Below are 68,187 nucleotides of genomic sequence, written 5' to 3'. Positions count from 1 at the left end.
TAACGCTGCTTGAAATCGGTTGTTTTCTTGTCGAATTGAAAATGATCCAGTCTCTCGCAATCTATTAAATGTCAACATAAACACTCTTCGGTTTGGCACTCTTCTGTTTGGAAATCGTCGTGCATATTCTCGCACCGCCTTTAAAGCATTACCGTTGCAGAAACCGTATACAAAAACCATATCAGCATATTCACTATTAGAATACGTACGCGGCATATTGCAAAAGACAAAATTCATCTACTGTTAAAGGCTTTCAAAGAGCGACTGACAAATTCATAACAGAAAGTGGAAAATGTAATCAAATATGTCGGTGCTAGATATGGCAAGAAATGTAAACATTTTTTTTCGATTTCTCTGAAACGGAGCAAAAACGAGCATATGTCTATAGGACTTTTTTTCTTAGTTTTTTACTCCTCTACACGCTCCCGAAGTTTTGCGATTTAATTTGGAAACACCCATATATATATATTTAGCTATATTTTTAAATTTTTCAGTAAAATCATTTTTTCTGTGCGGTATGTATTAGGTTTTACATATAATGTAACTTATAATGTGAAGAAAAGATATCATAGGCACAAGACTCAATAGTCTCTGAACTGATGTATTAAAGATGTAAACATGTATTCATAGGCCCATTTTCACAATATGATAATTATCTAAAGATTAAGATTATGATAATTATTATTGTAGTGATGATTATCTCTTAAGATTATCTCTGAAGTTCTATAATATGCGTGACGTAAAGTATAGTAAGTTAGCGCGCTAACATCGTTGAAAGCGCGTTCTGAATACGGGCCTAAAGGTTACCAACAGATTCATCGATGAAATTCATGAATGAATTTCTTAGTTACCTTTAATCTTTAGGTAACCATATATTATTGTGAAAATGGGCCATATATATAGAGATTCACTGTTGATACATCATAGCTCAATAATGAATTATTATTGAGTAATGAATGATAGTTCAGTTATGGTGTATCTCTATCAAAGGTGAATCTCCATAAATACAAGTTTTACACTTTTAATAGCTCATAAATTATCCATTATTGAGTCTTGTACTTATCTATAACATCTTTGTTCAGCAATTATAAGCTATATTGTCATCAGTATTCATAATTAGTTTTTATATTTAAGACGGATTCATAGTATTTATATTATAGAATTTTTTTATATTTAAGTTTTGTATAATCATAAGATGTCATAAGTCAATCACAGAGTTATGTTAGTATCTTAAGACATCACTTAAGACGATCTTAAAATAAGAATCGACTATGAATACCGACTTATATGTGAAACTATACCTGTGAAACTATATGTGAAACTATATGTAACTAATTTATTTCATCGTGACCCAGTTTTTCATATAATTAATCCTTTAATTGATACTTTAGTATGATTGGATATCTTTACGCACAGCTGGACGCATTTAGCGTTTTAAATAACGTATCATAAGGTTAAATGATTGCTCGCATCAACGGCGCAAATCGCGATTAAAGAATCGCAGCATCTCGGTCATCGCGACAGCGCGGGCAATAATACATTTCTCAGAAACGGTGAATGCGATGCGACAAGTGACAGATGCTACACAGTAGTATCCGTCGCATTTACATATATCTGGTAACGGAGGGAATGCGTCTGATAGCTCTGAATTCTCATGACTCATCTCGGTTAATTAACGCAACCAAGTAGAGAATGAAGCGCGAACGACGCATCAGACAATACAAATTAGCGACAGATTACTCGAAGGCATTATCACAGAAAGTTCGCGCTATTTGACCGTATTTTCCAACAACAAATATGACGTTTTATATTGCGTTAGAACGGAGATTAGACCGGTTATAACTCGAAACTTTGCTTACGTATCGCACACTCTTTTTTTCCTCTAGAAATCGTCTTGTTCTTTTCCTTGCAGCATTATCGCTCCAGTTAAATTTCTATTTCTTGTGATTGTGTCATCGTGCTTATCTCGTTGGTTTTTATTACGATCGACATAACGTTCTCAACTCTCGTTTACTTTCGTGATTAATTAATCGAACAAAAAAAAATTCGCAATGTCTAATTGCTGATAGCGAGTAACGATTGCCTGTTAAACTTTGACTTTAGGTATAATTCTGGTTGTCTCGATCCAACCTGGTGTCGGTAGTTCCGCTTCAGAGAGCAAAAGGCCAGCGCAAAATGTTTCTACCGTCGATACGTTAATGGACCTAGTCAGAAACATGTTTCCGCCAAATCTTGTGGAGGCCTGTATCGCCCAAAGTCGAACTGAGCCTAAGCCACCTGAGAATAGCAGTGGTAATAATTTTTTTTAAATAGAAAAGGGTTTTTTTACCTCTTAATTATTCGCATGGGAGCACCCCGTCTTATAACCATATTAAATGACTTTCTAAAATTTTTAGAGTAAATCTCATTCTGAAGAGTGAAATCTCACTTTTATAAAGATTAAAAATTGAGCTACTTTTTTTTCAGAAGTTTCACTCCAAAGAATATAGAAAGTATGAATGCTGTTTATACACAGAAAGAACGATTTATTGCTAAACTGTCTGAAAATTTAGATAGATACAGATTTGAAAATAAATTTTGTCGTCTTGTCAAAACAATTATATAAGAAATCCAAACATGATGAATGATCCAGCAAAAAATGTTGACATTATAATAGTTATCCAAGCAGAAGTAAATCATGATAACGTCAAAATGACATTAAGATGAATCGAAAATGATTGAAAAATGAACCTTTAGTAATCATTTTGGAGTCATTTTGACATCATTTTGATATCATAATAACTTGTTTTGCTTGGGTAGTTTGAAAGTCTAACATAATTATTTTGATAATCCAACAAAATTTATTTTTAGATCTATATCTATCTAAACTTTTTAGTAAAATCGTTTTTTCTATGTACACATGTTATATTTAGCACAAATTATTTCAATTTTTAAAAAAGTTTTTCATATATTTTTATCTAAAGGATGTATAGAACGTTATCAACCTCTATTTAATTGTAATCATCAAAGAGATCAAAGAAAATTGAGACATAATTTTGGAGTGTTAGGAACTTCTCAACATACTTTCATCAAGTTAATAATCATGTAAAAAAAACCATGCAAGTAATGTAGAGGTTAAATAACACAGCATTAGTTAATTTTTTATTTTAATCAGTTTAAATTAATATTTTGCCTGTTTTTAGTTCCTTTGGACGAATGGGAACTGGAGCAGAAGATGGTCTCGGGTTCAAATATTCTTGGTCTCGTTGTGTTTGCCACGGTGATGGGCATCACCCTCGGCAAAATGGGACCGCAGGCGAAGCCATTGTTGAGCTTCTTTGACTCGCTATCCGGCGCTATGATGCTGATTACTAACTGGGTCATATGGTAAGACTGTAATAGCTAAGTAATAGCTAAGTATCCGCTTCTCGAGACACATATAATTTTCTCAAGGAAAACTCGCAGAACGTCTATCGTTGCGTAACCGTCGATGATCGCGCAATTTTGTCGTGATAATTCTATCGTCTACCATCTCGACTCTCGCATCGCTTATTCTTCGTGGAATTATGAGCCTTCGAATTAAAAATCTCAAGAATATATCTGTTTGTTGTGTATGCAGGTTGTCGCCGATCGGCGTGCTCTCTTTGGTCGCTTCAAAGATCACGGAGATGAAATCGCTCGAGGAGGTAGTCGGCCAACTCGGAATGTACTTCCTGACCGTGTTGATCGCTCTGCTCATACATGGTTTCCTGGTGTTACCTGGGATATACTTTGTTCTCACAAAGAGAAACCCTTATTCGTACATAGGGAATATGGCCGAAGCGCTCGTCACTGCCTTCGGCACATCTTCGAGCTCGGCGACGCTGCCACTCGCCATCAGCTGTCTTGAAGAAAAAAACGGTATCGATTCTCGTGTCACCAGATTCGTCATGCCAATAGGCGCTACCGTAAATATGGACGGTACCGCTTTGTACGAAGCTATAGCTGCCATATTTATTTCTCAAGTGCGTAAGGTTCCTCTTTCCTTTGGACAGCTGATTGCGGTAAGGTGAGCTTTCCCATCTATTTAAATCTTCTATTCATTTCGCAAAGAAAGATGTATAGTATTTCTACACGAAAAAAATTTTGCTGAAGTATAATTTAAAAATTTGCTGGATACAGATTTGAAAATAATTTTGTTGGACCATCAAAATAATTATGTAGGAAATTCAAGCATTATGAGCAATGCTACAAAAAATTCTATCAATCGCTCTACATAATTATTGATATTCTCTAAAATTTTTAGAGTGAATTTTCACTCTTTAGAATAAGATTTTATTCCAAAGAATTTAGTAATAGTAATTATTGATTGAATCCAACGAAATTGTTTTGACGTCTACATCCAGCAAAATTAAATTTTAGGTACTTCAGCAGAACTGTTCATTTCATGTATCCAATTTATTACATTTAATATTTGTTCTAGTATCACGGCGACCGCTGCCAGTATCGGCGCGGCTGGAATTCCGCAGGCCGGCCTAGTGACTATGGTTATGGTGCTTGACACAGTACGACTTCCAGCCAATGATGTCTTCTTAATTATCGCAGTTGACTGGTTACTGTAAGTGTGTGCTTTCTTCCATTACATTAAATTTAAAAGAAACATTTGTAATGTTAAACGCGATGCGATTGCATAATTTGCAGAGATCGATGTAGAACAACCATAAATGTTATTGGTGACTCGCTCGGCGCGGGAATCTAGCAGGAACGAGCTCGCGACATTATCACACAACACGCAGCAAACGCAAAACGGAGCCGATTGTCACGCGACTACGTCGATATGAGCTGGAGTGTTTATTAATCGTTAAACCGCATCTCCTTAAGAGCTTCGTGATCGAAAGATCGATCACCTACAGCAAAACATATCGGCAAACTTATTGCGCGGCTTATCGTTGAAATATTGCCATAACTTCTTGGACTTCCGAGAGTCAGAATTGAAGAATATACAGGATGTTCCAAAAGTAACGATAAATCTTCCGCACAGGGGCAGAATGGATTAAACTTGGAAGAAAAATCCTCTACCATTTTGCAATTTTCGCAATAGTTAACAAGATATTAATTGCTAAAAATTACCGAAAATTGGTCTATAATAATTTTTTACTCAAATACTAACTTTACAGAAAAATTGCAAGAGACAAAAATTGTTTAATTTTTTCTCATAGAACTCTAAGAATTTTTTTAGAATTTTTTCAGAATTTTTTAATACCGTATTTCCTCATGTTGGTAAAACTAAGAAAATGCAGTACTAAAAAGTTGATAAAAAATTCTGAAAAAATTCTTAGAGCCTATGAAAAGAAAATAAACAATTTTTATCTTTTACAGTTTTTCTATAAAGTTGATAGTATTGGAGTAAAAAATTATTGAAGACCAATTTTCGACAATATTTAGTAATTAATATCTTGTTAACTATTGCTAAAATTGCGAAAATTGTAAAATGGTAGAGGATTTTCTTCTCAGTTTAGTTCATTTTGCCCCTGTGCGAAAGATTTATCGTTACTTTTGGAACATTCTATATATACAAGAAAATAAATTAAATTTAGGGATTAGGATTAAGAGTATGAATAAATTTGGACGACAACATGATATTACTTGTTAGTTATTATAGCCGTGTCATGTCTGAGATTTCTAATTTTTGAGTTTTTATATATAAGTTATCATAGAGAATTTTGAGGAATATTATACGCCGTTGACGGGTATCTACATTTTCAATCGTACAATATGGCAACGAGCGCGAGACGCGATCCTGACAAAGTGTTCTTGCGTACTCAGAGTAAGTGTTCTGTTTTTATCTTAGCCAAATAATCAGTTTAGTTATTAATTATCCTACACTGAACCAGACTACAAAGAAAGGGAGCAATCGACACTGTATCATCATATCCTAAATGCCATATCTGCGATAAACGCACGCGGAATGCGACGAGCGCGCGAATATTTTCTTTCGATTATCTGTATGCAAGTACTGTAAAAGAAAAGAAAATTATTTTGGTAGTCACTTACTTGACATCCATTCCGCGATACAAAATATAAATGTACGTAACTATAGGACAATGAAATATCGGTTATTAATGTGTAGCTTGCGGTGCGAGCGACGAGCATTCTTTAAATGATTTTCGAATATAAGATATGCTTGAAACTAAATACTTCTTAACTTTAGTCAAGGTAGGCCCCACTAAGCGAATTTGCTTGTAAAATATATAAGTATATAGAACATATATATATATTACATATTCTTGTCTTCCATTCTTGCGTTTTATAAGAATTACGCTTATATGATATTGCCACGTTACATTTCGTTTCAGCCGCATACCATAATTTGCAATCCGGTTTTCCTTTGCGAGTTACATCTCTACGTTTCTTCAGAAGATTGCATTTATGATTACGAAACTCGTAAAAGATTCACGAAAAGCAAAATGTATTTTGAGAAATTGACTTTACTATGATTTTATGATAAAGAGTCTTGAAGTGTTTATTGTTATTTTTTTGTATGACAATAGAAGCGAGGATTACGTATGTAATTTTTGCTCACGCATATTATTATTCCGCGGCGATACATGTTAGAAAATAATTAATATATATATATATATATATGTCATCGTGACATAGATTATTGCCAACATGTTTCGAGGGTAGCTTTTACACCTACTTGATATCCAGTGAATAAAAGCAGACTTAATAAGTTCGATGCCATTAACAACAATCAACCGCGGGACTTAACCCTTAAGTATGAAGCAACGTTGATCATTTCACAACCCCATGATTCCTCGATTGAGAAAACGGATATGCAATTTTCCACATTTTACATGTTTCTTCACGCGATGGAAAAAAATTCGATAAATCGTAACACACGCCTGACAAAAATAAAAATCGGAGCGTAATTTATCGTTGTAGAAACTTAATATCGATCCTGGCTAATTAATCACATATTTTGAGTATTAAAAATATTCACTGTGAATAGTACTTTTAATATTTGAAATAAGTGATCAATTTGCTAATACTAGTATTAAATTTCTACAAGGATGAAAGTAAGGGAAGAATGATAGAAGTGTAAACAAAGCTTTTAAGAGACGAAAACTGAGACAACGAAATATAAAAGAAGATAGGATCTCTTTCACGTTTTCGTTGTCTCAATTTTCGTCTCCTTGAAATTCTGTTTACGGTTCTGTCACTCTTTCTATATATTCAACTTACGTTTCAATTCTTGTTTTTGCCAAGGAAGAACGTAAACTTTTGGAAAATATGCATTCAATCGTTGAGCATTATATCTATCAAATAAAAAAGCAAAATCCGTACTTAAGGGTTGAAATACTTTTCCTTTTTTTACAACCTTTTGTCTTTCGACACAACAAAAATGACCATTGCTAAATCGTGATGTCTTCGCGTGATATGTAAGAGAATTATATGGAGAAAATAACAAAAAGAAATAATTAATAAACGTATCGCCTTTTATTCGTAAATCCTTTGCTGCAAGATCCTTTTGTTATTTTTTTATACAAAATTTATTCTAAATTTCTAATTCCTGCCACATTTGCAAAATTTATAACATAATTACTCTGACTTGAGTTTATTTATCTGTAAGATTAATTTTATTTATATTAATTAAAAGGCACTGATTAATTTCAAGGAACAAAAGTAACGTAACTCACGTAAAAAAGAATAAACATTAAACATATTTTAATAAGAATAAATAAGCACTGTTGTTCAGTACTTTTAGTATTCCAAATAAGTAATTAATAGCATTTTTCATTAATAAATTGATTATTTCATCAGATTTTTATATTACAATCGGTGAACATTTTTTCATGCATGAATATGTATAAATATGTATAAACATACATAAATATTCGTAAACATGTATAATCATATATGAAATATGTCCATACATGTTCATACATATCCCTCTTTCTTTTGTAACTACTTTTTAATGTAATTGAAACAATAATTATAGTAATGTGAAAATATTAAAAATAACTAAAAGGATAATTTTCACACTATTTGTTTTAGAAAAAATCAAGTTCGAAGAAATGTAAAAAAATTACTTACTATACGTATAATTATATATAAAATTATGCGCAATTGCATACGAGCAATTCTTTTAACATTTTTTCAAACTTATTTTTTTCTAAAACGAAAATTATTATCCCTTTAATTATTGTTATGTTTTCACATTAGTATTATTATTGCTATTACATTAAAACGTAATTTTACAAAAGAAAGAGGAATGTATATATATGGAACATATAACATTTCATATATGATTATACATGTTTATGAATATTTATATATGTTGATACATATTCATACATGAAAAATTTTTTACCGAGAATTATTGTAAGGATTCTCAATATTTATATATGATATTAATAATTCTTTGGCATATGATAGATTTATATATTTAGATTTTTAATGAAAGAAATTAAGGAGAAATTCGAATAAATCACATTAAAGAATCTTACAACAGTTACGAAACCATTTTTTCTGCTGAACACAGAAAATTTTGACGTGAAATTCAGTCGCGTTGACCGTTTCGTGTGAACTCGTTTGAACGCGCGCAGCGCGCATGCGTGGCCGCCATGTTTGCTTCACTCCGCGTCGCAAAACGTCGCGTCGCAGTTATTCGGTCGGTCGGGACGGCGTCGAGTTGCGCCGTGTTCGCTTCACTTTGTTCGTATTTTTCTCGCCGTCCCGTACGCGAGTGATATCGCGCGTTCAAGTGTGAACTCACACGAGTCGCGATGTGCAAGGATTTTGGATTGAACGAGAGTTGCAGTCGACGGAGCGGCCGGCACGATGAGCAGCGGATGGTGAGTCAATTCGTTTATATTAATACCATTTTATCTATCATATTTCATCGTTTATCCGCAATTTTGTGTCCCGATTACGCTCAAGTGAATTATCATTTATTCGTAAACGTAAAATCGTTCTTACCTGCACGGCTCGATCGAGGCAATTCAATCGTGCGAAAGTAGTTAGAATGGGAACGATTTGAAGTTGACTGCGCGTACGCGCGCGAAGTTCTCGCGATGGACGTCGCTTTCCAGGCGTGCCAACCTTCGTGCGACGAACTTCCCGAATTCCCGAACTATAACCTCGATTCCTCCGAGCTGATTGTAAACATAACCAAACATAACCGTACGTTGCGTTGATCGCAATGTATCGGCTTCCGAAAATATCTAATTCTCTCTCTGACTACAATATATTTTATTGAAATATTAATCCTTCTAATAAATGTAGAATACCGCCGATATATTCCTTCGCAATTCAATGAGAAGTTCGAGAACGTGGGATAATTAGTTAGGTTAGCCGAAGTGTTGTTCGCCAAGATGCTTGACGTGGCATTTTTATACGCGTGCAGTTTTTGATTTTTATTCATAATTTATTGAGTATTTGGGTACGTTTTTAAAACAACCATGAACACAATTTTATCAACGCTGATGAGAGGCGTCTTCTGGATAATTACCATAATAACCAAGGGTCTCGAGGCTCTCGTTCACGTAGAGCTGGACTATAATGGTTTTACGAAATTCTTGTTTTACACATTCCTTGCAAGCACTGCACTTCTTTTTTGGTATTTGAATGGTATCCAACCGGAATATTATATCGATGAGGCTTTCCACGTACCTCAAACGTTACGATATTGTGCGTGGAATTTTACGGAGGTAAACATTACAGAAAATTTTGTTTTAATACTCTCTCTCGAGTGCACAAGCTGTATATTTTCTTTAACGTAATTTTTATACAGAAATAAGTCGTAAATTATTTTCAGTGGGATCCTAAAATCACTACGTTGCCAGGCTTATACTTTATTACCAGCGTGATATTGTCTCCATTTAATCTTTGCGACATTACTTACATGAGAGGCATAAGTGTACTTGGAGCTTTCATAAATCTCTATCTTTTTTTTAACATTATAAAGGAGAATTGGATGTCACAGATGGATTGGTGGAACAAATGGTCGATTATCGGACTGACACATAATCTTACTCTTTTTCCACCATTGTATTTTTGGTCCTTTTTTTATTATACGGACGTTATGTCTGTGAACATGGTGCTTTTAATGTTTTATCTGCACCAACGTAAGCACACTATGATGGTGGCCCTTGCAGGTAATTATTCTGCAGCTGTTTAAGTCATGTGGGGAAATATAAATAAAAGTAATACATCACACAGGTTTACTAGCCGTGCTCATTCGTCAGACGAATATTATTTGGCTCGGTTTCTTTACTATAGAACGCGCATTAGATATATTTGATAGCAGGATGAAGGAGCCTGTCCCACCCAAAAAGCTCAGTACTTCATTGCACTTTTTTGTAAGTAATATTACATATTACCTGTGAAGAGAGAGGAAGTGCTCTTATTAGACTAAAGATTGAGATTGAATTTGATCAATCAAAGCAAAGGTTACTAAATTATATTGGTTTTCTTTCTTCTGATTGACTAAGGTGCTTCCCAGCAACAAAACATAGTTGTACACTGTGTGACACAGTGATACAAAGTGTTGACTTGTAACTAAAATGTCACTTAGCTTTTTATTTCATCACCAGAGAGAAATAAAGAAAAAAATCTCATACACCTATATTTGAATATATCCGAATGTAATTTTGAAACATCTTATTGGAGTATATATCACTTCTAGAAAACAATTGGTAATGAAATGTTCAAATTTGATATTTTTGAAGTGTTATTAAATGACAACACAGTCAAGCATGATTGCGCATCAACTTGTGTTAAACTTGGAAAGTACGGAATCATATACTGTGTTACATACTGTCGCTTGTATACATTGTTGAAAAGCATTCTTAATCTCAATCTTAGGCCGGTATTCATAGTCAAGTTTTATATTTAAGACTGTCTTAAGTACAGTCTTAAGATATCATGAACCAATCAGAGGCCGGTACTTATAGTCAGTTCTTATATTCAAGCTCGTCTTAAGTTCAGTCTTGAGATGTCACGAACCAATCAGAGGGCCGCATTAGCGTCTTAAGATATTACTTAGGACGCTCTTAAAATAAGAAAGTATTATGAATACCAGCCTTAATCTTTAGCTTGATACGAGTACTATAGACAAATTAATCAAAGTAAACTTCTTAAACCACTTTTAGTTAATTTGGAGGCAACTAATGTACGAATTACGCAAAGGTCCACTGTGCTTCGTCAAGTTCGTTGCGCAGATATGCGGTAGTCTACTTCCTTACTTAACGGTATGCCTCATGTTCGTTACTTTTGTCGTGTGGAACGGAGGCATAGTGGTCGGCGATCGTAGTGCCCATGTTGCAACGATCCACGTTTGTCAGATATTTTATTTCTCCACCTTCGTTTCTCTGTTCTCATGGCCATACGTTATACCTCATTGGCAAACGTGTTTGCGATTCCTTCGTCAGCATTGGATTTTCGCGAGTGGTGCTATCGCGTTGATGGCCGCAATAATATGTTCCAATACGCTCGTTCATCCGTACATTTTGGCTGATAATCGACATTACTCGTTTTACGTGTGGAATCGATATATGGGCCGATACGCGGAATTCAAGTACCTGCTGATACCGATTTACTGCGCGAGCCTGTTCGCCATGTCACGGAACATTGCTCATTTGAGATTTCTCACACAGATTAATTATGTTATTTGCGTGTGCGTGGTGCTGATACCTCAATTATTGGTAGAACCGCGTTATTTCATCCTGCCGTACATATTTTACCGTTTAAATATGAAGAGGCCAGAAAGATGGCAGATTCTTTGCGAATTCTTCACGATACACGCTATCAATTTCTTGCAAATTACGATTTTTGCCACCAAAGTATTTTATTGGAAGGATCAGCCTTATGCTCAGCGAATTTCTTGGTGAAATTTACAACGCTGAATCTACAAAATAAAAAAGAACTCTATTTTTATGTAAAGTGTATTCAATATCTTCCCTCGCGTTTCTATTTCTATGAACAGTAAAGTCGATTTAGAAAGACAAGATTAAAGGAAAGATATTAAGAGAGATAATTACTCGGAATAATAGTTTATTGTTCGTAACTAAAATTTGTGGCAAAACTGCTAGCTGTTTTTATTCAGCAACAGTTTGTTAATTGTAACTTCACGGCATATAAGTATATTATCATCAGCGCACAATACATTAATCAGTTCACTGATAATGATTTATATGTCAGTGAAAAAAAGTTATTATATGTTTTTTGATCATATTGGATTCGTTATTTTGAAATTTCGATCCTAGATTCATCACCAATGATTCAAAAAAATCCTTGTAGTCACGAACTTTTATGTAAAATACGGAATCATTCACTTTCACCAGTTTTGGCAAAAAACATTTGAATCCATCAGTGAATTGGTTAAATGTATTTGGATCAGCTCTAAGCCCAGTGAATTTTTTGATGAATTTATGACAAACACTAAATGTACGAAATAAATTCTATTTTCATGTAAAGTATTCAATGTCTTCCTCAATATTTCTATTTCTATGAACGATGTCGATTTAGAAAGACAAGAGTAAAGGGAAGATATTAAGAGAGAGATAATTATTTGGAACAATAGTTTATTATTGTTCATAACTGAAACTTGTGGCAAAACTGCTAGATGTCTTTGTACAGCAACAGCTTGTCAATTTATAATTTTACGGCACGATATTATCGTCAGCGCACAATATATTAAATGTATTCAATCGACGATCGAGGACTTTTTATACTTCTATTACATTTTTTCGTTATTTTCCACATATTATCATTTCCTTATTGAATCTAAATGTTGCGCGTAACGTTATAGTAAGAGGTACCGAGATGCAATTTGCGAATCTTCTTCACTTATTCTAAATTTCTTTTTTTATTGATAGTAAGAATTGTGTCTTGAGAAAATCAGGCCTGATAAAAAAATATCTTTGTAAGTAAATTCCGCAAAAATGAAAAAAAAAAAAAGAATATTATACGCATCAGAACAATTTTGGGTCTGTACTCCGAATTTGCAAAAATACTAAATTGAAAAAAAACACGAATTAAATCATTCTTATTATAATGGGAAAAATAGCGAGAGAAATATGTGTGCACTGTAATTTTCATTGATGAAAAAGTACTCCTATCCTCTCCAATTCTTTCGGACCTGGGTGTGATATGAATATATGTATATATAACAAAAGATTAATTATTTTGTTTAGAAATAAAGATTTATATATACAATTTCCGGCTTGCACATATACACTCAGCCTCTGGATTGCCGGAAATTTGAGCATTACTTGCGATGAAGGCGTTTTTATCCGCCTCTATCACATAGAACTGATAGAAAATAATACAATCGTATATTACAAACCGTCTAAAATCAACGCGCTAAGTACTTTCTAAGATTTCACAAAATTAAAACTAAGACTTCTTACTTCCTACATATTCTGATAAAACAAAAATAAAATCGTTCACCTATCTATTTCTCTTCCTCTCTTTCTCTCTTTCTCTCTCTCTCGCTCGCTCGCTCGCTTTCTCTCTCTCTCTTTCGCTCGCGCGTTCTCTTTCTTTCTCTCTTTACAATCTAACTGTGCGAGAATCGCACATATTGCTTGTCGTAAGTTTATTGCGGACCGTATCCATATAAATAAATTTAAAATTTAAATAACATATCTTCTATACACAAATTTCCACACATTCTGGCAGGATATGTGAATGAGGAAAAATTTAACGCCATTTCACTTTTTCGACATTTGATCAATTTCTAAATAGTGCAGTTACCCTATAGATATTTTATGTATATACTGTAATTTTTTGAGTTTTGGTGTCATAGCAATAATATACATATACGTGTATGTATATAATATATATACACACACATATATATAAATATATGTATATATCTCATAGAACATAAATAGCGATAAATTATTATCATCCATACGCTAGAATCACGCCTATGGCTATAAAGCGTCACACGCTAGATGAAAGTAGATGAAGTAGAGCACTTTCGGAAATTAATGTGTCGTAAGAAATTATTGGGAACTAGAAAAATATTTTAAGTTACCCTGGGGGTCAATCATGTAATTTCACGTGAAACTTTTTACGCTTCATCTTACACTTTTCATTTTTCACTCATCGAAATTTCACGTGATACTTTTCACGCATAGCGTGCTTGAATGCGCTGACTTCTAGGCCGGTATTCATAGTCCGTTTTTATTTCAACATAATAATTTATCTCTCGAAATAATGATCTAGCGGCGAATAACATGGCCGGACTCATTAAATTTCAAAGTATATTTATTAATTTCTTAGGTTTCCGCCTTTTCGCTATCACGGTTCACGTGAACAATTTCACATTTTCACGGTTGGGAGAGTTACATAATCGATCCCCAGACCAAACTAATGATATGAAGTTTTCCAATATCGATGTTAAAGATATACAATCGAAAGTGCTACTAAATATACATATAATATACAATAGAAAATTTTTTTTTGTTATTTTTCCGCAGTCTTTCGAGCGTTCGTACAGCAGAATTCCTAATGCCTGAATTAATTAAACTGACTGATAATTAATTAATCTGATCCACGATTAATTACTACTTTATGTAACTAATTTTTAACTTTGATTTTTTTAAATGTACAAATTGTATAATTGAAGACAACTACGTTATTCTCCGATTAAAGAAATAGTAAGTAACATACGCGAAGTATTTGTATAAGATCACAGGAAATTATAGATAATATTTGATCCAATATTGGTCGAATTTTTACAGCGATATGTTAGAGTAATAGAGACGTTCGGAATTATCAAGGTTCCACTGTACAATTCTGATTCGATACTATTCTGACGATTTCATCGGCAAACAATCGAAACAGATTCTTTGGATTTCGCACTCAGTGCATACCTTTTTTTATTTCCTAGCTTTTTGTAGTACTACTTAATTCGCGCGAACCGTGCAAGAGGAATCAAACGTAGCATTAAATATTATACCTTTCTAGGAAGTACATATTTTCTACGCACACGCACGCAAGTACATTGGTAACGGAAACGCTCTATTTGATTATAATTCGCTATTTTGCTTATGATTTCGTAAATCGACGTTACGCGATGAAATAAATGGACTATGCTAAAGGAAATGAAAGAGCAGCGACGAGCGCAACTCTGGAATTAAAAGTATCTCTATTCAGTCAAATACAGGAGAAGATGCTTGTTTCGGTGAATGCTACTCGTACGATATAGGCATTCCACGATATTCAGTCGTGAAATCAATTTTTCAGATTCTTCGAAAAACCTGAAAAATTTATTCGGTCTAAGTTATGATAATTATGCGCATATTGCATGTTTCGGCATTTTTTAAATGCTGATTTATGCTGATTTATGTTGAAGGCTAAATAAGTCAAAGGTATCTTATGCATTTCAACGTGATATTCTTCGATCGAAAATACCCGTCGAAGAAAATTTCATATTTTCATCAGAAATCTTCGCGTAAATAATAATTTCTCTATTGTTGACATAGCTAAACTTCGATTTTCGTGCTTCGACTTTTAAACATTTATCCTCTCATTCGAAATTTTTCGAAATTACGAGAGGAATTCTTATTAAGGGACTTGCTCTAATTCTTTATCTCGCAATTGCCTATGCTTGCTAATAACAATTAAGAGGCAGGATAAGATTAAATGACGATCGTTAAACATTATACTTGGTAATTAGATTAACGAGCAACGTCAAGTTCATCATTGGGAGATCGATCAGCGTGAATTAAAGGGAGGGCGTAAAATCGCTCAGATATTTTCACTTTTTGATCGAGTCATTCGTGTCATACTAGAGCAAGTTTAGGAATGAAACTTCGCGCTATGGAATAGATTGGAATAGAATAGAGTATCTATTTATAAGAATTTGGGACATATCCCTCAGGTAGAGTAAAGTAAGTGTAAGAGTTTAACGTTACAGCGAGTGACTCATTTGCTTTCTTTGGTCGTTGATCTGCACAGTGCGCGATTTCAACATTTATACGCGTAAAGATACTTCGAAACCTCGCCTCGATTTTCGTCTAACGAACATCACCATCCCACGTATCAATCAGTATTATTAATGAGGAATTCATCTTCCTTTTCGCATTTATAGACGGAAAGAACAATATTACTGAAGCAAAAAAATTTTAATTTGTTGGACTATCAAAATAATCATGTAAAACCTTGAAGGTAATGTTGCAAGAAGTTTTAACATTGTAACCACCAGTTTAAATGCCCTACATAACTTCTTTGGTGGTTCAAATGAAATTATCTTCAGTATCTAGCTAAATTTTTAGATTTAGCAAAACTGATCTTTCCGTGCAACGCTTCACGAAAGTGGGAATGCCAAACAGTAATAGACGGTTTCGGACTCTACGCGTAAATTTCTATCTGCACTGTATCGAGTCATAGCGTTGCCTCGAGGATCCTACTTTATTCTTTTTCTCCACCGCTGTATTCTTTCTCGGAGCAAGGACGTCTTCGGGGCAAGCTACTTGTTGCGAATGTGTAAAAGCTGATAAAAAAACGATTCGTTTTACCGGCTATGCTTAAAGGTAATAACGATTTTCCCGCTCTCGCCGTGAGAGAGAGGGTAGATATACTTTTAGGCACTGAATCGCACAGTTTTCCGCACCTAGGAATTCCCCTGGAGTGACACCGATGTAACTAGTGCGAAGGAGGGGCGGGATTACACACAAGATTCAGGTTCGAGTTCACGCATCTTCGTTGTCCCGGCCGACATCATACTATCTGCTGCTTGAGCTTCACCAGATTCGTCGCGCCGTAAAGCTTCATGTCCAACGGCGCGCTCGGCTCGTTCTTCTTCGTCTGTGTGTGCCAAGCTAGCACCTTGGTGCAATTGTCCGCCAGCAGTTGGGCGTCCCGTGGCTCGAACGGTGCCAGACTCTTCAGGAACCCATCCTCCTCGTATCCCGCACGGAACGGCATGGTGGCGTTTGGCCGCTGATGCAGGAACTTGACGTTCACGGCGAATCCAGCCATATCTACCGGGAACTTTCGTCCAGCTACCCAACCATCATAGAACCCTGCGAATTTTCCGTTCTTTAAGATCGGCGAGCTCAGTCCGAACTTGGTGCACAGTCCCACCGGGAACATCGACACTGTTTTTGTCTTGCGAATCTGAAAAAAGCACGTCAAGATAAATCTTGTAAAAACAAATATCAGATCTTTAGCGAAGTAAATACTTGCAATCAGTCGTACCTCGTCGAAAAGTTCAATATCGTAAGTATTGTCGTCGTCGGCGAAGTAGAACACACCTTTCGTGGCGTTCGCTCTGATCCACTGTAAACCACGATTTCTGTTCGACACCCCTCGCGGTTTGGCGCCCTTTTTGAGCTTGTATTTCTCCGGCATCGGAGCTGCGCAAATATAACACACAAACTATTCATATATCGAGAAAAATGTATGAATAGATTAATTAAGGGCAGTATTCATAGTCCGTTCTTATTTCAAGACACTGTCTTAAGACGCTAATACGGCCCTCTGATTGGTTTGTGACTTCTAAGAGACTGTATTTAACACGATTTTGAATATAAAATCTGACTGTGAATACCGGCTTAAAACTCTGGTCTCGAAAATAGACGAATTAGAATTTTTTAGAATTTTTTAATTGAGATAACTGGAATTTTCTGATTGATATAATCGGAATCTTCTGATTCGTCAACCAGTTCATTTTCAACCAGAACATTTTTCTTAGGCCGATTCATAGGAGATTCTTATATTTAAGATTGTCGTAAGTATAGCCTTAAATATAAGAAACCAATCAGAGGGTCGTATCTTAGCATCTTAAGACATTATTTAAGATAATTTTAAAATAAGAACTATGAATACCACTCTTAGTATATTATGCTGCACCAGCAATCATCTGCGATTTAGCAACAGATTTATATCTGAAATATTCACTTACCGATTAAGTGATCGAACTTCAAGCCCGTCCTTTCCAATAATGTGGTAACTTGCTTGGTAGCGACGGTAGCGTCTTCGATGACGAGCCAATGTATATTTTTGACTAGCATCAAGGTATGGGCCATCCTCGTGAGTTCGGGGATCTGTTCGGGTCTTCGATATGTGGGTGTGATGATGTATAGGGGTTCTTCGGACGATTTCTCGGAAGGGAGCGACGGACGAGGCGTTACCGCCCTGTGTATCGCCGTCGCCGGGGGTTGCGATTGCGGCGGAGACTTGAAATGATTTCTGGAGGCCACCGAGACGTTTTCGCTTAACTGATTGATAAGTTCCTGCACGAGCATCGAGCTTATTTCCGGACTCAGGCCGTTCGTGATTTGTACTTTGTACACGGCGTATCGAATCTGCAAAAAAAACGATGACTCATTTGATAAAATATCGTGATAACAATTAATTGATATGCAACTAGACAACCGGATCTAATAGCCGTATATTCAAAACACTTTATTTGCTGTTTGTAGGTAATTACATACATTACATTAATCCAATAAATAGCAGTATCCAATAAATAGCTTGTGCAGGTTGTCCGTCTAACTCGATTGCATCAGCATATTATTCAATTTGCTCATTCTGTTATCGCCAATAAAATAAAATGTAGAATGTCGGATCGTGATATGTAATATTTCGTAAGTAATTGTTTTCTACAACTACCGAAAGATGGTTATTAATTTCAATAGTTTATGTTATTGTAGCTTTGTATTCGTACTTTACAACACAATATATCCTTTATCTTTTTATTACAACGTTTCATATGTAATCAAAGAGAGGAAGTTAAATCAATATGGCCAACCTATAGGTATATTGTACACATCGATTGTAACATTTTTTTGTACTTTTGTTATTTCAGATTATGAATTTTAATTCTGTTAAACATCGTGGAAATAAGTAGATAAGTCCATTGTTTGGAAAATAATTTTTTGCGTATTCTTATATGTCAATAAACATGTCAATATGTTTATAAACTTATAATCTTATAAAAATAATATTGAATTACTTTGATTTCCATTTTTATGACACTTTTTTTTTTATAAAAAAGAGGGGAACATTATATAGCGTCATATTGAGTACATATATATATATATATATATATCCAATATGTTATGTTGTTTTTTTAATGTTACTTTTTTTTAATCTTCACAGCATCTATAATATATAAATATCTGACAATGTTTCATATTTTTTATTAATATTCAGAAATGTTCTCTCTGTTAAATGTAACCACTAATTTTCAATTTTGCACTCAACAAAAAATTAGAAAAAATCGCAAAGCTTAGTAGGATATATAAGGTTACTTTAATAAATACTTTGAGGTTTCATTCTAAGAAAATAAATCTCGGTATCGCATAATAAATATTAATCATTTTTTACCATTTCCTCGGCGAGCCTTGGGGTTTCCCTGTCATCCTCCTCACCGACCGGCAAATCCTCGGCATCGTTCGCGGAAGTATCGGCATTGAAGACCGTTACTTGATCAAAAGTAATGCCGGTGGACAGGAGATATTGATAAAAGACTACGAAGATCCCTATCAAGGCGATCACTCCCATTTTCATGGACGGCTTCATTATACTGATGCCTGAGGTCACGAAAAAAAGGAACGTTCAGAAATAATAGCGAAAAAAAAAATATATTAGCTTAATTATGATTTTAACGGAGTGTGACACGATAAAAAAAAGAAAACGGATGATTTTCGATTAAATATTCGAAAACGCGCATTAAGCTATATTTAATGTTTTTAATCTCACTCGGAGAATGGGAGTGGAAGATGAATCGGGCTATAGATTAAAAATGCACCACGTCTCAACTTGTTCCATCAACTTTCCTGCTTGGCGGAAAGCAGTTACTCTCGCGTTCTATTCTCATATCTCCTACGGACTGTGAGTTTCCAATTTTAATCTGATTCACAGTTCAATCCCATTCTGGGGGAGATGGGCACTCCATTCGCCGAGCATTAGCGTGTATAAATGTATAATATCATGCGAATTTTATACGCGTATAAAATGTAAATTTAACGGCGGACGAAACGAAATGCGAAGATTAACAGTTGGAGAGGTCCGTGAATTAAATACCCGATGTTACAATTAGAACGCATTTCCCGCCTGTCCGTATTAAAAGCCCGACGCGCAGATGATCCCGTTTCCGCGTGATCTCGAGCGGAAAACGTCGGAGCTGTCATAATAGCCCGCCGGGTGCAGAAGGTTGAAACAAAGATGTGCTCACTCACCCGAATGCTACATGTGTCTGCTGTTCCGTCGTTTCCTCTGCCTCTCCTGAATCGCGTACTGCTTCTTGCCCTGTCATAAAAGTAATTAGCTGTCGTGGTGCTCCGATATCTCGTGAGGTTTTTACATCTTACGGTATGGTATGCAATCGTTGCTCCGATTAAAATTCTCGACGTGCGCGAATGAACCTTCCGATCATCCGCGTCTGCGTATCGATAATCACGAATTAATTGCGGCCGTCCGTGCGGATTTAATTATTATAATTCCGTGACGCGCGGATCCGCTTTTCGCAAAACATGCGCAACGTCTCCCGGCCGAGCCGATTCTCAGTGCGATCGAAGGGACGATCCCGCCGAGGTTTAATTATTTTCGTGGGTCATGTGGCATTTCCCGAAGGCCTGGATTCGCTCGGGGGTGGCGAGGGAGGAAGAAGAAGAAGAGGAGGAAGAGGAGGGCGCAGGCGTAGCGACTAAGCCGATAGCGCGGTCGCCGGAAGAACATCCGTCAGGATCCCGCGGACTTTGGCGATAAAGCGAGCGACGTTTAAAGCGAAGGACCGTCGCCGTTCGCTAACGAGCGACGATAACGTTCGAGATTTATTTAACGAACGAGACGTGAGATACGTGGGTGTTTGCGGCTATCCCCCTCGGGATGCGCGTGAAACCGGGGAATCCCACGGGCAGCGTCGTAATTTCCAGCCTGTCTTTCTAACAAAACTCGTCTCTCGCGACCGAACTCGTATTCCGCGAGAAAGAGAGAAGTGCATCAATTTGCCTCGCACTATTTCTTCTCCCCGATATCAAACGGCCGGCATTAACCGCGTCTATCATTAATAATCATTGTCTTCCATTCCGACGTATCGCCCCCTCGCCCATTTTATAGCCTCTTTAGCGCGAAGAAACAATAAATGTTCAACAATGTTTACGACGTATGATAACGTGTTAGGAATATCTCGTTTAATCCTTATCTCTGGTATTCTTCAAAGGATCCTTTCTGTCTTATATGTGTGTTGAATATATACATTTTATCTCTTTCTCTTTACCCGCCCTTTTTCTATATTCATCACTCCATTAAACGAAGAATGCGACAGTAAGTATATTCTTTGAGAGTTGATAATGACAGTCTTTTGAACGTTACACGACACAGCTCAAAAATGCTCCCTTTTCTAATTTACTTTCAACGCGTCGCTATCGCAACGTTCTTACGTAAGCAACGTCATATGCAGGACGGCCGCTCTAAATTACACGACACCAAGAATTTAACGCCGTCTATCCTACATCGTCCGTCACAAACGCGCTCTTTCTCGCCTCGCTTGGCGACGTCAGCAGCAGAAAAAAATAAAACCGACACTGATAAGATCTACCGTCTTTATCTTGCGTAACGGAAAACGGTATTTAGCAGCAAATAACAAATTGCGAAGAATGGCGAAAATTCGCCAATTAAGAATCGATTCACGTCACGGCGTTACTGATCGTAGAATCAATTATTAATGTGAAACCAATCTGGTCTTCTATTCGTCGCGCTTCGACATTACTCTGACATTTCTATTGTAGAACTTGAATAGAATCCTTACTACTATTCCAGGAATGTTGGAGTAAATGTCGGAATAGATTGAATATATTCATTTCGATGAAAAAAGATACCGTGAAATGTTTTCTTCTTTTTTACATTAATGATAAGAGATGTTTAAAAATCTATTTAAATGCAAATGTCACTTCATCCTCTTCCTCTCTTATTTGAAGCCCTCTGAAACTTATATCTGTCATATCAATTTTCTGATAAGATTTTTGATAAGATTGTTTAAAAATTTTGAGTAACCGACGTTAAAATCGTGAAACGATTTTCCATCACCGTAATGATAGCTTTGCCAAAAGAAATGTAGGTTGCGCGAGAAAATGATTTCTTTTCGCAACCAGCGATAAAACGGTAAATCGAATTGGTAAATATTAAATATGCAGTCAGACCGAAAGAGCAAACAGTTAAATTTCGATTTAACTAAATGGCGGAAGGAGTGATGATCTGTCACTGATCGATCGATCGACGTAATTAAGTACCGCAGCAAATGCGTCTAATTAAGTGTAATGTGACTTCCTCCATAAATTATGAGGCGCCTATAAGGTTTTTTAAACGCATTTATTTATACAGAGACACAATGTTTGATCGATGCGAATTGTGAACGGATAGTCCAATATAAATGAAATTCGCAATATCGTTAATACAATAACATAATTTCACGTCGGTTATTTGAATTTCTGTAATTTGCGTGAAAAGGTTTCACTGCCATTAACGATGTCCATTCAAATGTGTATCAAGTTTTTAGAAGACTTTTCTATTGTAAAATGCCAACAAGGTCTCAAAGTGACAAGTAGTATGCAGTAAAAGCGTATCGATTGTGCCTCTACATAGTTGTAGCAGAAGCGTCATTATTATTTATCCTAGTCCCACAGAGAGAGAACGATTTTGTTGAAGTATCAAAAATTTAATGAAATATAAATCTTTTTATTTACAGAAAATAATTTTAACATTCTAACAATCAGTTTGAGTGTCCTACTTAAAAAATTTTAATAGTCTAACAAAATTATTTTCGGATTTGTATCCAGCTAAATTTTTAGATACTTCAGCAAAATCGTTCTCTCCGTGCATAATATTTTTTATATTTAAATCTCGAATTATATTATCGTAAAATTCATATATCATTTTCCAGAAGAGTAGTGTACAGTTTTGAAAATTAATATCAGTTTATTATTGATTTTAGTAAAAATAAATTGTCGTTGGTAATTATTCTGTTCGCGATATGCGACCTTTCGTTGAAATGATAATTGGTTTACGAGGAAAATAATTAAATATGTAGCTGTATTGAAAATAGAACATATATTATATGTTTTATTCAGCCTTATAACGATTTCTTTTCGAGCATCCAACGCGACGAACGTCATGCAAGAAGTTTCGCAATTGATGGGTCTCCGTTTGAAATTGTTTTCGATTGATTGTTGGTTAATCTTGTTTATGATTAATAATTGCAATGGCTGTCTTATTCGCCAGAAATTTCACATTGTTACGCAAGTTTTCGAAATTAGAGCTTCAATCACAGATGTGACAGACATCATCGCGCCACGGAGAGTCGCATAAATTATTAATTAGAATGCGAGAAACTAGTGGCCCAGCTCGGGTATTCTTCTTGCTTCGCTTTCATGCTTCGCTTCCATGCTTCGCTCGCATGAGAATTTCATGGCTAATCAGCTTGCACTAACTAACCGTGCCGTCAGATAATCTAGATAGGATCATCGGTTCCTAAATCTAAATCAGTTTACGAATCAGTGCAGCATCGATCAACGAGGCAATTTGCCGTCTTATTTAATCAGAGACGCGTTCATGTTATTGAACGTCCTTATACACTAAGAATAATATTCTGGTTGTACTAACAAACGAAACGAACTCTTATTATATGAATTAGAATTCTGGTTATCGTAATGGAATATCTTGTTATTTGGACTAGAATTTAATATTTAATTATAGATTTAATTATAAGTTGATTTGTATCTTTTTAGTTGAATTTATCAGAATTCCAATTAATGCAACAAGACTTTTTCCTGTGTGTAAAAACGAACGAAGTGTATGTTTCAGACTCGCGTATACGGGGTGTCCGATTTTAATTCTGATATCGAAATATCTTGAAAAATGTAAGATACGGAAAAATTCCAGGAAAGAGAAATATAAGATATAGAAAAATTCCAAAAAATTCGGATGAAGTAATATTCTTCAAATTTTCAAATCCCGGCTAAGGTAATATTTTTCACAAATAAAATTATTTACAGTTTTTAAGATGCTTATTAGCATCAGGTTATGAAGAGACCTTAAAAATTCTTTGTTAAAGATATAGCTATTATATTATATAAAAAAAAAGGTAAATCAATTTTCTCAGCAATATAATGATATTTTTTTTGTGTATGAGCATCAATATTACTAAATTGCTTGTCAATTTAATTTGTGATATTACTACTTTGTTCCGTTAAGATTATATTTTAAGACTGAAAATTAAATTTGAAAATGTGCAATTTATGAATTTACAGGATTAGATACCTATGTAAATATAAGTTCACACAGAATTATTTAAGTACTAAAAAATCCAGCTTGACTGTTTAAGGCTTTTATTTCCTAGTTGTTATGTATTCACATTTACGTTTTTAAAAGACACTTTGTTTAATATTATTTATATGAAAAATGTTTCAGACAAAAACTATATCATCTGAAAGAGAATAAATAATAGTAAAATCAACTTTTTCGGAAAAATCGGTTTTTCAAAAATTAATTTTATCATTATTTGTTCTTTTTCAGATCATATACCTACAACTTTTATCTGAAACGTTTTTCCATATCTTTTATATTTTTCGAGATATTTCGATGTTAATGTAAAAATGGGATACCCTGTATAAAAAGTGACATTAATAGGACAAAACATTTATATTTCGAATTAGTTCGGTAATCCTTACTTTACGTTTCGTGTAAAGGCTGTCCCATTATTAAGATTAAGGGTGAGGTCCTCTCGTGCGCTATTAATGAGAAATGTGCTTAGTCAGCAAATCCCTCATTTGAATCCAAGTCACGATTATTACACGGCGTTTTTTTTTCCGTTGTTCAAGGTGCACGCGGCCAACGCAAATGGCGGTGTGTAATGAGATTGTGTTCACGTATCCCAGTAGAAACGCCGCGATATCGCCAGACCGCGCCAACTTGGTCGGAACTTTTATATCGCGCACTTCCCACGGCACTCCACATCCTTCCAACTTCGATTAATTAAATCTCTGTGCTTTAGAGTCAAAGAACCGAACTAACCGAAATTTTAACGGCTTCGACAGGAACGCGAACATTCATTATCGAGTTAATGCCTCGAGTTCTCGCAGCCAATCTCGTTTGCATTAAGCCGGAAAACTGACTTTACCTACACTAAGAAAAATGTTCTAATTGTACAACACAAGAAGTACGAACGAAACGAACTTTAATCATATAAATCAGAATTCTGGTAATTGAACTTTTAGTTATCTCGACTGAAATATACATGGAAAGAATAGTTTTGCAAAAAAATATCTAAAAATTTAGCTAAATACAGATCTGAAAATAATTTTGTTGAACTACCGAAATAATTGCGTGGAATATTTAAGCGTTGTTGACAATGCTGGAAAAAGTTTTGACATTCCTACAACTAGTTTGAGCGTCCTACATAATTATTTTGATGGTCCAAACAAAATTATTTTCAGATCTGCATATCAAGCTAAATTTTTAATTACTACAGCAAAATTATTCCTTTCAGGTAGATTTAATTATACAAAAAGGATGGATTTCCTACATTGAGAAAAAATATCCTAAATTTAAATAAATATTTATTTGAATAATGTCAACTAAATATTTATTAAATATAAAGATATATTTATTTGATACAAAAAAAACATTACTTTGACTTAACAATCACTTCTTTTTATTGTAAGTAAATATTTATTTACTGTAAGTAAATGTTTGTAATTGACAGTATTCAAATAAATATTTATTTAAATTTAGGATATTTTTTTCTCAGTGTAAATACCTAAAAATTTAGCTAAATACAGATCTGAAAATAATTTTATTGAACCATCAAAATAATTATGTAGAATGTTTAAGCGTTGCTGACAATGCTGCAAAGAGATTTGACATTCTAAAAATCGATTTGAGCATCCTAATTTGATGGTCCAAACAAAATTATTTTTAAATCTATATCTAGCTAAGTTTTTAAATAATACAGGAAAATCGTAGATTTAATTACACGAAAAGGACGGTTTCGTTGAAATATCTAAAAATTTAACTGCATACAAATCTGAAAATAATTTTGTTTAGACCATCACAATAATTATGTAGAATGCTCAAGATGGTTGCTAGAATATCAAAATTTTTTGTAACATACATATGTTTATCATGCTTGAGCGTCTTACATAATTATTTTGATGATCCAACAAAATTATTTTCAGATTTGTATTTATCAAAAATTTTTAATATTTCAGCAAAATCGTCTTTTTTATGTATAAGTGTCTGATTTGTACCTTTCCGATTGAATCTATTAGAATTCCTGTTTCAACAAGACTTTCCAGTGTATCTTTCTTTCCAAGTGTCACGCGCGTATTTAAACGTGATACATACGCTTATCGCGGTCTGCAACTTTGCGGTTTTATTGCGGTGTTTTCACCTATCTTGCAAATTTCCACGAGTTGTGCCTCGTACTGTCGGTGCAATTTCGCCGTATTATTCTCTCACATGTGGAAATATGTACGTGCCAATCACGGAATCAGTTTTCCGCAAGTAATAAACGTGCTCATTTCGAAACTATGCGTGACCTTAGAGTTACAATAACACACGTTTATTGTTATCAAGAATTTCTTAACGTTAAATTCTCGGAATATATTTGAGATACCTGTATTTAAACTATCTATTATGCGCATAATTGCCTGTGCATTTTCTCCAAGGCACAGGAATTAGCTTTAGAATACCGATTGCAATTTCAGTCAGTGTTTCAGCCCGTAAATGTGTCGCACGCGGCAGTCGCTATATATATTCAATCGTTTATACTAACCGGCTCGACTCGGCGGAAACCGGAGCACGATAAATGCATCGATTAATGCAACTTCCTTAACTAGAATCACTTATCACCCGTATATAGGCTTTCGCGTGGAGCTAGACAAATTAACGCACTCATCGTCGTGGCGCGAATCATTTTTCATCGCGCGCGGCTCGCGATCCACCGTCGCTCCGGGCGCGTTCTAATTGTTCGCGGCTAAAAGAGGAACACTATCCGTTTCCGGAACCGGTCCCTTCGAGGCATTAATCAGGCCGCTCCGCTTCGTTTGGCACCTGACCCAGTTGACCCACGGGAGATCTCGTGAAATCGGGCGGGACGATTGAAACGCGCATCTCGAGAACGTGTCTTATTGATGTCGTCCCATCAGAGTCACGCGATGGAGACGACAATGACGACAACGAAAACGAGGCCGATGAAGACGAGGACGAGGACGGCAAAACGGCGACGCAATCACGACTGACTCGACACTGAAACGTTTCCTCCGATTTCCTCCTACTCACGTGGCCACTTCTGTGTAACGTCGTTCGTAACATGCCCCACCACACTATGATCGAAGAACTGATCGTCGAGAGAGAGAGAGAGAGAGAGAGAGAGAGAGAGAGATGCGTGTCCCACGTGTGCGTGCTGCGCACGGTCCACGATCACGTGAATCTATTAGCAGATTGCAGTAATTCGGCGCTCAGTACCAGCGCAGTAGCACAGTTTTCAGGCTGGCGAACGCTTTTAACCCATCGACTTGCCGACGTCGATTCACCTCGTTCGCGAGAAAGGTGTAGATACGCGAAGAACATGGAAAGAACTGTTTTTTGCTAAAATCTAAAAATTTAGCTACATACGAATCTGAAGATAATCCTTCATAGACTCACTGGGTCTTTTTCAATCCAGGCGAAATTTCACTTCCAAATTTCTTGGTATAAATTTCAATTTTTATTTAATAAAGGTTTTAACATTTGAGTTAAATAACTATTTGGCAATGTAATATAACAGAGATGTTGAAGAGGAATTCTGAATTTTTCTAGATTTTTTGAAAGCCTTTGAAGAACGATTTTGAAAAAATTTGTTCTGGACTAAAAGACTCATTATCAGTGTATCTACGGAATAAAAATATCTATGTCTCCGAGAGGATAATTTTGTTCGGTCCATCAAAATAATTATATAGAATGTTAAATTAGTGGCTAGAACGTTAAAAATTTTTTGTAGCTCGTGCTTGAATGCTTCGCTACATAATTGGGTTGGTTAAAAAGTCTTCTCGATTTTTATTTGTGCTGATTTTGACATTCGATTTAGATATTCTAAGTTCTACTGCGATAGGTATTTTAAGTGGTTGATTATTTTCGATCAAGGCCTTGATTCGTTCATCATCCATTGCACTTGGCCTACCAGAACGTGGCTTGTCTTCAACGGAGAAATTCTCACCACAGAACTTTCCAAACCAAAATTGGCACATGTGATGATTCACTCTATCTTCCCACTGCACGTATCTTTTTTCGGATTTTGCACTGCGGTTTTACCTTTATGGTAGTAATATAGGATAATATGGCGAAAATGTGTCTTTCGATCTTTCATTTTTATTAATCTAATAACAAACGGTAAACTCCATTGATTTTGATACTTTTTCGTTATAAGATAAAATTATTTTCAGATCTGTATCTTGTTAAATTTTTTAATACTTCGATAAAATTGTATTTTCCGTATTATAACTAGCTAAATTGAACGTCGTTTCTTCTAATTAGAATTATCGGTGATAAGAAAAACCAGAGACACGAAATTTGCACGGAGTACACGATTTTTCCATCCCGTATGATATTTATATCTGGTTGCTGTGCGGAGTTTCGTAAAAATATAAATGGCCTATGTTATTCCCTGCAGTCCATTCGCGACTACAAACGTATAGGATATTTCTGAGCGTCACGTTTTACAATAGGATTCAGATCGAAGCCAGACATCTTCGGAGAACTTCACGAATAATACGTGCGACCAGCTCGCATATCAATGTCTCCAATCTTTCCGATGTAAGGGATTAGTCGGTATCAAAAATACGACCGCCTACGTATGACACTTAATATAGGAAGTATGTCAAACAGCGATGCATGAATTATTTAACCCAGGAATTTTATTTTAGGAATTATTCCTATTGATGTTTCTCTCTAAAAGTTGGATCGAAGAATGTAATCACTAATAATACCCATTGGGCACATCTATAAAAATAGAGTTTGAAAGTATTTCAGGATCGCGACGTTACTGTCGAGCTTTTTATCGGTTCTGTCAAACGTACATGTATCACTTACGTTTATACAAGTACACGTCGCCGGCAAATAAAGCAAATATAGGAATAACTCCTGCGTCTTTATTTCACAAAGCAAGCTTTACTTCCTCCAATGTCAAGCTCGCTCCGACATTCTCTTTACATGAAAGATATATGTGAAATATTATGTGCGAGAAACGTCGCAATATATACAAGTACTCGCATATTGAATCGCGAAGTATGTGCGCGAAATCGTGCGTTTCTCACATCGCGGACGCGTTAAAAACGCATTGTCAGCGATCTCGTTGAGCGCGACACGAATAGCCTCCGGTGGGAGCAATTTTCGTCGTGGCTGAAACGCGATTAGATGCAACGCGCGGTTAATCTACCGGAATCGCGCGGAAAAATTCATAAATTCCTCGCATTATTAATCTTCCAATTAGCTCTATAAATGCACGACGTGTCCCGGCAAATGTATTCCACCCGCGTTTTGCGTTACGACGTTATCGGATAACGTTGTAACTTGCATTCGCGTTGCCTCGGAAGCTTATGGTAGCGGCGAAAATGATACGATACCGTGCATGGCGGCACGTGCTCGCGATTGCCGGCATATGAAAGAGAGAGAAGGAGAGAGAGAGAGAGACAGAAAGAGAGGCGCATACGACGTATACCTAGTTGTATAATGATCAATAACACGAGGCAGAAGTGAGGCAGTGGTCGATGGCGAAGGACGATGAGAGACCGTTTCTGAATAAACAAGGCGCCGAGTTTATAGTTCGATGAGCAATCGAATTCTTACCTGGTGTGACCCGAATAAATAATTAGCCGGAATGTAAAATCACCTTCGTCATCGATCGCGATTGATTGATTAAATATTAATTCAACATGAGAAAATCAGGATTGTCACAAATTCCTAAAATTTTATAACTTCTCTGATTTTCAGATAAAATTTTATCATCTTCTTCCTTGATACTTTCAATAATATTTTGATAGTTTTTGTATTTTTGTCTTGATTTGGAAATAAATTACTGTTCTTTCGTGGGACTGTGGGTCTTTTTTATCCAGTTCAAATTTTTTTGCAGTTTTAAGCTTTCAAAAAATCCAGAAAAATTCGGGATTACTTTTCAGTATTTCTCCTACGTTGTCAAATAGTTATTTAACTTAAATATTAAAAGCTTTATTTAATAAAAATTAAAATTCGTGCCACAAGAAATTTAAGAGCGAAATTTCGTCTGGATAAAAAAGACCCAATGTGTCTACGATATTAATGACATTGCTTGCATTTAAGTTGGTTGTTAAGTTGGTAATAATCCAAAACTGATTGTGAGTTATACATATGATGTATATATATATATATATACGCATATTAAACTTTTTTAAAAAGAGAATTTTAATTTTTCAGAAGATTTTGAAAAATTCTCTTTTCCCTGATTTCTCTGACTTTTCTCTGAATTTTCAATTTTCCTCACGTTTCCCTGATTTCCCAGAGTTCCAATTTTACGGCAAGTCCAGAAATTAGAGCTATTACGATTCCTTATAGCAGCTCTAATTTCCTCATATTAAGTTGTTAAACATGAGAAATTCAAATTGTTCTTAAATTGTTGGTTAAATATTAATTATTCCTGCCGCAAAGGATAACCCGAGGCGGCGGTTTAATTTCATTAAAATTTCCGGTATCATGGGGGTCGAGCTCAAGTGAATGGCAAATATCTGAATCGTATCAACATACGCATTGTGAACACTGCATATAGACAGCTTTACATAGCAATGTTAACAAACGGATGCTAATAAACGGGGATGCATCCCGTTGCGTTCGTTCGAAGTACAAAGTATTCGAAATGTAATAGACTATGTCTGCAATACTTATTCGATAATAATCATCCGAAAGAAAGTTTTAATGCCAGTTGGCTTCAAGTATCGTTGACATTTCCGGAGTACGTAGCTATATACAATACAAGAAGTTATAGCAAGAGTCCTGATCCGAATAAAAATCACGCGAATACTTCAATACTACCTAATCAACACGACATTTCAATACTACCTAATCCGGTTGTTTTTTTTTTCGAGCTAGGTAATTCCCTACTGTGTAAACAACGATCGTGTCGTAGACGATGCGGGGAAGGATACAGTGCGGAAGTTTGATCGATTCGCATTCAAGCCAGGCGAATTTCGGGGTGAATATTTGCGCAAGCTACCCCTTCTGTTCTGCATTTGCTTTCCGAGCACGTTGCCGGTCCAGACGGGATCCTCGAAAGCGCAATCTCGCGAGGTCGTGTAATTTCTAACGCAACTTTCGGTAACGGGGTCCAACAACTAATAAGAAGTTCTTTCCCGCCGACCGGTGTGCACGCTATAGCCTCCTATGGCGCCCTTTGATTTGGAGGGCACATGGCCACCCTGCTGCTGCTGGTCGATAACCGCTCGGCAGACACCATTCTTTCCCTTCTCTCTCTCTTTCAGTTTTGACACCCCTTTACCTTCCCTCAATACCTCTTACCTACAGCGATCCATGGGCGTCGGCAGAATTTTTTACGCGAACGATAAGATAACGATAATAATAGTTCTAAAAATAAATGAAATGTATTATTCATGTTTCATGAAAAGAGAGATACGTACACGGAAAAACAATAACGATTATAGTCTTTTAAGGCCCGTATTATACAATACAGTAGTAAGCTTGGTTTAAGAAGTAAGAATAAGAAATAAAATTAATTTATTTCGCTTACGCGTACATCTACATCTGCTCTAAACTCTTACACCTACTCTTATTTCTTAAACCAAGCTTACTACGTGTATTGTAGACGAGCCTATAGATATACGGAAAGAACGATTTTGCTGAAGTATCTACAAATTTAGCTATAGATATAGATCTAAAAATAATTTCATTGGACTACAAATAATTACGTAAGAATCTTAAGCACGATCAGCTGCCAAAAATTCTGATATTTTAGCAACCAGCTTAAGCGTTTTACGTAATTATTTTGATAGTTTAACAAAATTATTTTCAGATCTGTATCCAGCTAAATTTTTTATTACTTTAGCAAAATATTTTATATATTTCAAAATTTCAGTAAAATCGAAGCAAAATTGCCGTCATGGAATTCAATATATTTTTTTACTTAGAGAGAGATTTTTCGGCTTCCCTTCTTTCAAAGAACGCGAGAAGAAGAGAGCTTTTCTTACTTTACTTTATCAAGATTTGATGGAAAAACGGTAAACTTTTTGCACCATTCAAGTTTAAGCACACAATGATATATAATCGTGTAACCGTACACGTAACTCGCAATTAAATCACGACTCGTATGAACTGTACGAAGTGAAGATAATTAGCGGTAGCAACGTAATAATTAAGTAAAACGTGCAATAATGTGGAGTGTGAGACGGCAATTCACGGAAGAAAACGAGAGGGTAACGAGAAGAGCGGATGTTAATGCATCAGGGTACTTGAATGGGAAGAAACTTCGGCATGCTTGAATAACAGGAACTTGGTTTAAGCACGTTTATGCGCGTTATCGATTAGAGTACCTGTGGTCTGTCTAACAAAATAGCGCCTTTTAATGAAACTTTTTCTCCACTCCTCGCCTTGAACGGCCAGAGAAGGTTGTAAGGTGCATCCCCTTGGATTCCGCTCACGGCGCCCATGTGTCTCCCTATCCTCTCCTTCCCTCCTACTTTCTCTCTCTCTCTGTCTCTTTCACTGCCATTCTCCATCCATTTCCGTCCATCCTACCTCCGTCGTCATATTGATCGTGACTTATAATACCAACGTATGATGTATAATATTGTAAATCGGATATCTCGCCTGCCATCTCTCGACAGAGGCTTTCTGTGACCGATCTCTCATGGGACGGACGCTGTGTGAAGATTACGTAGGATTATCAATAAGGAACAGTTGGCATAGTGCCTGCAAACGTGTACTCGGATAAGCCAACTTGCGATCGATCAAGGTCGTGGTCGATTGCATCTATCCAACGGAACGTTTGATCGAACGTCATCACTATGTTTTTCTTCACGTTGTTATCTCTTCTATGAAAAAAAAGCACAATAAACCGATATTACATACCGATAAACGCATCGGATCATGTTGAATGATACTTATTTACTATATTGAAGTACCTTTTGGCGAAGCCAAGGTCTGCAGATTAATAATGATACGCATTATTTACACGTACACTATAGATTAAGCTATATTACATGTATTTTTGTAATTCAATTCGTTCAATCCAATCCAATTGCCCTTCAATACCCATCGCGCCAGAGTACGTGAGTTCGTTCTTACGTAACGCCTGTAATTTCCTTGGGGAATTCTTCCTTCAGATTTCCATGACCTACTCTACTGTTTGTCGCAAAGGAAAAACGATCATCCTCCACTTTTCGTTAATTGCGACTATAGAAAGAGTTTTCACCCGCCTCATTTAACTCCCGTATCTATTCCCTCATAAATCTTTGGTTTAAATGAACCAAATCGCTATGTCCAACGACGATTTATTCGTTCTCCTTAGGACACCTCAGCCAATGTCCTTACCGGCGCTCTCCAGGACTTCCCGATAAGTTAAGCCGGCTAAATACATTTCCACTTCCTTTATTGACCTTCCGGTATCACCCACCCCCGGCAACCCCACTCTGAGTAATCGGTACCGCGTAAAGGTAGCGCTACGGTCGCGGTTGAAGACCATTCACCACCGCAAACGGATTTGGATGGATATTAAGGGTTCCAAACGGTTGGTACCGCAATCGCCAAACACACCGGTTGTCATCCCCGTTAATTCTCATATCGAACCCCATCCTCCCGGGTTTGGGATATCTAGCTGGGACAATTCGCTCTTGGAAACTGTGGTTGAGGTTAAGCCATTGGATCATTAATCCAAATTAATCCCGGCAATCTGTCAGAGTAATCAACCTTAAAACGCAAGACGTTGGCGCGCATCTACCCTTAATAACGTTTCTCTTACGATCGGCTTTTTCGCGCGAGAAGAAACGAGTTTCCGCCTAAATTAAACGTCGGAATATTGTTAAATAATACAACCGTATGAATCTTGAGCTGCAACGTAACATCGAATACGTTCTAAATAATTAAAACTCAAACTTGAACGTACGGAAGACTAAACGTGACGTGGCGAAACAGTATCGAGCGCAACGTGCACATCTGCATTCGGCGAGACGTGAATGCCGTCCTCTGTCTCTGCGGAATGCAGCGCGCGAATCCGCCACAGTCTCTCCGCGCGCGTTAATCACGAGCAGATGTTCCTCAGCTTTAACCCGCATTCCGCGTCGATCCGCTCATCTACCAAATGACATGCACCCCCGTGGAGTAAAGTCGCGAAATACCGCTTTCCGGTGAGAAAAAAAATGGAGCATCGCGATAAGAGACTAGAGACGCAATAAAAAACCCGAGCAGTAAGAACAGGGAATAACAGATTTCCCATACACCACAAATCTCTCAGGGACGTCCTAAAAATATCCAAAGAACATACTGTATATCTACCGTATATCCTAATGATGTTCTCAGAACATTCCTCGGATAAAGTGTGCTGTATGAGTTCAATCTATCAATATTTGATGAAAACGGTTTCTAATAGATTACCATCTATTATTCCTTGTGCTGTTCATTTCGTCTGGGTCCTGAGAGGGACGATACAGTCATGGGGGTGCATGTCTCGATGAGCTCGCCTCGCTGTGATGAATTCTCGTGTCGCGTCATGAATTTTTGCATTTCGTGGTATTGAAACTTGTACGACGACGACGACGACGGCATTGCAGTACTCACCATAGTAACGAGGGTGTCCGTTCGCCGACCGCCTTTCGTCGTCGAGCCAGCCCGTCGATCGGCAACCGCGACAGTCACCACACTGCGGAGGAAAGCGCACTGCTAGGGGAACGCTACCGCTGCTGCTGCCGCTGCTATCGCGGCCACCGCTGCTGCTGTTGCTGGTGCATCCTGAAAAAGCGGGAGGGGGCAAATCCACCGACGTTCCATGCTGCGGCATGCGAAATTCGCGCATGTACCCTGGATGGCAAAGGCGCCGAGTCGTGCCGCGCAGCCGGCTAGATATATGTAATCGCGCAACACACGCATACACAACGCGCGCGCACGCCCGACATTTCGGCCGGCCCGTTCGCCGTCGCTGGCTGATCGAAAGAGCTGCTCCTGACCCTTCGTCCGCTTACGGACGCTCGCTACCTTAGCCCTTTAGTTCCGTATACACAGGGGTGTTCCATTAGAGCTATACGGTTAATCCTCCCTGCATTACTGCAAATCCCAAAGCGACACGCTGACGCAATTAGAAAACTGTATTCTTGAAATCTCTACGTGGAAAGGATTTTACAAAAAGAATTGTTTTTATTAAGATGAGTGTTTATGTAAATATTTAGCTTACAGATACTGATCTGATAATATTTTTGTTGGACTACGAAAATAATTATACGTAGGACGCTTAAACTGGTTACTAGAATGTCCAAACTTTTTACAGCATTGCTCATCTTGTTTGAAACTCCAACATAATTATTTTCAGATCTGTATCTAGCTAAATTTTTAGACAGTTCAGTTTTTTCCGTGTGTTACGAAATTTTTCGACAAAAGAAAAAAAATACAGAAATCAATTGTGCGATACAAGCAAGGATGTTTCATTCCTGGTTCGCTAGAAAAATTGATTTGTTGCGAGATCGGTTTGAGATTTTGTTGAAAAAGAAGCGATTAAAAAAAACGGTTTTAAATAATTCCTTTTGTTTCAAAAAATCAATTTTTCGCAGAAAGAATAAAATAACCTTTTTCGGTTTGAAAGATTCGAATTTCGATTTTTTTTTTAAGAATATCCTTTAGAAAACTGCGTTTTGGAAGAATATGGAAATATAAATGTTAGAATGAATGAATGTTGGAATCAGGATGAAAAGCTTTCAGATCGATTTATTCATCATTAATCATTTCGCAGAAAAGAGATAATGTCTCAATAATATAACAGATGAATGCAGTTCTCAATACATATATTTGTTGTCTCGTATATTGGTTAATTTCCGACCGATAGGTTCATGACTGTCTAAATACAATTGAGTGTATTTTGCACGTAAATCAATACGTTAGTATTGCATCGCTGGTCACCGCAGGCAAAGTGTGCTTTAGGCGATTTGTAATTCGTTTCAGGTGTCAGGACAGAATTCTAGCATTCACTGTTTCATGTTATTTTATGTTGTTTATTTTGTGATACATGTATGTTCGTATATTTTATAACGTGTACTCTATATATTTGTATATATTTATTATCAGAAAAGTGCTTATATTCGCATGCATAAATTATATTGTTTGCATGAAATGCATTTTTTATTCTCTTTTATTTTACTGCATCGTTATTATCGAAAATATTTATATTCTCCCTCAATATATCAGCATCGATCATTCGAATATCGACTTGTTTGAAAAGAACAATGGTTTATTTTTAGAGCATTCTTCTTCCTGTAAAGGACAAGCTGGAGCGTCTCGTTCATAAAAGGATAAACTTTACGAAAAAAAATATACGTAGTACGAACTGCGTTTCGTAATATGTATTTTAGATATTTTACATATACACACACACACACACACATATATTTCAAAAGATTATATTTTTATGTGTGTACTTGCATTTTTATTCTTCATTTGCTACAACAATGACATGACTAAAAAAACAAAGTTTTCCAGAAAATAAGTTTTGAATTATTAAAATTTTGTAATATTAATTTTAAAATGTAATTTTGGTATAATAACTGATTGTAGAGGAATAAAATTATGTTCTTTTAAAGTATGCATTTTTTTCTTTATGTTTCCGTACATTTTTTGCAAGCAATTAAAAAATAATTTTTTAATTATTGTAGCAAAATGAACAACAAAATGCTACCTGCATTGCTTGGTATACGAAAGATTGTATATAGAATTTTATTCTAAATTCCAATACGAATTATAAATTGGCTGAATCAGAGGCCAGAGAATCCTAAGGCACTCGGGGAAAATACGAAGCAGATCGGCGTGCCGAATAAGGATCGTTGACGGCCCTCTGGACCGTGTTTATTTGTGGTCGAGAGAGGTTGAGATTCGGTGAGGCTCAGATTCGAATACCTTCGCTTCAATCTTCAATAAGCTGACTGAGCGAGGAGCAACGCCGCCGCGTTTAGAAAGTTGCTTTGATCGGTCGAGCGTGCGCGAGCTCCGTGATTTTCGACGCTTATCAATGCGGTACGCATGTAGCAGCGAGGCGGATGCGACGATAACGGAGCTCAATTCATCGAGTGTTATCGCCATAACAGGAACGGAGATAATATCATTGCATTGAATTCATCTTTTGTATTCCGCGGGTCATATACATACACATGTATATCTGCTGCCTATTCTTATGGAATATCGCGATGTTTCTTAATGCCCGTTTCGATCAATGTAGATTAACTTTAATCTCGGTTTAGTTTACTCTTGTGACCGTTTCTACGTTATAATGTAAATTAACTTTAGTACGTATATTAGTTTAAAATTTATCTTTATTTACTCTTTATCTTTTTCTAATTCTACGAATTTCTAGGATTTTACTAATTCTAGGATTTCTGATTCTAAGATTAGAAATTCGAAGGATTAGAAAAAGATAAAGAATAAAAGCTTTTTCTAGTCCCGAGAACAGTAAGTTAACCAAGATTAAAATTAATTTTATGTTGGGGTAGAACCAGTCCTAAGTAATTAATTTAGATAAGGATATCTCTTGTCTGATGTGTACATAGAATGTCCGCGCTTGTTTCTCATTTCTCTGAACACTTCAGTTCACATTTCGCAATAGAGATTCTAATTTCGCGAGTTTTAGATTAAAGGGCCGGTGATTTACTTTGAAGGCTTTGACATTCGAGTTTCGAAACTTCAAATATTCGAAGCTTTCGGCATTAAAATCTTTGTAGATCGAAGTTTCGAAACTTCGAAACTTCGATACTTCAATCTTTGAAGCTTCAAAGAGTTAAGATTAAACAATTATTAATTTAATATAGTTGATAACGAATATATTTTCGTAAAAAGAGAACATATTTACATTAAAATTTTCGAAGATCAAAGTTTTGGAGATTCGAAACTTCGACACTTTAATCTTTGCAACTTTAAAGAATTAAAATATATAATATAATTAATAGTAACGTATATATTTTCACAAAAAATATACAAATACATATATTTACGAATATATTTTCACTTTTTTCATTCGCACAAATATATTTTTCAAAATTTCAAAATTATTAAAAGTAGTTTAAGTAGTTAACAGTCTTATTTTAGATCAGAATAAAATTAAAGCTTATATAAAATAATTTGATTACAGTTTATAAAACTTTAGACTAGACTTCGTAAAATAGATTACAGAAACATAAATATTCATAGTCGATTCTTATATTTAAAACTATCTTAAACACAATCTTAAAATGTTACGAGCCAGTATCAATCTATTCTTATATTTAAGATTGTGCTTAAGACGGTTTTAAATCTATAGTGAACTATCTTAAAGCATTAGCTCAAAACGGTTTTAAAATAAAAACCAACTATGAATACCGGCCAGAGCTGTATTAGCATCTTAAGACCACTTAAGATAATTTTGAAAGAACGGACATGCCAGTGTTTATAATCAATTCCTATATCTAAGGACGGAATCCATAGTCCGGTCTTATGGTCATTCCACAATGAGCCATTAGTCATAAATCAGAAGTTAGAAGTTGGAAATTGACAACTGTGATTGGTCAATTTCCAGCTTCTAACTTCTGATTTATGATTAATGGCTTATTGTAGAATGCGTGTTAATCTCAAGCAATATCTTAAGATGCTAATAAGGCTCTCTGATTGGTTCATGCACTAACTTAAGATCATCTCGAATCTTGAGCAACGTTTATAAATTCCTAAGACTATCTTATATACAGATGTAGAGTCTTAAGATGTCACGAGAATCAATCAGAGGGTCGTATTAGCATTTTGAAACATTATTTGAGACAATCTTGAAATAAGAATGGATTACGAATACCGCCTTATGAATACTAGTTTATTATTGTAATTAGCAAAATTGGCGGGAATCTCTTCGTTTGAACGGCGAAAATGATGGCGGCTGGTCAGCAACGATGATAGAATTTGCACATCTACGTATTCGATGAGCCCAGGGTGGAAACAGCGGGGGCGGAGACGACGGCGCCGCGAGCGAATTCTCGCGGCACCTCGCGGGGCGTCCGGGGAACAAACGGGACGGGACGGGGCGCCGGAGCGAGCGAGAATCGGCGCGATTTCGTAGCGCAGCGCAGCGACGGCCCTGGCCGGGGGTTGGTCTCTCTGGTCTCTCTCTTCTGTCCAAGGTGTCGTACGTAACTCGCGGTAACGACGGCGGCAGCGACGGCTTTTGTTTCTCACGCGAGTGGTGCGGCAGGCGCGAACTGCGAAGAGTGGAGCGGCGGCGTAACATAGAGCGTTACGAGCCACCGGCAGAAGTAGAAGAGGAGTAGGAGAGCGGAGCAAAAGAGAGAGAGAGAGAGAAGAGGGAGGGGGACGGACAGGGAGAGAGAAACAGCGTCGGAAAGCGCTGGCACGCGGTGTAGCGAAAAATGGCGAAGACGTTTCGCGCGGTGACGGTCTCGACTCTGTCAAACAATGGACAGTCCACGCCGAAGTACAACAAACCGGTCGCGCTCAATATTAATTACGACCCGCAAGGCCTCAGCGTCGAGCTTGTCTCAGGTATGGACGCGGCGATATCCGCCGTACGCGCCCCAGCGGTACGTCCGTCGTCGTCCGACACGGCCGACGGCGACGCGGCTGATCGATCACGCGACCAACCGCGACCCGGACGACATAACCACACTTCCCGTCGGGTTACGCGACGAATTCTCCCTTTCTTCCAGCCCAATTCGTAGCTCCGGAGGACCTCCGGATCGATTGCCGGTCGATATCGCGACATCATCCTTCACCGATTCGCGTCCTTCCCAGTCCTTCCCTTCTTCCCCAATTTGCGTCTTTCTTTTTTTTTTCCTGTTCGTGTCTGCATGCTTCTCGGCTACTATTGGAGCGATTTGTTTTCTCGTCATTTGTTACACTGTTTATACCGATGATGACGCTATGATGACAGCTCCGGTCGAATTCTATTGTTTGCGCGATATTGACGCTTGTTGTATTTTGTACTAGGAAAATTACCTTATTATTGTTTATTAAGAGGGTAGAAAGTGACGTTTAAATATAGGAAGTTATTGATAATTGAAAATATCGCTTTAAAAGATCAGAAGAGCATATATCGTCTTGATAATTTTTGTGATTTATTTTTAACGTTACTTTATATTTTCTCTCTTTGTATGTTTTTATATAAAATACAGGAAAGAAAATTGATGTTTTGAATGTTTGTTTCAGATGTCAGCAACAGGGAGAAAGCGACTCTACTGGAATTCCCAGTGACTCCCAGCACCGAATGCTCTCGTGTATCATCACGGAGTTATGTTTTTACACTCGATACAGATAGCTTATTGATTACATTTGCTAATGAAACAGGTGAGCCAGCAACTTGTACTTCAATCTTCACGAATCTTCAGGCATTAAGTTTAAAAGATCGTCTACAACAAGAGTAATATGATAGTAAGTTGTAAGAAATTGACCAATCATAATCGAATATGAGAAGAATAATTGATTATGATTGTTCAATTTCTTACAGCTTACTGCTTACTACACAATATTACTACGCAATATTATTATTGTAGATGATCCATTACGTGATAGAAACCAGAAGCATATATATTTTTGTTTTAATGACAATGACTATGTTTACACCCTTAATCAGGTTTAATAATATTCGTAGTTATGAAACTGGTCAATTATCGTTATTCCTCTGAAAAATGGAATGACTGATTGACCAGTTTTTAACTATGGATGTTATTAAACCTAATCTGATTAAAGGTATCTGTAAACGTAGTCAATATCTCCCATATATTCTGATTCTGTTATTTTTAACAATAGTTTGATATCGTTATATTGTTGTTGCTTTTTTACAGTATATAATATCTGTGCAATGACAATATACCGAATTGTCGTTAAAAGTTACAAAATAGAGAAGTATCCACAAGAAGTACTTTAATAATATATATATTTTATTCACAGATTTTCGCAATTTTCATTCACACATAGTAAAACTCAAGATGGGAAAAGGAGTGTCGGCATTTAATGAAAGAACGGAGGAATCCTCGGCGATGCAATATTTCCAATTTTATGGTTATCTTTCGCAGCAGCAAAACATGATGCAAGATTATATTAGGACCAGTACATACCAACGAGCGATTTTGGGGAATCTGTCTGATTTTAAAGATAAAGTTGTACTAGATGTAGGTGCTGGTTCTGGTATATTATCATTTTTCGCTATACAAGCTGGTGCGAAAAAAGTATATGCCGTGGAAGCGAGCAATATGGCAAATCATGCCGAGCTTCTAGTTGCAGCTAATAATTTATCAGATAAAATAATAGTCATAGCTGGAAAAATAGAAGAGATCGATTTACCCGAACACGTAGACTGTATAGTGAGTGAGCCTATGGGATACATGTTATATAATGAACGAATGCTCGAAACTTATCTTCATGCGAAAAAGTGGTTAAGTCCAGGTAAATATCTTGAAAGAGAATTCACGACTTACGTGCTATTTTTTGTCTCGCTGCTGTTTTTTTTCCTTAATCAAATTATTTTTATATACAGGCGGAAGAATGTTTCCCTCCAGAGGTGATCTGCATATCGCACCCTTTTCCGATGAAAATCTTTATATGGAACAGTTCAATAAGGCCAACTTTTGGTATCAAACATGTTTCCACGGAGTGGATCTCTCTGCCATGAGAAATAACGCCATTAAAGAATATTTTAGACAACCGATTGTCGATACTTTTGATATTAGAATATGTATGGCGAAATCTGTGAGGCACATAGTAGACTTCCAAACAGCTGATGAGACTGATTTACATAAAATAGGTATGGAATGAAAAGAATAAAAATTATTACGATTTATGAACGAGATATAACGCGACACTAGTAACATTCTATAAATTGTGTTCTTTTTAGAAATAAATGTCGATTTTCATATACTGGAGAGTGGTACATGCCATGGTTTAGCTTTTTGGTTCGACGTAGCGTTTATCGGATCAACACAACAAGTTTGGTTAAGTACTGCACCTACAGAACCTCTTACACACTGGTATCAAGTACGCTGCCTCTTAGAAAACCCATTGTTTTGTAAAAGTGGGCAACTGCTCTCTGGAAAAGTCATTCTTATAGCAAATAAAAGGTGAGGGAATACTTATATCTATCTCTACTGTCTCTAACTTGACACCATTTCAAATTTCAATATCTTGTTATAGATCTATTTCTCTACATTTATGTTATTCTCTTGTATATATACATAATATATTTGTTTCAGACAATCCTACGATGTAACAATAGAACTGAAGCTTGAAGGAACAAATCTAGAAAGCAGTAACAACACTTTAGACTTGAAAAATCCTTACTTCCGATACACAGGCGCTGCAGCACAACCACCTCCTGGTTTAAATAACACTTCGCCTAGTGAATCTTATTGGACGACTCTGGATGCGCAAGGTGCTCGACAAGCAGTGAATATGGTCAATGGAATGTCGGTTAATGGTCTTGGCGAAGTGTCGATGGATACAAGCGCCACAGTAAATCCAAATAATTTGCTGGCAATAGGTAAGGTTTGGTTTGATTCTTCAGTGTATCATTATATGTATTAATTGTGCCGTGTAATATATAATATTTGTAATCAACGTTCTTGCCACATGCATCACGCCTTGGCGATTTTAATTCTCCGACATCTAATTTTCATACGAAACGTATTTGTGAAATCATGTGTCACAAAATGTATGAAGGGTGCCCACATGGTCGTTGAATAATTTCGGCCCACATTCTATGTATTCGCTATATACAATATTTAAAACAAAATATCTAAATATAAAGCATTTCCTCAATGATAACAAATGATCGTCTTTATAATCTGAGGTATCCTAAATTCCAGTATTGCTCAAAATAAATCTTTCCTTTATATACTGTTTTTGCAGTTTGTTATTTACCATAATGCATTTTACATATTATATCACACAAGGATATATTATAATTTAAGTTTCTTCCAACATTTCAAAGTTTTATTATTTTACTATTTAAAATTTTCTATTTTAACAGCTTTTTCAGCGTAAACAAAATTAAAAAAATTTTAGCATGAAATATAATGTTTCTAAAACTTTATATAGTACAAGAATAATTTGAAGTTATTAGTGTTGGTATTTAGTGTTGATTAGTGAAGATATTCTTAGTGTAGAAAATTTTTCTTTGTATACACATATTGAAATTGTGGAGTAGAAATTTCTATAGTTAATAATAATTGCAGTGGTGAAACATTTAGATTAAAGATATTGAATATTTTTTATTAATAGGTGCTGACATTGTTATAATTACAGATAAATTCTTTATTACGTAAATATCAAATTATCAAATTATTGCCGGACCTTTTTATTATACTGGTACTTACGGAATGGACACAATATTTTATTATTCTACACCATGGAAGACATTTGTACAAAGAAGAAAAAGTTCCTTGTGATTGTTCTAATTTATACATATTTTGTAGAATCTGCAACTCATGTAAATAAACTTTGTTGTTTTGGTAGTATGGATTTATAAATATTTAACTATACTCTTTAATATCCCATTTAAAAAAAAAAGTTAAATATATTTTTCTCCTCCCAACATTTAGATTTAAGTTACTGTTCTATTATTTACTGTAACGAAATGACGATAAATTGATTAAATAGATACTAGATTAAGAATCTCTTTTTTTATTATTATCCGCCAATAGTAATGAATACAATAACGTAGTTTATATAAATATCTTTTCATTAAATTATTTATAAAACATTTCTCTAGTTGTTTTGCATAGTGTGTTGATGATTTTTATTATAATGATTGATTGTTTCAAATACATTTCAACTATTCTTTAGATTATTTTTACTTTTAAGTAATAATCTTTACTCTCTCTTTCTCTCTCTCTCTCAGTAAAAATTTAATGAGTAGTTCAGTGTAGTTCAGTGTCTTACTTTATATTTTTAAACCGTACTTTTTACTCATTTTATTCGTACGTATAAAGAAAATGTACGAATTTTTATGTAACAGGAGGACAACCAAACATTCATCCGGGTTCCATTTCGAGTACAGGACGGGGTCGCGTAGGAGGTACAGCGACGAGCACACAAGCAGCACAATTAATAGGCGGTGGAATAACTCCAAATATGTTTACGTCACCTGCCACTGTAAGTACAGTTCGAAACTCGACATTTTCACAATAAGCTGTCAAAGCAATAAAGAATGTATTTTATTTACAATGATGCTCTAGACGATATCACACAAGCATGAAATAATTGTTCCGCTGAAAAATTGTTACAATATGCGTGCGTAGATAATATATATAGTTTACTATATATATACATTTAATAAAATTTACGTGAGAGACGGAAACTAAAACAATACGTCTGCTTGCGTGACTTTCGCGCTACAGCTTGGTGTTACTTTCCAGCAATCGCTGGTCCTCGGCAACACTTCTCATTACCCAGTGAATCCCAGCCTGATGATCGGTGACTACGTGACTCCTGGGAACGGCATATCGCCGCAGGCGTATCGGCAATGATCTATGGCGAAATCGTTTCTCGCCGAGTATTCCCGCAAAGTAAAACAATTACAGAACGATCGTTATAATAGTAGCAGTATTGGAGACATCGGCAACAACAGTAAGCAAGGCCGCAAACTGGTATTTAGCTCCCCAACCAGTAAGCTTCGCCTCTCGTCCGCCGTACGAATTTTAAGTACCGTCGACCTGGCCAATTTCAATTCAGATTTTAGCCATAACAACGTTGCTTATTCAAACAAAAGTACAGCCAGTCCTGAGTTTGCGTTCGATTGGAATCCTGTCAGGAATAAATCTCAATTGGAGGCACGTTGGAAAAGACTGCGAGCCGTCCTCTCGTAGTTGTCATACACTCGCATTAGCTCTCATACACTCGATTTTTATTTGGTCGTCACTTAGAAAAGAAAAGGAAAAAGGAAAGATCTTCCAAATCGACGTGCATGCTTGCCAAATATATCCACGTGAAAATATAATATTTTTAATGACAATATACAGTCTCGTCGCTATAGTATAGGCATCACTATTTTACGAAATCTTGACATAAATCCGTGAAACGATGACTTATAATAAAGGAGAGAATCGGGAATGATCACGCGTTGCGCGATCCGTTTGTTTTACTTCAAATTGAGATGATTTAGAATCGACTCTAAATACTCGAAGACAGTCATATTTTACTAAGCTGTGTCGTTGGCTTGGTTGGGTTTCGATATCAAGCGACTTTTACACGAGTTTTTAGAATAGGAAAAGCAGCGACATTTTGAACATTTTGAGAAGTGCAAAGAGCAATAATACATTAGGATCATATGTTGTAAAGCACTCTGTGGCATTACCTGTTATTCAGATGTCTCTTGCGCTTGTTTTAATCGACGTGTCTTTATTTCGTTAGCATAACACAATACACGAGATAGTACAACTTTTTATGAGTATTAGAGTTATATTACCGCATATATTTCAATCCCGTGTAAATCCGTATCAAGACATTTTAATTGTTTGAAGGGTGTGAGGCAATTATTCATCGAATGATTACGTTTCGTAGATAAATTGTATATATATCTGAATGTATGACGCAAACGTAGGTCGTGGGATACTTCATCTAGAAAACAGGAAACGACGGCTATACATGAAAATCATCCCAAATTATCAATGTGACATGTTATGTACATTTCCATAGTATGTACATGTAATTGCAGGTTTATTATAAACGCATTACACACGCTGGACAAGGATCGCTCGAATGGAATCTTGTATAGGTTTATATATAATCTGTAAATCGTAAAGCATAGCTTTGTGTTATACTTAATTTTTTACGTATATTTTGTAGTCGTGAGAAATGTCTGTTTTGAAAGATTCTTTGTAAAAAATCTAATGTGACGTTAAGTTTCGGGCTACATTATTCACAAATTAAAATAAACATATATCATTTGTTTTTTCTTCGCCACATCTATAAGCATATGATTAAAAGTCATTTTTGCGTTATTAAACTTTATGTCACATTTACATACAATTTGTATATTATGATCTTAGTAGAACAACTAATAATGAAAAAACTTTGAAAATGGACATTTATTTGCATTAATAATCTGTACACATAATAAATAGTGATACTTGGAAATACGCATACTTTCTGTATTTATAACAGTGTTATAAAGTAAAACAGAAATTTTCAGCTATAATGACTCTCTTTCATCGTTTTTAACCCTTTTCACTCAATAATACTATAATATAAAATTCGATCATTGTGCAATTATTTAACGTCTATTGTATTTCTCACAGTTTCATTAATAAAAAAAACATTAACGTTCATTAAAATTATATTTAATAAAATTTTCATTAATTATCTCTTTACTAATTTTTTATCATTAATGATAACACGAAGAGTGTAAAGGGTTAAACTGTGAAAACATTGAACGTACAGTCTCGTGTAAACAAAGCAAATATGTGTTGGATATTACATCCCATGTTTAATGATGCTTTATTCAATTAAAAATTTTTCAGTCCAGCAAATAAATGTGAAAATGAGAGAGAATGTCAGTTGTCACTATGTGTGGACTACTGTACATACACATATATTCTCGAATAATTTCTACATATTGTTTAAGAATAATACCAGTCGACCCACCAGAAATAGTACAACTGGATAATATTTTTAGATTTGAAGATGCAGGTTTTACAGACGTCGTTTTGAGATGTTGACATAATTAGAAATTATAAATAGTCGAGATATAGTTTAGTGATACAACAGTTGTCTGTGAGATAAAAACGATGATTCCAATCGTGTTATCCCGTAAAGAATTTTGAGCGGTAGGATATTATAGAAACAAATATCCCACAGTAATACTAGACAATAAGTCGTGATTTCATGCTTCTCGGAAGACAAAAAATCCCCAAAAAAAGTTTAAATATTCTATAAATATTGTAGATATCTTCATATCTAGAAGAGTTATTCAAGCGTCCTGTTCCTGGTAAACTGTACGCGTACAACACTACCCTAAGATCTCGAGAGGACTCCTTTAAGTCCTATTAGGTTTTAAGGAAGTTACACTTTATTTGTTATCTGCACATACTTGCCATCTAAATGCACCTCCTAGTAGAGTCCCGACCGAAACTTTTGCCGAAACTGAACCGAAACACTCGATTATATGTCAATTTTCAACCGAAACCAAAATTAAAAAATAGAAATTCTATAAAGGCTATATGTATAGATATATAATATATCCATATATCATATACTTTTTCTTCATAAATATCATAATTTATTGAAACAATAATTAAATTTCGGCCGAAATCGAAAACCGAAATTTCGGTTGTGTGTCAATTTTGGCCAAAGAATATAATTACTTCTTCTTTATAAACATCATAATTTAATTATTGAAACAATAATTATACATTAAAATTAATATTTATGAAGAAAAGCTATATCGTTTCAGTCGAAACTGACACGTAATGAGTGTTTCGTTTTCAGTTTCGGTAAAAGTAATTCGGTCGGACTCTACCTCCTAGTTACCTCATCGCCGGTGAATGAATATGACGATAATTTTCCTCAGCAGCTTGTCACGCGTTACTTTCACGATTACCCTTCGAATCGAGAAACTCCTCGATGCGGAAGGCGATCATGCGATACGACACGCGACGCACTGGCGCACTTCGAGAATCAAAGCTAGATAATTTGTACTTACTCTTTACAGGATCTTTTCGTACCTTGCGTGCACTTGCGAATAAATACGCGCGTCGCTATTTCTCGATGAAGTATTTCCTCAGGACAGAAGTACCATACGCTTGTTAATACGCGCCTTGGCACATATACAAACCAATCTCGTGACAGGCATTCCACAAGTGCTACTAATATTGCATGGTTTGTTGTAATAATTAATGTAAGGACTTGTGCTTCTTCCATCGTTTCTTTGGGATGGTAACACCGTTAGCAACACCTAAAACATAATTTCGTCTTGTCTACCTATTTTTTTCGTGTATCGAAACCATCGGAACATCAAAGATTTAATCACAATATTAAGGGCGACAAGACACTTAATATCGGTTACGTTTCTGAATGTTGCTTTCGGCGTTCTCTTACATTGATGTGGATGTGTGCGTTTTTTTCTTTTTGTACCGTTAGAATATCGAATATATAAGACTGCTACACCGCTTGGAAAAACATACGCGATATTACATATCTCATCCCAGTTACATTCTTCGCAACTTTTCCCGTTTTACTTTTATACCGTTCCGAGTTTTTTCTTTAAATTTTACGCAACTGATATAATGTTCCATTGAAAGATACGCGTGTCAGCTTCTTTAAATTATATCTATTGGATCTCAAACATTTTTATTCCTAAACTGGGGTACACTTCGTTAGCTAGCTGTCGGTTCGTGTATGTTTTCTGGCGGTATATCCGAGTATTAAGTAGTCCAGCAGTGTTATATAGGAATCTGTGCGTTTCAACGACTGAAAACTATATAAGATATCTCAGGTAGTTACGCGAGCTCGAAGAATGCCTTTACTGCGCTAAGTGATTGGATTTGATTCGGCTCTTTAAGTTAAGTTTATTCGCAATTCGGCATTATGATAGCAGATGCAGTGTAGGTTTTCGTTTACGATTCACATCCCGGTAAAGCGTAGGCATGACTTGACGAAAACATTGTGTAATCGCATAAAATCAGATTCATACAAATATAATCTATAATGTAACTGTGTAGTAAAATTGACCAGTCATGTTTAAGATAAGTTTTTCTCGAACTGATGGTTTCCTTCGTTATACCTGTGGGACTACTCGTTCGCGATAATTCTTCAAGGAATGTTTCGGCAATACATTTCTGCAGTTTTTAGCAGATAACATTTTGAATATATATCTAAATAATTTTAATATAAAAATGACAGCTAATTTATAGATTTTATTTTGCAGATTATCGAAGCTTCGAAATCCAAAACATACGATTTATATAAAAGTATGTCGCTTCTGCCATGCACGTAAGAATAAAAAAAATTCTACGCTAATGGAAGAGAATTTGACGCATCATTTAAAATTGTAGTACTTACAGATAACAGGATTACAGTAAAGCAGAGACATCGTTTTTAACATGACATTACTAGTATGTTATATTCATTGTAAATACGACAATATTTTTGCAGCAAATGCCTTTTTTACCGTTTATAAGAAAATTTTTTTTGCTGCGCACACAATTCTAGACGTCGTTTGTTGGATGCAAACAAGTTCAACAAATCACTCATGATATTCACGCTTATATTTTAATAAGTTTTAATAAATTTCGTGTTCACGATGCATCACATGATAATCTACTGTCAGTTAATTATTAGAATTATTTTTGTAAGGAATAGATTTTTACATACAGTCTATTTCAAGTGCGACTGTATTACGCTGAATTATGAGGGCACGTTTAATTAGGAGGATACAAATATAAGTTTACGAGTTTTAATATAAGTTATTTGATTTTAAAACCCGCCGGGCGGCAATTTTTGGAATTGAGATCTTTTTCTCTTCTTCCGGAGAGCCCCATTTTTAATAAAAATATTTCAACGAATTGTCTAGCATGTATATGTATTTTATGTGATCATTAAATCTTTTTGCAATTACGATCTGCCAATTGTAATCTTTTATATATCAATATTTAATGTTGTCATTGTGTTTCATCATTAAAGGCAATCAATTGAAAAAATCTTGAAAAAAGAATGTTTACTGAAAGCGATACAATTTTTTATAATATATACATGACTGATTTTACACATAGCAGAATTCTTTTATTCTGAAACAGTTATTTCTGTGTAAATAGAAATTTTTCTTTAGTACTTTCTTCATTGCACATTTGCCACATGATTATATGTGGCCACGTGCACAGTTTGCTTACCAAAAAAGCGAACGAAAGATGAAACGCGCAACATTTTTATTTTATGCGTATCATTAGAATTATTTTATGCGCGTTATTAGAATAAGAACAATATTTGAAAGAAGAATAAAGAAGAAATTCGGCCGTATTAAAAAGAGCTATGCAGATTTCTTTTTCCCTTGCAGTTTCATAGAAATATATGTAGAAATATTGAAAGTAAAACGAGTTTGTTCATATTGATCATGTTCTTTTTTATATAATACTTTACAAAAATACGTATTCGGTAATTTTGCGTAATGGATATTGTGCTTTTAAAAAAATTATATAATAAGTACATTTACGAGTATTATTGTTTCTTGTACATTGAACAGATCCTCACTCGTATGTCTTCCTTATTTATTTTCCGTTCCAGCCGAAGACGACGTGAGCAATCATCAGATACACCATAATTGTTATGGTACTCGTTAGCATGATAGGAAATCCTACCCTGCAATGCAATCGAGACAATCATGCAGCTTCAGCTTTTAATTACGACGGAAAGTGACAAGATCTTCGAAACATGGTGACACATTTTGCATAAATCGTGACGTCACGGTTTCACTTACCTGGAGAATTGCATGAAATTGAATTTGTAGCCGTGCTGTTCCGCGAGTCCCATGCAAACAACATTGGCAGTAGCTCCAATTAAAGTTCCATTTCCTTTAAACATAACTATTCAGCTGAACAACTGCTAGCCATGTGAAAAAAAAACTGGCGCTCTTCGTTTGAAAGCGCCAATTTTCGAGGCATGACCTTTGATTATCATTAATCCAACGCGATCGTGTAAACATTGAGAGAACCATGACGATGCTGTAGAAAGCTCGAAAGATGATTTTATGTTCGAGGCAAACTTTGCAGTTTTGGATTAATTCAGCTTTTGAGACCATTGAGAGATTTAGAAAATTTCTTACCTCCCATACAAGCTCCGAACGTCAGTGCCCATATTAGAGGCTGCATAGGCAATCCGAGCTCGCGATTTTGGGCGAGATTCGTTGCGATTCTCACCATCATAGTGGTGAGTGGTACATTGTCAACAAAACAGCTAGCCAAAGCCGACACCCAGAGCATCAGTAATATAGCAACCGCTAATCGGGACTCCTCGTTGACCGACAGAATAAAATCCTCCGTCTTTTGGCCGATCCACGAGATGAGACCCAAACGCGCAAGAGCCTAAGGAATTTTTTCAAATGCCATTAAACTTCCCAACGAATTCCTTTTAATCTAAAAAAAAAACTCCATCTCAAGGAGTCTACATTAAAATTAGTAAGAATTTTTGTAGAGTTTTTCTTGTGCTACCTCCATAAGAATAAATAACGATGCAAAAAATAACAAAGTGCTCCATTCGACGCGCGCCATGAGACCATCGAAATCCTCACTGTCGACTAGTATCAGAAGCAGCAGAACGCCGAGCAGAGCGATCCAGCCCAAAGACAAATGAAGCAGACTATGTAGAAAGAAGAGTATGACCACGAAAGTGAACGCGCATCCAGATTTTGCCAGCAACCATTTATCCCTAACAGGATACTGGAAAAAACACGAAATTCCGCGGTTAATAATTGAAGCGCAATGAACCTCGCGAAAAATGAAGGATCATCCAACTTGCCTTTTCTTGTAATTCCTCGAGCGTAGTCTTGTACTTCTCTAACGCGGTGCTCCCTGTGCTTAGCTTCTTCTTTAGCTGTGACAACAAACGTTGCACTTTCTTCAGCAACGTTTCCCTTACCAGATTCTCGTCCTTGCTGTAATTGGACAGACTCGCTGCTGCTCGTTGCCAAATAGCGATCATGTGCCTCAATTCCTGTGAATAAACAATTATGCGCAACACATCATAATTTACTCTGTAAATTTTGCGAAGTGGAATCTTATTCTGAATTATAAAAATTGAGCCAGTATTTTTTTTAGAAAGAGTAGCTTAATTTTCGATCTTAAAAGTGAGATTTTACTTTTCACGGTGAGACTCACTGTAAAAATTTTAGACAGTAACAATTATACGAAAAGAACGATTTACTGAAGTATCTAAAAATTTAGCTAGATACAGATCTGAAAATAATTTTGTTGGACTATTAAAATAATTATACAGGGTGTTCAAGTTGATTGCCAAAATGTCAAAACGTTTTGCAGCATTTCTCATTATACTAGAATTTTCTGTATAATTGCTTTGATGGTCCAACAAAATTATTTTCAAATCTACGTAAATTTTTAGATACTTCAATAAAATCATTCTTACCGTTTAACAAGAAGGTTTATTTATATGTAAAAAATTAATGTACAGTTGAAAAAAACTGTTTTATATATAATTGCAATAAATATAAAATACTATGCACATTAATTCTACAATAAAATTTGTATAGTTGTTACTTTTATAGTTGCTACCACTGTCTTTGGGCTGAATTTCTTGCACGTTCATTTTTCTTCTTTTTTTCACATTAAAGAAAAAAAGATAAAAGATAAATCGTGTAAAAAGTTCAGTCCTGGAGTATGGAAAAAGGACAGACCTTTTTTATCTGAATAATGTATTGGAAGTTTGGCATATTATACCTGTACGTCTTGCGGCTCGTTGAATCTAAGAACTGTGATGTCTCGAAAAATGTAGCGGATTTGCGCGCTGACCACAATCAACACCAACATCACGCCGATGCTCATGTGCAACACAAACTTACCAAAATCAACTTCCTACGATGCGGTAATTATCTGTTAATTATCAGATCGACTGAAGACATTATCTTCTGTGCAATGTAGCACATTCGTATAACTCACGGCGTTTTTAACATCCCGATTGGAAGCGATGATGACATTCGGCGGATCGCCGACCGGTGTCATAGCACCTCCTATGTTGGAATAAACTACCATAGCAGTCAGGATTGGTACTGGGTTCAACTCCATTACCTCGCATAATCTAATAGTTACCGGAGTCATTAATAGCACGGTTGTCACATTATCTAGCAATGATGACAGAAACGCAGCGAAGAAGCAGAGGGCCATTATCAATGGCCACAATCTTCCGGCGGTTATCTAAAAATGAAAGGTGAATAAAGGTATCTCAGGTTCAGTTATTTTTTTCACTTCAGACATATGCCAGTTGTTTTTTCTCACTTTGTAAGCGTAAACTGCCAACCAGTCAAACATTCCAGTTTCAGCGATGATGGCAACCAGCACCATCATGGAGAACAGTAGCAGTAGCGTGTCCATATCTATCCAAGAGACCAGTTCGCTCATACTCGGACGCTAAAGTACAAAATACTAAATGAAAAAAATTATTTTGTTGAAGTATCTAAAACTGTAACTAGATACAAATATAGCTGAAAACAATTTTGTTGAACCATAAATATAATTGGGAAATTATCGTGGAAATTTCAAGCATGATACGAGCTGCAAAAAATTTTCTAGCAATCAGTTTGAGTGTTCTATATAATTATTTTGACGAATTAACAAAATTATTTTCAGATCTATAACTAAGTTATTAGACACTGTAAAATCGTTCTTTCAGTGCACTTTTTATATTTGTCTTTTAAAAGATTCCGTCATAGAAATTATAAGAGCGTGTATTTGCGCGTACCTCATTTAGAGCCGCCAGCATTGCGACGGACATCGTGGATGCCAGCATGGCAGCCAGAGCTCTGTGTACTACCTGATTCGGTCAAACATAATGAAGCATTTAGGAATCGACAAAAATAAATACATCCTAATTTGCGTACATGATTTACCTCGAAAATTATCAGGATGTATAAGATAATCAAAATAACAGCGGCAAGCGGTATACCGATATCGACATTTATTGGCGATGGATCGTAGCCTATCGAAAGCGAAAGAATGGATTCCGAATTCGAGCGCAGATTGATGAACATTATGCCTTGCGATAGGATTCTATAAACAAAACATTTGCTAAGAAATTCTGAGATATTATTGCATGTGAGACTTTTAGATATTTCCGCTGGCGTTTTGCCAACAAAATTTGTAATAAACACTTTGCAAAATTCATTTTCATTAGATTCTCATACAGAAAGTTTTCAAAAATATTTCAGAAATATTTCAACTGAAAAGTGAAACATTTCATAAAAATTGCAAAATATGTCTGTAACATTTCTGAGACAGCTCTGGAATAGCAAAATGTCCGCGATTCTTACATATGAAACCTTATTGAAAGATTGATGAAATGTTACAGAAAGAATCTGCAATCTTTTTGAAATATTACCAGAAAGTTTTTAGCTATTTTTAGTACTTCAAAAATGATATTTAAATATATACTTGATTGATATCTAAATAATATTTAAATTTATTATAACGACATAATAAATTTAAGTATTATTTAAATATCATTTCTGAAGTACAATTTATTAAGAATTTTGTAATCTGTTTACAGATTACAAACTTGTTGAAATAAACTTAAAGAATTTCCCAAAAATGATAATTATATCACCTATTTTATATCAACTATTTTGATTAATTAATGACTTATTAATGATTATATGTATAAGCACATATCATAATCATTATTAGAAAGATAAAAAGTCACTTACACTTGCAGTTTCCACACATTATCATTATTCATATACAAAAGTTTTTCGCAATTAAAGCAGAACAAGTCACAATAACATCAAAATGACATTAAACTGTATCGTGATTGATAAAAAAAAAATGATTTTTAGTAAACATTTTGGAACCATTTTAACATCATGATGATTTTTTGTTCGGTTTAAATATTTTTCAATTTATTGCATATGATAGATTTTATAAACATTTCTGTTAAAACATTTTATATGACATATTGCAGAATCCTTTCAGAATTGTTGCACATGAGATGTGAAAGGTTGAAACGTTTCTGAAAATTTTCTGCAATAATCAGTGCTGTATGGGTTCGAATAATAGTAAAAATATGAGACAACGTACCTGTTGTCAGCTTTTATATGGAAAGTCTTCTGATGCTTCTGGTCGGGGAAAATGGTCGCCAAATTTTCAGGTAGCACCGGCAAGGTCCACACGTCGCTTACGTTCTGCAGTTAATAATTGCAAATACAGTATGGTGTAACTAGTTTATAATTATCCAGTAAATAATTGCCCAGTCGACACCAACTAAAAGTAACATAACATGTTATAATTACATGGCTGTGATGAAAGAAAATATACGTTAGTTAGGTTTACTATTTAATTATGGCTGTGATGATATAGATAAGGTAATGAATGACAAGAAAGTGCATAGGAGAAAGTTATATAAAGACAGGCATTAGAATTTAATGAATATGAGGCGTGCGGCGGAGCAATGGACGGATGAATGAAGTAAGAAACATTTGTGAACTATACTAAATCCCCTTCTTAATTATTCTGTATAAGTTGAAGAGAAATAAATATTCATTAGTGTTATATAATTTCGCACAATTTAACTGTTATGTAACACTATGTGTTATATTACATTTATATTTTTGAGTACGAAATTATAACATTGTTACGTTACTTTTAATTTGTGTTGACTAGACATTTCAGTAAACTTAACTATCTAAATAAATACGCGCGGTATACATTCAATATAATCAAAATTAATTATTTTTATGAAATGTGTGTAAAAGGATGGCCGAAGGATGTTTGTAATAAGCAGTTTGTTGATATGACTGATTTCTTTTCTTCTTTTTCTGTTTCAGGCTTGGCTGGATTTGACTTCGTGTTCTTTCGATGCAAACATAAGTGTATGCAGAATAATTTTGTACGCGTTTAAAGATATAAACACCTTCAAGTTCTTCAAATCCGTAGTGGAGAGACATGAATTGGTTTTTCCGTCCACCAGAACCTGCAGCCATACCATTAAATAGCACGTGGATAAATTCGCAGGTAAATACTGCTCGTGTTTTTGTAACGGCAGCAATGGTCCTTTCATCGTCACGCTGATCAACGTACTTGTAACATATTCGCTGATTCGATAATCTATATATCGTTAAAGAGAGTATTCTTTTGATTGATGTTATACCATTTATGGAAATTTCGTCTCCTAAATCCCATCTGCTCAAAATAGACGAAAATTCGCAGTTCGATTTTTCATGATTGACTAGAAGGATACTCCTACTTTCTCTGTTAGACACAGAAAGCTGATGCATCGTCTCAATCCTTTCTTTTTTGAACATCAATATCAACTGCAATATGAAGCAACGTGAGATTTAATTATTAATTGATCACATCGGTCCGATGGTTTTCTTACTGTGAATAGAAGCCAACAGCAGGAAAGTATGATTAACTTCGCGTAACGGCAAAAAGGCCTCTGTCTCTCCTGCATTTGCATATCCTGCCCGTCTTCATCGTTTTGATTTTGTACGCTGTGAAAATATCAGGATTAATTATTACATCCGCTCATTCTGAGGATTCGTAGGATTTCATTGAAATTTCCCCTTAAGTTCCCCACAATATGTAAAGATACAGTTTAGATGTGACTTACCCGATTGATGCCGCGGATTGCATCTCAAGAGACATATTCACAACCAGGCATTCTTTCTTCACGTAATCCAGAGATCTACAAACGCGTTATCTTTCGTTATGTAGAAATCCTTTTTCGTCGATTTCTTAGATTTATTTCGCTCACCTCGTTTCCGTTATTCGATCACATTCCTTCTGAAAGATCGCCAAACTCGGATCCAGGCGAACCGCCTCCGGTAGTTGACTCCAAGCGCGAAGTACCTCCTCGGGAATTTGTCCGAATATCACAGAGCTCGAAACGGAGGAGGAGGGACTGATCGGGCTACATATAACTTTAGGAACATTTGCTATAGAATTATGTCCAAATTACAATTGATTTCAGAACCATAGACGTATAAATTTTTTCTAAGAGACCCAACAATTTCAAGGTGCTAGTGTTTTTAAAAATTTTAATTGTTTGTTCTTTGTGATTTTTTTAACAAGTGGAATTTTAGTGAAAAATTAAAATTAATGAAAAAAATTAAAATTTTATTGAATTTTAATCTTATATTTGTTTTACGATGCCTGGCAGAAAATAAATACATTACCAGAATTGTGTATACGAAATTTTCAATTGAGAGATTCAGTGTGTGATTCGCGTGTATAAAAATATAACGTTCTGGGTTTTGATATAAACAGGCTTCGTAATTCTCTTAAGTAAAATATACCTGAATTGTTATGGATGTGAGAATTCGGGTTGAGGTACACCCGTGGCGGATCAGATTCATCGTCACTCGTATCATTCTGCGGCATTATAGCAATTATCTCAATCTATCTGTTATTATTTATTAATTTTAGTCAAATTAAAATATTGGTTTTATTAAATTCGCACGCATTTTATTTACACGATGCCGCGCGCTATGTTGTGCCTCTGAAAACACTATGTGACTGTAGGAATTCCTTTACTCACAAGGTTCTCAGAGGTCGCCTTATAGATTATTTACATTTTACGATGTAAACATAGAGCATATAGAAATTGGAATTATATTATACAGGATAGGCCATTTTAATTAATACACGCAAATATCTCGTAAGGTAAGCAAGATAGCGAAAAATGTTTCAGACCAAAGTTGTATGGCTTTGAGGGGGACATAAGATGGTGTCATTAGTTCGACCTTGAATAGTTGCTTGAAGGTCACGTGAAGATTACCTTCAATTCTTTAAATGAAAACCCTTATTTTTCATTGCATATTCTTGTAGCTTACCTCGAGAGCTTTCCAAAACACTATAATAACATATTTTTTCATCAAGTACTTTTATAGTTATGATGCTTAAGGAATGTAAGCTTTGCTCTCTAAATTTTTTGAAGTGGAATCTCATTCTAAAGAGTAAAAATTGAGTCAGTTTTGAAAAAGAGCGGCTCGACTTTCAATTTTTAAGAGCAAGATTTCACTCCCTCTCATTCACTCTAAAAAATTCAAAGAGTACGTAACATCAAATATAAAGATTTTTATAATTTATGAAAAATCGCGTATTATACATAAAATCACATTGAAATGTAAGAAATAGCTTAAAGTATCAATAGCTCTAAACAATCGTATCTGTGGGGAAAAATTAAACATATGTTTGAAAAATACAGAAATTTATTATACAGAAATTCATTATAATTTTACTATACAATTTCGTGTATTAACATTGTGTCAATTATTATTAAAAAACAATCATTATTTTTAACGCTATCAATTAGCTGAAACAGTACAATTTAATTGTGTGGTCGCACAGTGGTTAAATTATCACACAATTATACAACCAAGAGATTGTATTCTGTAACTCTTAACGATTGTAACGTAGCGTTGTTGCGGAGTTTTTTTTATCATGTACAGAATCTGAGCAACACTGTAACGCTACGATTACAGTCATTAAGAGTTACAAGATAGGCCCCTAAGTATAATATATAACGTTGAACTCTACGAATTCATACACTGAGAAAAATTTTTGGTTGAAAATGAAAATGAAAACGAGTCAGAAAATTCTAATCACATCAATCAAAATTTTGATTATCTCAGCTAGAATTATAACAGATTTAATCAGAAAATTCTGATTTGTCCATTTTCAATCAGAATTCCAATTAACGCAACCAAACTCTCTAGAGTATCTATCGATATTTTAAAAAATTACTATACCTTTGTACATTGAAAAATATAATTACAATCAATTAACAATCTCATAGATATGATATTAATGTGTAAAAACATTATATACAGTTGAGAAGATTAAAAATAACTCAACATTCATCAGGCATTCTTTGCACACATTTTATAAATATAACACAATCATCTAAGTTATATTACATCGTACTGTGCTACGATTGCTATGACAATGCATCTCTTGTTGTCGTATATCATTTTAAAAGTCTTTAGCGACAGACGAACACTTTTCATGTGTCAACCAGTTTTCTCTGATGTTCCTAAACGGTTTCCTTGTCCTTCTTCACGGCGTTGATCGACTTTTGCCGAATAATATTTTGCAGGTTCTGCATTTCATGCTTTTCCATCGTGTAGTTGTATCGGCAGTAGAACCAGTAAACCACGGTAACGCCCATGTAGGATCCCAGGGCGACGTTCGTCGACAGTTTCACGCGACTGGTGAACATGAAGGTGCCCAGGCCGGCCGCGAGACCGCTGTAGATGCCGAATAGCATACTATGCTTGAAACAGGGAATCTTCCTGATGTCTCGGCCGAACAGCATCACCGCCTTGGACTCATCTTCCTCATCCAAATTTTGAACGATCGCGTTATTCACGTCCTCCATGATAATACAAACGATTTTCACACGTAATCTTCACGAGCGGGACGAAAAGTAAGGTTAAGCTGGAGTAATAATAGTCGTATAATTCCTTTCAGTTGCACTCTTTGCACTTTGTGCTCCTACCTTCTCTTTCTCCAGGTCGAACGCTGATTGGCCGCGGCGACGACGTGCGGGGTGCAGAGCGCCGGGTGACGTCGCACGACGCATGTTCCGTGCTATCGAATCCGAGTGACAGGTGGTGCGGCTCAGCTCGGCTCAGCTCGGCTCTCAATCCCGTGCGGTGCACACATTTGGTACGTGATCGTTGGCGTGAATAACGCGGTCCGTCGTGCACCGTCGTGGACGTTTGACGTTACTGCCGAAAAGCGTGGCCCTGCTGCATCTATCCTTTAAAGGGAAATCAACGAGAGAGAAGGATACTCTACGTCGCAGGTCATCTTACGTCGCACACGTCGCGAGGACGCGAATTGCGTGGTACTCCGAAAACGGCACTCGGGACACCCGTCGTCATCCGTCCAAATTGTGCAAATCGCGGTGACATGCACGCACGATCACCCGTGCGTCGCTGCTCGTAGGTGCTCCACCCCTCCCCGTGTTCAGTCCCTACGATGTGTACCACGTATCCGCGCGACTCACCCGGGAGATTCAGCTGCAGAAGAGGTAAGAGTCGTCACTTATGCGTCGCGTGTCCCTCTGACACGAGGACACCGCGACCCGGGTCGATCGCGGTGTCCCTTAACCTTATCCATGAAAACAATCCGGAGTAACGCCGCGGGAAGCTCATGTCACACGTCACAGTATGCATTAAAGATTGAGAAGTGTGCGAATTAGAGATGTTAGCATTCAACTAATTAGAACAAAATGGATAAAAATTATCTTACTGATAGAATTCTAATCTTCAATTCATCGTTAATCTTCCATGCGTAGTGTGACACGGCTCTATATAGCACAGAAGCTTGCAGCAATATTGTTGCAACGTTGTAATGTTAACTTTTAGACTGCCGGGAAAGCCACTTTTGTGGCTCTTGAGTGTGGGTTAAAATATTATTTTTGGTGGTATTTTAAATACTAATTGTATTAAACATATATATGTATGTTGCCCAAAATATATAAAAATATATAAGTATTGAAAAATATACAAAAAAAGGAAAAAATTATAAAACAAGAAAAAGTAAAAAAAATACAAAAAATAAATTTAAAAACCGAACAAAAAAGAAAAGTCAAAAAGGAGTTATAAAGTATATACTTTTTTTTTTACGTCTATATCGTTAGTTCTGGGCAATCCTAAAGGAAAGTTTTCTGCGTGAGTCTATACGTTTATATTCATTTATGTTGTCAATATTACGGTTAGGGTTCGAAATTTTTTAAATCTATGCTCAGAATTGGAATCAGCGATACCAAGAACCCTTTATGGCTCTGCACAAATCTCAATATTCTGCGTCATGGGTATGTTACTTATATAAAAAAAATTTCGAGAAAAAAACCACTATTTTAACGAAAAAATGCCGGCAGTCTAAAGGTTAATGCAATGTTACTGGAATGTTGCTGTGTAATATTGCTAGAATGATCTGTGTTGTACTCATACAGCACGGAAGCTTGCGGCAACATTGTTACAAAGTTGCAGTGTTACTGCAATATTGCTGGAACGTTGCAATATTGTTGGAATGATTTATGTTATACAATGTTGATGTTAATTCGATGTTGCTGGGACGTTGCAATGTTGCTGTAATATTGCTAGAATGATCTGTGTTGTTCTCAGCACAGAAGCAACATTGCTACAGCACAGAAGCAACATTGATACAAAGTTGCAGTGTTACTGCAGTATTGTTGGAACGTTGCAATATTGCCGGAATGATGTACAACATAGAAGTTCACAATAATATTACTACAACGTTATAATGTCACTGCAATATTACAGCCTAGAAGCTTGCAGTAATATTGCTGCAACGTTACAATGTTGCTGTAATATTACTGAAATGATTTTTGCTGTACCTACACCTACAAGAAGCTAGCAGCAACATTGTAAATGTTGCTGCAAGTTTCTGTCCACAATATTGCAATATTACTCTATGCTGTAACGTTTGCAATGTTGCTGCAATATTGCCGGAAGGATCTATACCTATATAAGTATGGGCCTCACGTGCAATTCTAGCACAGATCATTTCAACATTGCAACATTCCAACAGTATTGCATCAACATTGCAGCATTCCAGCAATATTGCATCAACATTACAACATTTCAATAACATTGCAGTAAATTAGAAATGTTGCAGCAATGTTGCTGCAAGTTTCTGTGCTATATAGAGTTTCGAAGCTCGCGGTTCTTAACGCGGGTCTGAACTTTCGAAACTACTGGCTGTGTAAATTAAATCCGCGTCACATAAATAAACTGAATGTATGTATACACGTATGTTCAACGGTGCGTCACCGAAGCACTTTTGACGGATGCTGCACCGAAAGATGGTAATTGATGATCAGAGATAAGACGCGCGTTCATTGACGACAATTGTCCGTCTTGTCATTCGCGGAATAAATTGCCAGGTTATAGATTACGTTTCAGAGTATACGCGTTTTGTTTCTGTGATATTTATAACGTTTATTTTTGTGATATTTTTTATCGGAAGTCATCTTTTGTCCGACGATAAGACTGAATAAGATCCACTTCGGAAGAACGCGCGTCCGAAAATGAGAAAACAGTGAAGCTTTGCGATCCTCCCATGAAGCTGGACGACTTAATTTTTTTTCAGTGTATTCGAGATTACTCTACGGCAGGCCAGGCATAAAACCGCCTAAGGGATTTTCGTTTCTGTGAGTAAGGAATCGCGGAGACGCGGTGACATCATCTAGGAATTCGCATACGCTTCTATAATTCGGGGGAAAGGAAGAGGTGCATGCACGTTATTTCCTCGCACTATTAACCACGTCTTGCTCTCTCCCTCTCTTTCTCTATCTTTTTTCGCAATCTATCCTTTTCTGCTCCTTTTACTCTCGATCTCCGTGGGAAGTATTATTTCATTCGCAACGGAGTAAGTTGAGATACGAAGATCCAAGGAGAGAAGAATTTACGAAAGCGAGAAGTCGCGAGTCGGGAAAATCGAGGAAGGATTCTCGAGGAGAGAATCACGATTCACATCCCTGGAGATCCCAGGATCTAGAGTCCAATATACAGATGGCGATTCGTCCACCGTTTTTCTAGGAGGCTGTTGCGAACTAAAGAATTGGCAAGTAATGCGAAACAAACGACCGGAGTCAACGGGGTTATCGTCCCGTTTGTGTATTGTGGAAGTCCCTCGTGATCTTTTTTTTTTTGCGACGTGCGCTGATCGTTTTTACCTCCCAGGAGGGACTAAGTTAATGAAATCGTCGCGTCGATTAAGGGAATTACCTGCACCTGCGAAGGCATCTTCGGTGCCCGCTAACGTTCCACGCTAACGGTAAGCCGAGATTTCGCGCGGAGCCGAACGCGGCGCAAGAAAGGTCAGATTCCATGCATTTACGGCGCGAGAGGCACCAACCGCGATCGCTTACCCGTTGCTTTATACGGGGAACCAAAAACATTCATCCGAAATCATCGGGTTGTTGCCGAAAATTTTGCCGAATGCATTGACGGATCCAGAAATTTGTCAGGGAGAGAAGTCCATTAGCAAAAACCATAAATGATATTTTTTTTAAGATCAAATATAAAAAGATAGAATATTAAATTATTATTTAAATTATTACATTGAAAAGTAACTTACTTAATTTGATTACTGAATTACTTACTGAATTACTTACTTAAATTATTACTATTGAAAAGTAACTTCATAAAAAATCGTCATTTAAAAAAAAATGATTTTTTTTAAATATTAAAATTGTTACAACTTAAAAAAAATGATTTTAAAGGATTGTGAAACGAAAATGACAAAAATAATGTTTGATTACGTTAAAAATATATTTTTGCTGATATTCAATTAATCAATAATTTTCTGTCAAGTTGATAAATAGTTCTTTTTCTTTTCTAAGAAACTTAATTTTTTTAGTTGTGTGTCATTTGTGGAGTAAGGAAACGATGTATCATTATTCTGTATTTTACACCTTATCTTGGGTTTTGACGTCATTATGTGTAGGCTGTTTTTCTTTTAGGAGATACAAACGTCTATCTTTTTTCATTCAATGAATGACAAAGATACAATGACATATATTGACTGTATCTCCCAAAAGGAAAGCAGCTATTTTACACTATCTTAGATATTGACGTCTCCGTATCTCTGACAATGAGCCTCTTATTCCTTCGCTTCGGATTCCAGAAAATCTTCGAATTTCAGAATTATTCTTCTTTATTCGGCGATCCCGCGAGACGTTACGGAACGCGGAACACGAGTTAATGTAATCCGCAATGCTCTCTACGACAAATCGGGCCAATGCCATTTATTGTCCTACATTTGAACATCGTAGCATGCTGGTCACCTTTCACCATCTATGCGATGCATTTCAAATAAAAATCCTCGGACGCTCCCTACGATATGTCTTTCGAAGTTGGTAGTCTTGTTATTTCAAAGAATCATCCGCATGCGAAGGAAGCTAGGTATATAAGATAGCCGCTTTGAACGTTTTGGCAGTAAAAATTAACTATATTAGATATATCGTCGCGTTGATAGAGAAATAATAAATAACAGAAATAAAAAATTAGCATTTTTGAAACAATGAAAGGAAATCAACCCTTAAAGACTAACATATTTTTGTGGAAAGACGACACATTTATTGATACACTATACTTATCTAGAAGTGTCACAATTTTAATAAGGAATAAAATTTACACAATCTTATATTAGGATTACCGTGTTTGAATTTCGAAAACTCATGACATAGTTTTAAAGAATATATTATAATTGAAAGTATAACGCGGAAAGCAAATTAGTATATTGTATATAGAAAGGAAGTTATGTATATTCATTATCTTGATTAAAACGTCGTTCCAATTTAGAAAGAAAAAAATACTTTACTGAAAAGTTACTTGATTTTGAGACGTGTCACTTTATTTTTATCAACACGGTGATACACGGAAAGAATGATTTTGCTGAAGTACCTAAAAATTTAACTAGAGACAGATCTGAAAATAATTTTTTTTATATATAAAATATAATTACATGATATAAATATAATATAAATAAATGTATAAAATAATTTCATATGTATAAAATATATAAATATATAAAATGTAATAAACATAATATAAATAAATATAATATAAAATTTAGAAAATATGCACACACACACACACACACATACACACATTATATATTTACATAACGGTATCAATGATAGTCATCTTGAGAAAGATTGAATGTTTAGAGAGTCATTGCTATCATGTTCCGCGCTTGTGGGTCAATACCCATTCACGTTCGATCTGTGCCGAATTTTCGACGAGAGCGACGCTCGAGAGACTCGGGTCTTTAAAATCTGTGTCCTATTTTCCGGTTTAGCACAATCACTGCCTCTATAACATAGATTTATCTTGCCGTGATATTATCGATAGTCGGATGATTCCATTAGGAGGATTATTTTATTAAACGTTTCTCTTCCATTAAAGTAATTTATATATTTCTACATGACTTTCTTTTTAACTATTTTTATAAGATCCTTTACCGCAAAAGAATCCGAGTTCCGAGTAAAAGCCGCGTTTTATACGTATTTCTTGGAATGTTTTTTCCTTCGCGCTTCGCTGCTAATGTCTCTTCTTCGGAACATTCTGTATATCGCAACACTGGCGTATCTAATGGGGACGCGAGTTCGGTTCGTGACCTGCAAGATTGAGAACCGGTGCCGTAACGCGAAAGGTAATCATAGATGATGTACCTCGGCATACCTCGACCGGTGCCTCTGGTTAAATCGCGCATTTTCTCCTTTCGACAGAGAAATAGGCTTTATCGATCAGCGCGGAACTTTTCCCTGACTTACATGTTACTTCAGGTGGTGGTACTCTGTCTACTTCTTGGTACCCTGGCTGCATATACCTATATCCTTCCGCTATTTATACTTTCTTTTCGCTTAATGATGTTCGCTTCTATTGAACGAAGATTCTTCATCGATCAACTGCGAGTTGAAATGTTAATGAAAGCGAATGGGAAGACAGGTGTGCAATCAGGATAAGGAATGTTATACGCATAGTTTAACTCTTTCCGCTATACGTGTCGTCGATGGTACGCGGGCGTATAATAACGTGTTAAGGGAAGAACTCTTGTCTACTTAATTTACACGGGGGTATCTTGGCATTCTTCAACTTTACGTGCTCTCTTTTAAATGGCTTTAACAATTAGCATAAGCCCAGTGGTGGATTTACACATTTTTGCATCCTAGGCCCTGTACTTCTTGAGAGGCCCGCTCCTTTCAGACAAATGAATAATAAAAAGAAGGTATCAAAAGGTGTCACTTTTTCACCAAAACGTCAAAATTTTATTTTTGTGCGTCAATGCACTACTTCAAGTTGCCATATTGACAAAAATGCGTCACAACTGGCAATCCTGCACAAATATAAAATTAACTTTCCGTTTGTTCTTTTTTGAAGAATTTTGTACTAATTCTAAACTAATGAAATATGTTAGAATGAAACAAACTATACCTGTCTCACTCTAACTTACTACACCAACTCAGAACTTGTTGGAAAAAGAATAGGCCTTTTAATTTTGGTTTCTAGAAGGATGACGCTCTTGTGCCCCTAAAAAGATGGCGCCCCTAGGCCCAGGCCTCGTAGACCTCTGTCTAAATCCGCCACTGGCATAAGCGCACGAACGCGTATTTACAGAGTACTTTTACTAATGCATATTCTCTTATATATGAACAGCATTCGGTGTTGGGACAAGGTTGGCGGATCTATATGGGGCAATGCGTGTCTCGTAAGGCGGGCGCCGTCGTCGCAGCATCCGGTCATCACAATTCACCCTCGTACCGTATCATGGACAAGGCCCAGAAACAGGTGAGCTTCTCGCCGTCTCAATATCTATGCGATGTCATCGCTATAGAACCGCTCCAACGGCGATAAAAATTCCTCTTTAAAATTTTTAAAGTGAATCTCATTCTGAAGAGTAAAATCTCACTCTTAAAGATTGAAAATTGAGCCACTCTTCTTTAAGACTGACTCAATTTTCATTCTTTAGAATACCAGAGATATTTAGAGATACCACTCTAGAAGAATTTAGAGAGTATACGAGTTATTTAAAATTTATATTTCTTTATAATAAAGTGAAATATTTCTAGTGAAATTCCACTCCAAAGAATTTAGAGAGTGCGTGCAGCAAAAAATGCAGTTTTACAACTGTTAAGATTCTTTAATCAGGAAAATTTGCCATAAATCAAGGAAATGTTAGGGAAATCAGAGAAATTTCGCAAAATTATAATTCTTGATTTTAAAGAAGATTAATATGCACATATCACACCTACGTAATTTTAAAATACTATCAATTTAACAATTAAACGCAAGCAGTGTCAACAACATTAATAGTAATTTATATTACTGTATTAAATTGCTCTTTCAACAAAATATTTGACGGTTTCTGAATCAGGAAAATACAAAAAATTTTGAAATATTATTGAAAGCAGGGGAAAGCCTGAAATTTTGTCCAAAAATCAGAGAAAAGTTATGAAATTTTAGGATGAGGAATTTGTGACTCTGTTTAACATAGTTGGTTTATATTCAGCAAGCAAACTGTCCAGCAGATTGGCAGCATATTCGATGAGAAAAGTGCAGCAGTACCATCTGTGTTTGTATTAAGCTCGTCGTTCAAAGCTGATCGACGTAACTTGATAGTAGACTGATGGCAAAAATCGAGCAGAATTTGTCGAATGTAGATCCTGCTCGATTTCTGCTGCCAATCTGCATCAAATTATGTACAAACTTGTCCAGTTTTTGCCTCGAATGCTGTCAAGTCATAATACAAACAAATTTTGTTATATTTTTTGTGACATTCTGTTGACAAGGCATTTTATACAATAGATCTTTTTGAAACTTTCCTACTCATTAAATTTATCAGTAGACGCTTTGGAAAACTTGTTCAAGCAGACTTGGCTGACATTTAGATCCAGTGAAAAACTAAGGACAAAACTCAGTCGTACTTTTTCTATTGAACACAATCGATAACATCGACTGTATCGCCGATGGACGTTGAACTTCAAGGTCCACGTTCACCATCGACGTCGAGTGTGTCCCTGGCTTCCGCCGTTATTACATTTACGCAATATCCACGAGGGATCGCTTATGTACATATGCATGTATGAATGTGCTTTGCCAAGTATCATGTATACTCGGCATGTACGCGTATAGCGGAAAAACCAGCTGATCGCGCGGACGGCTAGGCTGAAGGCCACGTCGAGGTTCAACGCCCTTTCTCAAATGCGATTCCACCCGCAACGGGATCCCGCTTCACCCGTGAATAGATCATTCGCGCGCATCCGTGTCCGTGTCGCCAAACCGCCTTGCAACCTGTTTAGTTCCTTTCTGTAAAAATGATAGCCAGCGACGCGTGACCGAATATTGCGTTCGACGTTTCTCTGCGGCACGTAGGCGTTGAATAACGATAATTTTCACTATCTTTCGACATTGTACCGAACATCAGTTTCATTTCACACGATCTAAATGCTCGAGCGTGCAATTTCGACGCAAATATTACAATTATTATCGTCGATCCTTTTTTTTTATTTTTATAATTCGCGATTGAAGTCTACGCTTTCATATATGATGTGCAGATAAGCGCCGCGTAATCACTCGCATGCTCGAATGCCTCCTTTAACGATGAAACTAAGAATAATTCGACTGTCGAATGTATCTTGTTGTACTTATCTTGTTGAACGTATCCTGTAAGTTATACGATCGATTTCCACTTTCGCGGCTCGCGAATTAACTTTCTCATGCACGAATCGCGACGAATTAATTATCTTCTAACGGGCATGACATGATGAAACGTCATAAGT

At 36.0% G+C, this 68,187-nt stretch overlaps 7 protein-coding genes across 16 annotated transcripts in view; 4 read left to right on the top strand and 3 right to left on the bottom strand.

Annotated features, from left to right (window-relative positions):
- Positions 1–5,078, top strand: part of LOC108726552 (excitatory amino acid transporter 1) — an 18,225-nt gene extending 13,147 nt beyond the window's left edge. Inside the window, 6 exon segments of the mRNA XM_018454201.1 lie at positions 2,104–2,292; positions 3,183–3,366; positions 3,599–4,027; positions 4,442–4,576; positions 4,660–4,713; positions 4,715–5,078. Coding sequence (XP_018309703.1) covers positions 2,104–2,292; positions 3,183–3,366; positions 3,599–4,027; positions 4,442–4,576; positions 4,660–4,713; positions 4,715–4,799 — 1,076 coding nt within the window. The 3' untranslated portion in view covers positions 4,800–5,078.
- A 4,344-nt stretch (positions 5,079–9,422) lies between these two features.
- Positions 9,423–11,891, top strand: Alg10 (alpha-1,2-glucosyltransferase Alg10). The gene is made up of 4 exons (XM_018454154.1): positions 9,423–9,671; positions 9,779–10,118; positions 10,183–10,322; positions 11,115–11,891. Exons 1-4 carry the CDS (start codon positions 9,423–9,425, stop codon positions 11,850–11,852), a joined length of 1,467 nt encoding a protein of 488 aa, XP_018309656.1. The 3' UTR covers positions 11,853–11,891.
- Positions 11,892–14,687: 2,796 nt separating this feature from the next.
- Positions 14,688–34,935, bottom strand: GlcAT-P (Glucuronyltransferase P). Of its 4 annotated transcripts, XM_018454157.1 has the most exons (7): positions 26,756–27,250; positions 20,295–20,365; positions 20,163–20,232; positions 19,309–19,514; positions 17,882–18,284; positions 17,176–17,333; positions 14,688–17,094 (listed from the first exon to the last, which is right to left on the bottom strand). In XM_018454157.1, exons 4-7 carry the CDS (start codon positions 19,501–19,503, stop codon positions 16,696–16,698), a joined length of 1,155 nt encoding a protein of 384 aa, XP_018309659.1. In that variant the 5' UTR covers positions 19,504–19,514; positions 20,163–20,232; positions 20,295–20,365; positions 26,756–27,250; the 3' UTR covers positions 14,688–16,695. The 4 variants fall into 4 exon arrangements, with proteins under 4 accessions (XP_018309659.1, XP_018309657.1, XP_018309660.1 ...); XM_018454155.1 differs by lacking the exons at positions 20,295–20,365; positions 26,756–27,250 and adding an exon at positions 34,774–34,935; XM_018454158.1 differs by lacking the exons at positions 20,295–20,365; positions 26,756–27,250 and adding an exon at positions 32,532–32,900.
- Positions 34,936–39,159: 4,224 nt separating this feature from the next.
- Art4 (arginine methyltransferase 4) lies at positions 39,160–45,044 on the top strand. Of its 2 annotated transcripts, none has more exons than XM_018454212.1 (8): positions 39,160–39,708; positions 40,372–40,509; positions 41,113–41,607; positions 41,699–41,965; positions 42,056–42,278; positions 42,411–42,697; positions 44,174–44,310; positions 44,574–45,044. In XM_018454212.1, exons 1-8 carry the CDS (start codon positions 39,576–39,578, stop codon positions 44,682–44,684), a joined length of 1,791 nt encoding a protein of 596 aa, XP_018309714.1. In that variant the 5' UTR covers positions 39,160–39,575; the 3' UTR covers positions 44,685–45,044. The 2 variants fall into 2 exon arrangements, with proteins under 2 accessions (XP_018309714.1, XP_018309713.1); XM_018454211.1 differs by having other exon boundaries at positions 44,556–45,044.
- Positions 45,045–50,414: 5,370 nt separating this feature from the next.
- On the bottom strand, positions 50,415–57,292 carry LOC108726496 (P protein). The gene is made up of 17 exons (XM_018454096.1): positions 57,164–57,292; positions 56,623–56,788; positions 56,479–56,553; positions 56,245–56,359; positions 56,107–56,179; positions 55,780–55,973; positions 54,948–55,051; positions 53,765–53,924; positions 53,617–53,688; positions 53,154–53,285; positions 52,818–53,072; positions 52,599–52,733; positions 51,664–51,858; positions 51,357–51,584; positions 50,972–51,230; positions 50,627–50,720; positions 50,415–50,508 (listed from the first exon to the last, which is right to left on the bottom strand). The coding sequence occupies exons 1-17, from the start codon at positions 57,246–57,248 to the stop codon at positions 50,418–50,420; spliced, it is 2,433 nt and encodes an 810-aa protein (XP_018309598.1). The 5' UTR covers positions 57,249–57,292; the 3' UTR covers positions 50,415–50,417.
- Positions 57,293–58,802: 1,510 nt separating this feature from the next.
- LOC108726523 (lethal (3) 87Df) lies at positions 58,803–59,341 on the bottom strand. The gene has a single exon (XM_018454144.1). The coding sequence runs from the start codon at positions 59,245–59,247 to the stop codon at positions 58,903–58,905; it is 345 nt and encodes a 114-aa protein (XP_018309646.1). The 5' UTR covers positions 59,248–59,341; the 3' UTR covers positions 58,803–58,902.
- A 41-nt stretch (positions 59,342–59,382) lies between these two features.
- Positions 59,383–68,187, top strand: part of LOC108726520 (probable serine/threonine-protein kinase DDB_G0282963) — a 39,097-nt gene continuing 30,292 nt past the window's right edge. For 3 of the 6 annotated variants that reach the window (XM_018454133.1, XM_018454141.1, XM_018454140.1), the window contains exons 1-2: positions 59,383–59,904; positions 66,065–66,196. In XM_018454133.1, coding sequence (XP_018309635.1) covers positions 66,098–66,196 — 99 coding nt within the window. In that variant the 5' untranslated portion in view covers positions 59,383–59,904; positions 66,065–66,097. Of the gene's footprint in view, positions 59,905–61,994; positions 62,053–66,064; positions 66,197–68,187 lie in introns of those variants that run through there. The other 3 variants (XM_018454137.1, XM_018454135.1, XM_018454134.1) reach the window with 2 other exon arrangements.

Source organism: Mycetomoellerius zeteki, unplaced genomic scaffold (genome assembly GCF_001594055.1).
Source record: "Mycetomoellerius zeteki isolate Tzet28-1 unplaced genomic scaffold, Tzet1.0 scaffold426, whole genome shotgun sequence".
Classification (NCBI taxonomy): Eukaryota; Metazoa; Arthropoda; class Insecta; order Hymenoptera; family Formicidae; genus Mycetomoellerius; species Mycetomoellerius zeteki.
This window is presented reverse-complemented; position numbering and strand designations above follow the sequence as displayed.

Bases quoted from the DNA above. Each gene is read 5' to 3' on its own strand.
- GlcAT-P (XM_018454155.1), bottom strand. From the start codon at position 19,503: ATGAAGCCGTCCATGAAAATGGGAGTGATCGCCTTGATAGGGATCTTC. The intron at 18,285-19,308 runs GTAAAAAATGAT...TTTTTTTTGCAG, and splicing joins CAAGGCTCGCCGAGGAAATG to ATTCGATACGCCGTGTACAA. The intron at 17,095-17,175 runs GTACGACTGATT...TGCTTTTTTCAG, and splicing joins ATATTGAACTTTTCGACGAG to ATTCGCAAGACAAAAACAGT.
- LOC108726496 (XM_018454096.1), bottom strand. From the start codon at position 57,248: ATGCCGCAGAATGATACGAGTGACGATGAATCTGATCCGCCACGGGTG. The intron at 52,734-52,817 runs GTGAGTTATACG...ACCGCATCGTAG, and splicing joins ATCGGGATGTTAAAAACGCC to GAAGTTGATTTTGGTAAGTT. The intron at 50,721-50,971 runs GTAAGAAATTTT...TTATGTTTAAAG, and splicing joins GTTCGGAGCTTGTATGGGAG to GAAATGGAACTTTAATTGGA.
- Art4 (XM_018454211.1), top strand. From the start codon at position 39,576: ATGGCGAAGACGTTTCGCGCGGTGACGGTCTCGACTCTGTCAAACAAT. The intron at 40,510-41,112 runs GTGAGCCAGCAA...TTTTATTCACAG, and splicing joins TACATTTGCTAATGAAACAG to ATTTTCGCAATTTTCATTCA. The intron at 44,311-44,555 runs GTAAGTACAGTT...TTCGCGCTACAG, and splicing joins TGTTTACGTCACCTGCCACT to CTTGGTGTTACTTTCCAGCA.
- Alg10 (XM_018454154.1), top strand. From the start codon at position 9,423: ATGAACACAATTTTATCAACGCTGATGAGAGGCGTCTTCTGGATAATT. The intron at 9,672-9,778 runs GTAAACATTACA...AATTATTTTCAG, and splicing joins GTGCGTGGAATTTTACGGAG to TGGGATCCTAAAATCACTAC. The intron at 10,323-11,114 runs GTAAGTAATATT...AACCACTTTTAG, and splicing joins GTACTTCATTGCACTTTTTT to TTAATTTGGAGGCAACTAAT.
- LOC108726523 (XM_018454144.1), bottom strand. From the start codon at position 59,247: ATGGAGGACGTGAATAACGCGATCGTTCAAAATTTGGATGAGGAAGAT.